Below are 72089 nucleotides of genomic sequence, written 5' to 3' on the forward strand. Positions count from 1 at the left end.
AATGCACTTTCTATAGTGAAGGGCGGGCAAATTAGGCAGAGGAGAGTAAGGGAGGAAATGACAGCAGGATTGGCTTTAAAACAGCCACACTTAAAATGGGAAATGCTAAGAAGGATTTTCTCTTTTGTTATTTTAGAACAATCACTAAAATCAAAACGTGGACAGTACGATACATATGTTATGTAAGTAGAGCAAATATTTATCTACTTATATATGTTTTTTTCTGAAATAGTATTGCTCTTTATGCAATACCAGTTGCTGGCCAGCCATTCTGATCCTCTGCCTCTATTACTTTTAGCCATAGACCCTGAACAAGCATGCAGTAGATCAGGTGTTTCTGACTCAGCTGACTCCGGTTTACTGGATTAGCCATATGCTTGTTCCAGGGTTTTGACTCAGTCACCTGCCAGAAGATCAACAGGACTTCCAGGCTAGTGACGTTATTTAGAAGGAAATAACTATGACAGCCTCCATATTCCTCTCACCTCAGGTTCCCTTTAACTACTTCACTCCACAGGCTATTTTACCCTTACCACCAAGAGCCATTTTCCTCTGTCAGCGATCGCTCCTCCCATTCATTTGGCGATATCTTTATTACTACTTATCACACCTAAATGATCTATATTTTGTTTTTGTTTTTCAACACAAGTTAGGATTTTTTTGGCCACTGCTTGTTTTTAGTAATTACTTTATTTTCTATGCATTTTGTAGGGAAAAAATAAAAAAATACACTAATTCTCCAATTCCACCCTCTATACTTTTAAAATAAACAATGCTACTATAAATAAAATCCACACATTTTATTTGATCATTTGTCCCAATTATTATGTTTAAATGATGTCCCTAGTACAATGTATGGCGACAGTATATTATATGGAAATAAAGGTATATTTTTTCTTTTGTGTGTTCTTTTGTACCCATCAATAATTACAAGTCCATAGTTGCTAAATTAATAGCATTACATCCTCTTTACATGTATATTTTAAAAAGTTAAAGGTTTTAATTATAATTACATTTATGTATTCATTTTCTTTTATTTTAATTATACTATTTGGTCACTAGATGGTGCTAAACACTCTCTTGGAAGTTACCAGGAAGTGTTCAATTATTTTTTTCTACGTGTTTTACTTTTCACTTTGATGAATGAACATGATTCATATTTCGAGGCATGTTCATTCATTATTGGTACTTCAATTGGCTCGGGGAACGCTTCTTCTCCTTCAACAATCCCCCCTGTCTTGCAGCTGCAAGAAGGGGATGAGGAGCAGTTTGTTAATGATTACTACTATTCAAAGTATCTGTAGAAGTGATTATTATGAGCACAGGACCAATAAAGAGCTAATACTGTGGTTGAGGAAGGGCCCCTTGGGGCCCTTCTGGCCCAATGGCCCCGATGCGGTCGCAACTTCTGCACCCCCTACTGCTACACCCCTGCATGTTTGCTTGAGGCAGCAAAAAGTCTAAAACCGGCCCTGTCTCCACCTCGCCATTCCAGTGCTGGAATCCACTGCACCTCTTCATCAAGGTCTAGTACGGCCTTGCTTATCCCCAAATGGGATTGTCCCAGACAGGATTGGTGTGCTCTCAAGGGCGTGTGGGAAGCCTCTGGAGGATCCAGAGGTTTCCTTCTAGCAAGGTAAGTTTGTGACTTTCTCTCCTTTTAAAGTAAGCAGGTTTACCTTAGGAGGAAAGTCCTAATGTAGCCGGGCAAGATTTAACTGGCTGATTGTAAAATGTTTATAAGACAGTAATTGTTTTGTGATTTGTTCTTTAGGTCTCAAGAGGATAGACTTGCACACAAACTACAAGTCAGGACCACTGCTAGCAGTTGATGTTGATGCTGGATTTGTCATGCATTGGCGAACCCATGGACTGCCTTACAGGGTCACCAAGACAATGGTCTCTGATCTGCACTATGAGTCGGTAGACTTGGCTGGTATTGGGGGAGGACCTCAGACAGTGGTGATGGTGACTCTGTGGGCGCACTTCACATCTCTTCCTGTGAGGTTCCACATGGAGAGGGTGGAGAGGGTTCGTCAGGCAATCTCCTCTCTCCTCATCCGCAGCCCCGAGACAAAAGTGATTATTAAATCAGCCAACACAGGCTACAAGTCAATATTTGGGAGTGACTGGTTGTCCCTTCAACTGGACATCTTACTGAGGGCAGCTTTCAAGGGAATGGGGGTCATAATTATAGATGCCTGGGACATGACGTCCTGCCATTACCTACCAGACAACATCCACCCTGGTCCACCAGTTATCAGGAATGAGGTGGACCTTATGCTGTCCTATATATGCCCAAAGTGATGATAAAGACATGTTCCCAATGTCCTAGGATTAAAACTCAGAAGGAGAAGACTAAATGGCACGAAGACCTCTTCTCCCAGTTAGAAGCTTGCATCCAGCAGGCCAGCACTACAAAATATTGTTTTTAATTTATAGCCTGGTATCTGGTCAATACTGGTCAATACTAACTTGTCGACCTTTAATATTAGGTCTAGTACTTAAAGAGGACCTCCAGGCTGATAATACAAAAACCTGAAGCCTTGCTGTAAGAAAAAGTTATACTTACCTGCAGTGAGATGTCCCGTGAAGCGGTCCCGAAGACCCCGTATCTCTCCACTTCCGGTGCCTGGCACCGCCTCCCCTCTCTCCACGAAGAAAAACACCAAGCTATTTACTGCAGTAAATAGCTTGGGCGTTTTTTTGCTGGGGAGAGAGGGAAGCGGGGCCAGGCGCCGAACGTGGAGTGATGCGGGGTCTTCGGGACCGCTTTGCGTTGGAACATCACACCGCAGGTAAATATATTTTGTACATCAGTCTGGAGGTCCGCTTAAATTTAAATGTAATTTTATTTAAAGTGTTAAAAGTCTGCTGGTTGTTTAGGTGCAAGTGGAGTCTGCCCTGTATGCTTATTAAAGAGAACCCGAGGTGGGATTTAATTATGTTAGTGGGGCACAGAGGCTGGTTGTGCACACTAACACCAGCCTCTGTTGCCCCATGGTGTGCCTCCAGGACCCCCCTGCGCGCCGCTATCCTCCCCGCAGTGCTAGCAACACACAGCGTGTCGCCAGCACACTGTTTACCTCTGCCTGTCTGTTAGCGCAGCTCCCCCGCCTCCTCAGTATCGGCGCTACCCGCCCGCGTCCCTTCCCTCCCGCTGATCGGGTTCTCTTTAACCACTTCACCACTGAGGGGTTTTACCCCCTGAGCACCAGAGCAATTTTCACCTTTCAGCGCTCCTTCCATTCATTCATCTATAACTTTATCATTACTTATCGCAATGAAATGAACTATATCTTGTTTTTTCCGCCACCAATTAGGCTTTCTTTAGGTGGGACATTATGCCAAGAATTTTTTTTTTCTAAATGTGTTTTAATGGGAAAATAGGAAAAATGTGGGGAAAAAAATAATTATTTTTCAGTTTTCGGCCATTATAGTTTTTAAATAATGCATGCTACTGTAATTAAAACCCATGAAATGTATTTGCCCTTTTGTCCCGGTTATAAAACCATTTAAATTATGTCCCTATCACAATGTTTGGCGCCAATATTTTATTTGGAAATAAAGGTGCATTTTTTTCAGTTTTGTGTCCATCCCTAATTACAAGCCCATAGTTTATAAAGTAACAGTGTTATACCCTCTTGACATAAATATTTAAAAAGTTCAGTCCCTAAGGTAACTATTTATGTATTTTTTTTTAATTGTACATTTTTGAATTTTTTTTTTAATTACAAAAAAAAAAAAAAAATGGGGAGTGTGGGAGGTAATGAGTTATTTTTTTGTGTAAAAATCATTTATTTGTATGTGAAAAATGTGTAGGGTGTAGTTTACTATTTGGCCACAAGATGGCCACAGTAACTTTTTGTTTTAATGCGACCTCCAAGCGTCCTTCCGGAAGCTTGGAGGAAGTATAAGGAGGCTGGACACGTGAGTTTTTTCTCACAATGATCGCGCTGCCCATAGGAGAGCAGCGGATCATTGTGGGGCTTAGATCAACGAACGGGAATGGATTTTCTCGTTCATTGATCTCCGGGCGAGCGGGCGGCGGTGTGTTTACTAGCGGCGGGCGGCGTGTTTACGAGCGGGAGCGCGGACAGCGTCGGGTACGCGGAAAGTACGGATTTCTCCGTCCCTGGGGGTTAAAGGATGGAAAAAGGGATGGAGAAATTCGTACGGGCGGGGGTAAAGTGGTTAAGTATGGAAGGTGCAAAGAAAGCAAGAGGGAGAATGACCTGAGCCAAGAACCCCTGATTTGTTAGAACCATGGGATAACCTCATATTTTTTTGGTCCGGACAATGTAGGTTACTATTCCCTCAATTCCAAAGAGATAATAATCTCAAATAATTAGTGTCAGTTTTTTGGATTTTAACAAGGATAAAGTTCAATTTAGGTTATGTATTTAGGATATCATAAAGGAAGGAAAGAATTCCTTAAAGCAAACCTGAAGTGAAAAACAAAACGTATGAGATAATGATTTGTATGTGTAGTACAGCTAACTAAGATATACTGTAGAACACTAATAGTGAAGAAGATCCTCAACTTCAGTTGCTATCTATGCTGCATAGCTTCTCTGAGCTATTCGACCCAACCTGGGTGGAATACAGTCCTGTTTTCTGAACCACTTAAGCAGCCAAGAAATAGTGAGAGCTTGAAATAGGTTTTACTGCAGGAAAGTTTAAAGGGTCATCATTTCTGCTTTGTTTTATAGTTCAACCACTTCCCTACTAAGGGATTTTTTCCCTTTCTGTACCAGTCCAGAGCAATTTTCACCTTTCAGCGCTCCTCCCATTCATTTGCCTATAACTTTATTACTACCTATCACAATTAAACAATTTATATCTTGTTTTCTTTCACCACCAAGTAGGCTTTCTTTGGGTGGTACATTTTGCTAAGAATTATTTTATTCTAAATGCATTTTAACGGGAAAAATACGAACAAATTTTTTTAAAAATCCCTTGTTTCTCAGTTTTCGGCCATTATAGTTTTGAAATAATACATGCTACCGTAATTAAAACCCACACATTTTATTTGCTCATTTGTCCCAGTTATTAAAGTGTTTAAAATATTTCCCTAGTACAATGTATGCACTTCTCCAAAAGGACCGGCACCACGCTGTGTATTTATAGCTCTTAAGGTTTATTAATCATGAAAGCAACAACAGACCGCTGTTTCGGCCCTTCCTTAGGCCTTTGTCAAGTTGCAAGGATCATACGATCCTTGCAACTTGACAAAGGCCTGACGCAATCTTGCGTCATCGTGATGACGCAAGATTGCGAAACCGGTCGGGAAGGCGACAGGCGGCACCATTTTATTTGAGGTCTTCTATTGACCATTTTATGCGCGCTACTTTTTCGGGGTTCCCAGTGCACGGGCCCCGTATGTGAGTTTTCCTTTATCCTTGTTTTTAATTGTTTTACTTGTTATGTAATAAAGACGGTTTACACTTAGATGTGCCGTACATCTCTTTCATGTCACTACCCTACTGGACTCCCCTTTGGTGAGTCTCTGCGATCTCAGGATATCTACTATATTCCGGAGGAATCTGTAGTGTGCAACATCGCTGGTGAAACGACACCATTTGAAAGTTCTGCGGACCACCTATCAAACTCGCTTACAACCTTATAATGTGGGTTGTTGGAATCTGGTAAGCCTTGCTTCTTTACCCTTTTGTTCGAAGATCCTGTATACCAAAAAATGATGAAAGCTGTATTACTATAGACCTGCGCTGACTTTATATATTCAATGAAGACCCAGTGCTCACCTTTCAAATGTCAACCGCTCCCCGCAGGAGTCCCATGATGGCCGGAAACAAAGCATGCCCCCAACCTGACAATGGACCTACCCATTAGGTCAAATGGACCTGATGGGGAACTTGGAGACCTGTATGGTGGTGGCGCAGCAGCGCCATCTCTGTGCTGATATAGGCGGAGGGAATGCGGAAGTGAATAATACCCACCCATTCCCCGAAACAAGGTGGATGTCAGATATCCCCAAGGGGAGCCTTTTGGTAACTCTTGATGTGGAGAGCATTTACACCTCCATCCCACATGATGGGGCGGTAGAGGCAGTCCACCACTCTCTCTTTACACAGCTTCAGACTTTGATTCTGACCAAATTTATTTCCTTGTTGAGTTGCTGCATATTGTAATTACATGCAATTACATGCAATTATTATTATTATTATTATTATATGTTTAATGATCAATTTTTCTTACAGGTACAGGGTACTGCAATGGGGTCCAATGTGGCCCCGTCCTACGTGAAATATTTATATGAACAGTTATCAGGAACCATTTATTTATAATAACACTTTGTTCCAACAGTATGCCAGTCTTTGGCTTCGTTATATTGACGATGTATTCTGCGTGTGGACAGGGCCGCTATGTAAATTGCTATGGTTAAGATGCGGGTTGGCTCACAGCCCGGGCTCCTCCGGGCGCGCGGGCGCTGTGCGGCCACTGGCAGTGCTGGTTCTCGGCCCGACCTTTGGTGGTAATGTGCCTCCGGGCTGAGTCTTGGAGCGCACGCTTCCGGATGTTGGGCCGGGGCGTGGCGCGTCACCGCGTCATCACAGCATTGGTGAGCATTGGCTGGGCCAATGGGACAGCCGGATGTGTGCACGTGGGCGGAGGGGAGGGAGGACGGAGGACCTGACGCACACATTTAAATGGTTGATAGTACATTTCATGTAGCTGGACGATAAAGCAATACCTATGATGCCAATTCCTGATGAGGCCGAGGATTTAAATCGGCGAAACATGTTGAATTAAATGGCATCGAGGCTGCTAGCTTATGCCACCTGAGATCTGCCTGACCCAGGAATCGATACCAAATAGATCCATCTCCAGTGATTGCACCACGGACTGGTAACAGCATATGCCATGTGAATTGCTCCATGAAGGAATTTCATTGAACTGCTTTTCCTAATTGATGCTGCTTTTGCGAACAGCCTGAATGCTTGCTTCACGCTAACCACGACGTTCTGCAATTGGGAATGATCAGTGGATGCTGCTTGCTGTACCTTTCATATGCATGCTTAATGAATGAACTAGCTTAACCACACCTTCTGCGATTGGGAACTGTTGTGGACATTGTTGCCTATGGTGATACACTGGAAACAGAGTTGCTGTGTTTTGAAGATCGCTAACAATTAATACCAGCATGATCATCGTCTCTGCTCTATCTATGGCTTCTGGGTCAGGTGTTTGAACAATAGACTTTGGAATTGTGGGGACTGCAGCCACATATTCCTCCTCTGGTGTTTAGCTAGCTATATGGTATCACTATGCCACAGTCTATTTATGCTATTTAGGTTTTAGATGTCGGTGTAATATATGTTTATATTGATGATTATTAAAGTTTTCTACTAATTACTTTACATGCACCCAAGAGTCAATTTCCTTTTTCGTTCATAATATAATGTATGGCGACAGTATATTATATGGAAATAAAGGTATATTTTTTCTTTTGTGTGTTCTTTTGTATCCATACACACACACACACACACACACACACAAACACACACACACACACGCGGTTGCAAAAGTATTCGGCCCCCTTGACGTTTTCCACATTTTGTCCCATTACTGCCACAAACATGAATCAATTTTATTGGAATTCCACATGAAAGACCAATACAAAGTGGTGTACACGTGAGAAGTGGGACGAAAATCATACATGATTCCAAACATTTTTTACAAATAAATAACTGCAAAGTGATGTGTGCATAATTATTCGGCCCCCTTTGATCTGAGTGCAGTCAGTTGCCTACAGACATTGCCAGATGAGTGCTAATGACTAAATAGAGTGCACCTGTGTGTAATCTAATGTCAGTACAAATACAGCTGCTCTGTGAGGGCCTCAGAGGTTGTCTAAGAGAATATTGGGAGCAACAACATTGTGAAGTCCAAAGAACACACAAGACAGGTCCAAGACAGGTCAGGGATCAAGTTATTGAGAAATTTAAAGCAGGCTTAGGCTACAAAAAGTTTTCCAAAGCCTTGAACATCCCAAGGAGCACTGTTCAAGCGATTATTCAGAAATGGAAAGAGTATGGCACAACTGTACACCTACCAAGACAAGGCCATCCACCTAAACTCACAGGCCGAACAAGGAGAGCGCTGATCAGAAATGCAGTCAAGAGGCCCATGGTGACTCTGGACAAGCTGCACAGATCTACAGCTCAGGTGGGAGACTCTGTCCATAGGACAACTATTAGTAATGCACTGTACAAAGTTGGCCTTAATGGAAGAGTGGCAAGAAGAAAGGCATTGTTAACAGAAAGCATAAGAAGTCCCGTTTGCAGTTTGCCACAAGCCATGTGGGGGACACAGCAACCATGTGGAAGAAGGTGCTCTGGTCAGATGAGACCAAAATGGAACTTTTTGGCCAAAATGCAAAGCGCTATGTGTGGCGGAAAACTAACACTGCACATCACTCTGAACACACCATCCCCACTATCAATTATGGTAGTGGCAGCATCATGCTTGGGGGGTGCATCTCTTCAGCAGGGACAGGGAAGCTGGTCAGAGTTGATGGGAAGATGGATGGAGCCAAATACAGGGCAAACTTGGAAGAAAACCTCTTGGAGACTGCAAAAGACTTGAGACTGGGGCGGAGGTTCACCTTCCAGCAGGACAATGACCCTAAACATAAAGCCAGGGCAACAATGGAATGGTTTAAAACAAAACATATCCATGTGTTAGAATGGCCCATTCAAAGTCCAGATCTAAATCCAATCGAGAATCTGTGGCAAGATCTGAAAACTGCTGTTCACAAACGCTGTCCATCTAATCTGACTGGGTTGGAGCTGTTTTGCAAAGAAGAATGGGCAAGGATTTCAGTCTCTAGATGTGCAAAGCTGGTAGAGACATACCCTAAAAGACTGGCAGCTGTAATTGCAGCAAAATGTGGTTCTACAAAGTATTGACTCAGGGGGCTGAATAATTACGCACACCCCACTTTGCAGTTATTGATTTGTAAAAAATGTTTGGAATGATGTATGATTTTCGATCCATTTCTCACATGTACACCACTTTGTATTGGTCTTTCACGTGGAATTCCAATAAAATTGATGCATGTTTGTGGCAGTAATGTGACAAAATGTGGAAAACTTCAAGGGGGCCAAATACGTTTCCAATCCTTCTGTGAACGCAATCTAACTCTTATGGTATGATCTGCGCTTATTTGAACTATCGATTTTACTGCAATCTGTGAATATTCTGAAGTGCTGTAATACTTTGCATTTTACTATAGCTAAGTGACTGGCTTTGTATATTCCATGAATTAGTCTGCTCTCCTCTGGCTCCATGCTAATTTGGCCCCAACACCTATAGACAATCAAGCAGCTTCCTGCTTAATTACCTGAGTTACTGTGATCTGCTGCAGGCTGAGCTCATTCCCTCACCTGCATCAGTCAGGCTACAATCAGGCCTGCTAAGCAGACGCTTATCAGGCTTACTATATAAATGCAACTCTCAGTCGATTAGACCTTGGTCGATTTATGCACCGGTATTTCAAAGTACACCGGTTTCTAAGTACAAAGAGAACGACCGAATTAGACCAGAATGAAGCCAGAAGAGACCAGAAGGAACAGACACAAGACTTTAGCAATCTGATTCACGGTTAGTGCAATAATGTTGTCTCTGCTCTTCATGATTAGCCTGCTTTCCCCCACCATTCTCAAATCTGTACACTCACTGCATCCTCCTGCTGTCAGCAACACGCTCTACATTTCTCCCTCTCTTTTATCATCTCCACAGGTTGCTTCTCACGAAAGTTTCCTATTCATACAACCGTGCTATACATTTCATACTCCAACTACCCATAAATCTAAATCCCACCCTATCCTCCACTCTCTCTGCCTCCTACTACTCCTTGCTGCAGGTGACATTTCACCAAACCCCGGACCCTCTCTGCCGGCTCGCTCCTCACTCTTGCACACTAATCGCACTGCAAACAGCCAACCACATGCACACCGAAACTGCCACAACCTTATTAATATTCCTCTTCTCCCCCCTCCTCCCCCACCTATCTCTGCTGCTCTCTGGAATGCCCGCTCAGTCTGCAACAAACTTCCTTTCATCCATGACCTTTTCAATTCCAACGCCTTCACCTTCTTTGGGGTCACAGAAACATGGCTGACGCCTTCTGACACGGTCTCACCTGCCGCCCTCTCTTATGGGGGATTCCACTTTAGTCACACGCCTAGAAGTGGGAATAAACATGGCGGTGGTGTGGGCATTCTTTTCTCTGATAGATGCTCCTTCAAGCCACTCACCCCCATTCCTTCCCTTTCTCTACCTTCCTTTGAAGTCCATGCATTCCGTCTATACTCTCCCTCTAACCTCCAGATCGCAATAATCTACCGCCCTCCTGGCCCTGTTTCCTTCTTCCTAGATCACTTCTCTGCATGGCTCCTCCAGTTCCTGTCCTCCGATATCCCTACCATCATTATGGGCGACTTTAACATTCATGTTGACACCAACAATTCTGCCGCCACTAAACTTCTGTCACTTACTTCCTCCTACGGCCTGTCTCAGTGGTCCACTGCTCCAACTCACTCTAATGGTCATACACTTGACCTCATATTCACTCGTCTCTGTTATATCACTGATTTCACTAATTCTCCTCTCCCGCTCTCTGATCATAACCTACTAAACTTCTCTCTCTCCTCCTCTCTTCCTACCACCCTGCCTCAAGCACGCTCATATACACGCAGGCACTACCGCAACATAGACATGCAATCTGTCTCTGATGCCTTGGCACCTCTCCTCACACAACCATTCACTGACCCTGACTCAGCAGCTGCACACTATCACTGCTCAATCACGCAAGTCATGGATGAAATCGCACCCCTCACCAATGTCCGCCCGCACCGTGTCAGTCGCCAAACCTGGCTGACCAAAGCTACTAAACAGCTAAAGGGGTGCTCTAGGGTAGCTGAACGCCGTTGGAGAAAAACTAATACTAATGAGGATTTCATTACTTACAAAAAAGAGTTGAACAAGTTTAAAACCGCTCTCTCTTCTGCAAAACAATCATACTTCTCCTCCCTCATATCCTCCCACTTGCACAATCCAAAGCGCCTGTTCAGTACTTTCAACTCCCTTTCTTCGTCCACCCCCTACTCCTCCTTCTTCATGCTTATCAGCTGAAGAATTTGCAACATACTTTACAGATAAAATTGCAAAAATCCGTAGTGTGTTTTCCACGCAGACATCAAACTCCATCTCCACTCCTCTTGTTGACTGCTCTCTTTCCAGTTTCTCTCCACTCTCTGAACCTTCGCTCTCTTCCCTTATCTCCAAATCCCACATCTAATCACCTGTTCTTTGGATCCTATCCCATCACATCTCATTCCACAGCTATCCACATCCCTCATCCCTGCCCTAACATCGCTGTTTAACCTATCCCTCTCCACCGGAATTTTTCCATCCTCACTCAAGAGGGCTGTTGTAACACCACTACTGAAAAAACCATCTCTAGACCCCACCGAACTTGCTAATTACCGCCCAGTCACTTCTTCCATTTGCATCTAAATTACTTGAACGCCACATCCATGCAGAACTAAGTCAGTATTTATCTGCAAATTCCTTGCTCGATCAGTTCCAATCTGGCTTCCGGCCAAACCACTCCACAGAAACATCCCTCACCAAAGTAGCTAATGATCTCCTCACAGCTAAATCCAAAGGCTATTATTCCATACTCATCCTTCTAGATCTGTCATCAGCATTCGACACTGTCGACCACACTCTACTCCTACAGATCCTTTCATCTATAGGAATAAAGGACCTCTCTCTCTCCTTGATATCTTTCTACCTGTCTGGAAGGTCTTTCACTGTTTCTTATTCAGATCAGGCCTCCTCTTCACATCCTCTGTCTGTAGGGGTACCTCAAGGCTCTGTCCTCGGTCCCCTCCTCTTCTCCATCTACATGCACGGTCTTGGTAACTTAATCAGCTCATTTAGTTTCCAATACCACCTATATGCAGACGATACACAACTGTACCTCTCGGCCCCAGACCTTAACTCCCTCCTCACACGGGTTCCCGACTGCCTGTCCGCTATCTCCTCTTTCATGTCCTCTCGCTTCTTAAAACTTAATATGAATAAAACTGAACTAATAGTCTTTCCACCATCCCTGTCCACCCCTTTGCCTGATATTACAATAAATGTTAACAACACGTCTATAACATCAGTTCCCAAAGCACGGTGCTTGGGGGTAATATTTGATTCTTCTCTCTCATTTACTCCTCACATTAACTCCCTAACCAGCTCCTGCCATTTCCAACTGAAAAACATAGCACGTATCCGACCTTTTCTCTCCCATGATACAACCAAAATGTTAGTACATGCTCTTATTATATCTCGATTGGACTATTGCAATATATTGCTTGGTGGACTTCCAACTAACCAACTAACACCGCTCAATTCTGTACTGAACTCTGCTGCTCAACTCATTCATCTCTCCTCTCGCTCTTCCTCTGCTGACTCTCTCTGTCAAGCTCTTCACTGGCTACCAATTAATGAGAGGATTCAGTTCAAACTCTTAACCATAACCTACAAAGCTCTCCACAATCTCTCTCCCCTGTACATCTCCTCACTAGTCTCCAGATACCAACCCAACCGCAATCTCAGATCTGCACACGAGCTTCTTCTATCCTCTTCCTCAATTACCTCCTCACATTCACGTGTACAAGACTTCTCACGTGCCTCACCCCTCCTCTGGAATGCCCTTCCACAACACATCCGCCACTCTCCCACCTTCGAAATCTTTAAACGTTCCCTCAAAACCCACCTTTTCCGACAAGCATATTCTCTAGCTTAGGCCATGCACCCACTAAATAACCTAATTACGCACTGCCTGTACATATACTGTATACTTCCCCACCTCTTGTTTCCACCCCATTCCTTTAGATTGTAAGCTTGCAAGGGCAGGGCTCTCACCCTTTTGTGTCATGGAATGTTATTAATTCAATTGCTTGCACACTGTTAGAAATTTATACATTTTAGTCATCATGTTAAATCAAGTTGTAATCAGCAGTGCTGTATCTTGTAACAGTGTTCATATTTGATGTATATCATTGTCTGTATCATTATGTATCCCTTGTTTGTTTTCTTACTTTGTACAGCGCCACGGAATATGTTGGCGCTTTATATATAAATAATAATAATAATAATAATAACAACCCACTGTATATATATATATATATATATATATATATATATATATATATATATATATATATATATATATATACACACACACACACATATAATACAAATATACATATAATACACATATAACACAAATATAATTTATTGAAGGAAAGAGAATACTTCTTATTAACAACTAGAAATTCCAAAAAGCAAGAAACAGAACTCTCTTCCTCATTTTTCCAAAATGTTCATAGTAAACAAACTATACACTAAATCAACTCAAAAACAATCCCTTCCCTCTAATCTACAGAAACCTCCCCACCCATAATATAACATACAATAGAGCAACAAGATACCTTCCCCCTACATTCTCATCATATTCTAATCCACTGTTTCTTGAAACAAATTCCACTCTCCCCATTTTCTGTTAAAGGCCTCCAACCTGTCTTGCTGTAAAGCAATCTGATTTTCCATATTCTTTACCATATTCTTTACATATATATTTAAAAAGTTCATATATTAAAAATAGTTACTATTTATGTGTTATTTATTATTATTTTCTAAATTGTCAATTTTAAGTGTTTATGTTTTGTAAGTACGGGGGAGAGGGTAGTAATAAGGTTTTAATTATAATTACATTTATTTATTCATTTTTGTTTTATTTTAATTAAACTATTTGGCCACTATATGGTGCTAAACACTCTTCTGGAAGTTACCAGGAAGTGTTCAATTATTTTTTCTACATGTTTTACTTTCACTTTGATGAATGAACATGACTCGTAATTCGAGGCATGTTCATTCATTATTGGTACTTCAATTGGCTCGGGGAACGCTTGTTCTCCTTCAACCATACCCCCTTTCTCGCAGCTGCAGGGTACGAGAAGCGCGCGTACAGGTGTGCACGCCTCCGCTTAAAAATGACATGATGCACCTTTATGTCCTAATCGCAGCAGAGAGGCACAAACTGGAGGCGCTTATACATCCAGTTTGTGTGAAGAAGTTAAAGAATGTGACTATTTGTTTATGTAATAATATAATAAGCAATGCATAATAATAGAATTTAGTGTAATATATTCATAAAATAATGTATAATTCAAAGTGATATAATATGCACAAATGCACTCTAGTAATAGCAACAGATAAAAGCAGGATTTTTTTTCAGGCTGTCATACAAATACATTTGTGCTAATTTAAAGGATACCTGAATAACATGTGACATGATGAGATAGACATGTGTATGTACAGTGCCTAGCACACAAATAACTATGCTGTGTTCCTTTTTTTCTTTCTCTGCCTGAAAGAATTAAATATCAGGTATGTAAGTGGCTGACTCAGTCCTGACTCAGACAGGAAGTGACTACAGTGTGACCCTTACTGATAAGAATTTCCAACTATAAAACACTTTCCTAGCAGAAAAGGCTTCTGAGAGCAGGAAAGAGATAAAAAGGGTCAATAGTTCATAGATTTTAGTTGTGGTATACTTCAGTGAATGTGTTATTGAGAAAAACAATAAACAGTTAAAACTTAAAAAGTAGATTTAAACATAAAATAAAACTGTGAAATATCTTAAAAAGTCATTTTTAGGAGAAGGAAGATAGATACAATCTTTTATTTCATTAGTTTATTTTCGCTTTGGGTGTCCTTTAAAGAGATGTCCCATCAGCATTACATACCAATAAACGAGGAGTGAAATGTTCCATAGAGTCTAGAAGGATCAATATGAATCTTTCATGAGTGGCTTGCTTCTTATGGGCACAAGACTAGCACATAAACCTCTATCATCTAAACTGATCCAAATACAGCCACAGCCATTAGTATGAATAATTCACAGGTTTCTGATCCTGGATTATTTCCATCATTATTGACACACTGTAACAGTATTTAAAGCAAACCTGAAGTAAAAAAAATAAATAAAAATAAAAGCAGAGGAGATGGAAGGCTCTAGATCTTATTGACCCTTCCCTGTCCCCGGTAAAAATAATTCACCTCCTGGAGCCCTTGTGAGCAGGGCAGGTTTCTGGAAGGGCCACTGAGGCCCTGGCTTTGGGTGGCTGCAGCTCGAGGGGGCACCTGGACATGGAAGAGGAGTTGCTACATATGAAAGAGGAGCCTGAAAATGGGGAGTAACACATTAAAAAAGGTAAACTGAGGCCCAAGGATGCTGCTCATGAAACAGAGGGGTTACAATGCATGGAAAATAGACATGGAAGAAGGGGTGGCACATGGAATGGGAGGGGCACTGCTGTACAGGAAAGGGAGGCCCCAATATACCTTGCCTAGGAGCAAAAATGGTATAAGTCCGTACTGCGCATGCTGTGAGTGCGCACTCATGTAAATGCAATACGGAGCCGCTCGCCCTTGGAAGCACTAGGACACACAAATGCTTCTGAAGCCTTCTGAAGGTGATTCAGCCAGTTGGTTGAATACATACAATGGGGGTGAAAGTGCTGGAACAAGGGGACAATGAAAGCTCAATAGGATGGTGCCGGGGGGATTCTTGCATGAAGCACTGTGAATCATGTGCTTCAGGACGGCAACAATTAGAGGGTGGCAAGATGCGTCTTCACTCCCCAAATGTCCCCCCCTTGCACCCCTGTCTCCCCCTTCCTAGATGCACGGCGCCGCTTCACCCGCCTGCTCTCAGCGTTCCAGCAATGGGATCTCCACCCACTCATCCAGCGTCCTGTATCCATGGCTACAGCGGTGCCTCATGTGACCTGTTACATGCTGCCAGGTCACATGAGGCACTGCTGTTGTCAGACAGGAAGCAGGACTTCACTTGTGGCTGGTGATCCCATCGCCGGGGGCGTTGCTAGCCTCAAAGAGCAGTGGCACGTGCCCCGGATCTATTTTGGGCTGCCCCGGATGTCCCCTAGGCAGAGTCAGTTGTGATGTTTATTGACAGCAGTGGCGTTCCTATCATTGGACGCAGGGGGGCGTGGCGCACCGGGTGATGTACAGGCAAGGGGGTGTCGCCAAGCCCCCCTGGCCCCTACAGCGGCAGAGCAGGAAGAAGGGGGAAGAAACGCTAGAAGGAGAGGCTTGAGGGCAGCGGCGGGGAGGGGGGCCAGAACACCTTCCTCCCTCACCTGGGTCCTCTCCTTCTGCTCTCTCCCCCTCTCGAATAGCGGCAGCAAGGAGGCGCGGTGGGCGGGCGGAGGATTACTCACCTCACTTCCGCATTCCAAGCGCTGGAACGCAGCGTCCCCTCGTCACAGGTCTCCGCCTTCAATGCCGCCCACTGTGCTTCCTTCAATCAGGAAGCACAGTGGGCGGCATTGAAGGCGGAGACCTGTGACGAGGGGACGCTGCGTTCCAGCGCTTGGAACGCGGAAGTGAGGTAAGTAATCCTCCACCCGCCCACCGCGCCTCCTTGCTGCCGCTATTCGAGAGGGGGAGAGAGCAGAAGGAGAGGACCCAGGTGAGGGAGGAAGGTGTTCTGGCCCCCCTCCCCGCCGCTGCCCTCAAGCCTCTCCTTCTAGCGTTTCTTCCCCTCCTGGAGTCCACTGGGGCCTGGGGGCAACTATGCTGGCTACACTGGGGGCAATTATGCTGGCTACAAAGGGGGCAACTATGCAGGCTACAAAGGGGGCAACTATGCTGGCTACACTGGGGGCAACTATGCTGGCTACACTGGGGGCAACTATGCTGGCTACAAAGGGGGCAACTATGCTGGCTACACTGGGGGCAACTATGCTGGCTACACTGGGGGCAACTATGCTAGCTACACTGGGGGCAACTATGCTGGCTACAAAGGGGGCATCTATGCTGGCTACAAAGGGGGCAACTATGTTGGCTACAAAGGGGGCAACTATGCTGGCTACAAAGGGGGCAACTATGCTGGCTACAAAGGGGGCAACTCTGCTGGCTACACTGGGGGCAACTATGCTGGCTACAAAGGGGGCATCTATGCTGGCTACACTGGGGGCAACTATGCTGGCTACACTGGGGGCAACTATGCTGGCTACACTGGGGGCAACTATGCTGGCTACAAAGGGGGCAACTATGCTGGCTACAAAGGGGGCAACTATGCTGGCTACACTGGGGGCAACTATGCTGGCTACACTGGGGGCAACTATGCTGGCTACACTGGGGGCAACTATGCTGGCTACACTGGGGGCAACTATGCTAGCTACACTGGGGGAAGCTATACTGGGGCAACTATACTAGCTACACTGGGGGCAAGTATACTAGGGCAACTATATTACCTATACTGGGGGCAACTATAATAGCTACCTATACTGGGGTAACTATACTACAGACAACTATACTGGGGTGGGGGCAACTATAATAGCTACTGTCACGGACGGTTGCGGGGACGCAGGCACGTCCTGGAACCGCCCGTGAAGAAAAGAACGATCGCACTCGATTCCTGCATCGATTGCGCCTCAGATCAATAGAACCAAGATTTGACGTGTAGTATCCCTATGCCTAGGAACAGCTGGGGGATCTGTCTTAGCTGAAGTGACAGCCTGGGGGGAAGGTGTTAATTAGCTTGGACATATTCCCTGTGGAAGGCACAATTCCCCTTTTGGTTCTGGGAACCAGGTGACACTTAGCTGATCTCATGGAGATGTTAATTAACCAAAGGATGCCTAGGTACAGCCAGGCAGGCTACGAATCCACGGGAGGTCTTGACACTTTGCTCCCTAGTAAAGATCAAAGGAAAGTCAGCTGTTAGCAGCTAGAACACCTCCTGAATTAACCTGAGGCTCATGGCATAATCCATAACTTCCCAGATCTGTCATATTTCTGGGGTTCCTGAGATGGCAGCTTCACCAAACGTGGGGGAAGTGTAGCATGAGCCCCGGTGCTGGTTCTGAGGAAGTTTCAGAACATTCTGAGGTAAGGACTGCCAGTTAGGCAGTTTGAAAATGCCCTGATGATACCACAGGGGACCTACCCCTCATGTCTGGTATCAGGGCGCTGGGTAAATCGAGACAGACCTGAAAATGTTAATAAATCTGCCCTGACCTGTACGGTTCTGTGAGATAGAGCCCATATATGGGTAGATATGATTTCTAGCCCCCAGGATAAGGGGAGGGCTCATCTCATCTTCTAAGGGGGTGTATGGCTCCCCGCCCTCACTCCCTCCTACTGAAGCAGGGGCATAAGAATGGCTGAGGACCCAAACTCAGTGTCCTCCAGACTGAAACATCTTGCACTCATCAGATGCCAGCTTGAGGATATGCTGGCATCCACCTAGTCTGAACTCTGAACTCAAATTGAAACCCAGAACTCTGTTTTCCCACAAAAAGGACATCTTTCCAGGAACTAAGTATTTTTCTCCCTTCTTTTATTTTTTATACTGGCTATTACTGTCTTAATAATTGTGATTTTAACAATTGTCTGTATATATTAATTATTTATATTGCGTGAATAAACGACTTTCTTCAAGTCATTCACTATCCGCTACCCTGCTTATCAGCACACGCAGAACTGATCCCGGGTCTCTGAAGATACGCTACTGTTTGTTTGTTGTTGGCTAGACAGAATACCGTGTGTTTAACCGTTTTATTCGCAGGACTAGTCAGTCAGTTAGTGGGCTCCACGGTCCCATGGTAACCGCGGTGGTGGCAGTTTACTCTGAACCAGTAGGTGACGTTGTAATTACCCGTGTCTCACAGGCTCCCTTCTGAGTTGTCTGCGGCTATTTCTTAACGGTTCCTGCGCATTGACTGCGACCAGAGTTCGCACGATCTGTGCGCTGGCACCGTTTAGAAGGCTAAGTGCGGTCAGCCACTAGGGCTCCTGTGACAGTGTTAGGCAGCGGTTGGGACCTGTGTTGTGCTGAAAGTATCTACGATAGCGCTAGCGCTATCGAGAAACAAACTAATTCGTTGGTGTAGCTGGAAGGCAATATATTTTTTATATATACAGAGAGACTGTGTAGCCAGTACCCCTCCCCAAAAGTTTTATTTTATTTGGCATGGAAATGTCCGGGAACTACAAGAAAATGGGCCTGGCGGACCTGCAAAATCTTTGCCAAGAGAGAGGCATTGATGTCGGCCGCAAGAAACAACAGGACCTGGTAGCGGAATTGTTTCAATGGGATACCCAGCAACTGCGGGAGCCGGGAGTGTCCGCTGAAGTGGATACCAGCCCATCTGACAATCGAGGGGAACCAGAGACTGAGACTCCTGACCGTACAGAGGTTGTGCATCCTGAGGGCCCTGCAACAACAGTTACGCAGGAGAATGTCAGTGTGGACCCCAATCCCAGAGTTTCTGACAGTACTCGCCCGGAACTGGCCAGTACTGGACTGTCCATGGGTGCTGACCCGGTAATGCAGCAGGCATTACAAAAGCTGATGGAGACTGACCTGGACAAGTACCTGCAGTACATGCGTGAGGAGCGCCAATCTGCGGAACGGGAGCGCCAACGACAGCATGAGCTAAACATGGCAAAAGTGCAACAGGCCAGCCGGAGTTCACCGCCCAGCCTCCCTGCTGAAGGAGCTGCAGCACCCGTAAGTGCAAAATTTAAATTTGCTAATATTGAAAAAGACACTGACATTGACTTGTTTTTGCGGTCTTTTGAAAAAGCATGCCGTCAGTATCGTCTGTCCCAAGACCAGTGGGCCAGACATCTGACACCTTTGCTGCGCTACAAAGCGCTTGATGCCTTCGCAGAATTGCCTGCGGAGAAGGATAATGATTATGCTGCTATAAAAGACGCTATCATTACTAAGTACCAGCTGACGCCAGAAGCCTATCGGAAAAAGTTCAGGGCCTGGCAGAAAAAGTCTTCTGACTCGTATCGAGATGTGGTCAGCAGCTTGCTTACCACACTCCGCCAGTGGACTCTAGGCCTCACCAAAGGGTCTTATGATGTCCTGGAGGACTTGATAGTCCTGGAACAATTTCTGAACATTTGCCCTGCTGATGTACGACAATTTGTGCTAGAACGCAAGCCGGCTTCAGCAACTGTCGCTGCAGACCTTGCTGAGACTTTTGCAACTACCCGGGTGGCTGATACCCGCAGGACTGTCCCATCCAGCTGGAGAGGAGGTCAGCCCAATACTTTGGCAGACTCTCCTGCCCCTGTGAGCCGTCAGCCACAGAGGCCACCCAGCGCAGCTGCTGCACCCAGGCCTGCAGCGCCTGGAGAGGTCACCTGTCACTACTGCCGCCAGCCCGGACACATGAAGTTCGACTGCCCGGAGCGGAGACAGACACCACCAGCACCTGGATCATCTGCATCACCTGCACCTCACCCACAGCAGAGGCAACCCGCCAGCGAACCACAGCCTGGATCATCAGATTTTGTCCTGTTTGCCCGCGGAAAGGAAATCCGCGACCGAACCGACCAGCAGCAACTTGTTAGAGTGAACGGCAAAGTTGTCACCGGATTCCGAGACACCGGAGCTGACATCACGTTAGTTCACTCACACCTTGTACCAAAGGAGAGCATCAGCTCCAGCCGATCCCTTGCCCTTACTGGAGTAGAGGGCACCCTTTTCCACATAGCCCACGCAAAAGTGAAGCTGGATTGGGGAGTGGGAGGAGTCCAAGAACGGGTTGTTGGGGTTATGAAGGATCTCCCAGTCCCTGTGTTGCTAGGGACTGATTTGGGCAAGCTTGTGTCCTACTATGAACCTGCCACGACCGCCTTGTCGCTCACGGAAGGAGACGGACTCTCCACCCACCACCAGGTACTTTATACACTTGGGGGAGCACCAGGGGGAGGTGGGTTGAATGTGCCCAGTTCAAGGGTACCAGGTTCAATAGTGCCTGCTTCAAAGGCACCTGAGTTTGATGTACAGACTGTCTGTTGTGATGATGCTGTAGCTGTACCTGAGTTTACTGTACAACCTGTCTGTAATGAAAAAATGTCTATACCTGTCAATGTCATTACTGCATGCAATGATGATTTGAGTAATGTCCGTCTGTGCCATTCTGACAGTGTACCTGTGCTAGCAGTACCGCGCAGCTGCACTGCTCAGAACCCGAGCTCAGAACAGGTGGAGGGGGTTCCGGCCTCCTCCCCCTCCTCTGACCGCAGGGATGAGACCTTTCAGCCGCTGGCCTCGTGTGACATGAGCCAGTTGGCTGAAACTGACAGCGCCATATTCTCAGCCGCACTACAAAGTGACCCAAGCCTGGAGGTGCTCAGGCAGCAAGCCGCTGAGCCCCTCGCAGACGGGGCCGCTTTCAAGGTGTACTGGGAAGGTGGGAGACTGTACAGTGAGTCTGTACAGCCCCCTACAGGTAGATCCCACGCGAATACCAAGTGGCTTGTGGTCCCGAGTGCGTTCAGGGGACATGTGCTGAAATCCGCACATGGTAATCCTCTGACAGGGCACTCGGGTGTCCGCAAGACACTCGCCGGTATTCGGAACCAGTTTTATTGGCCCCGGATGAACAGGGATGTAGCAAACTACTGCAGGGCATGTGCCGTGTGTCAGGAGCTGGGAAGGTCCAGGGATTCCCGCGGGGTTCCCTTAGGTCCACAGCCACTCAGCAGGGGAACCCTGCGTGGGCTGGCTGTTGACCTAACCAACCCACTGCCCATTGTCAGCAGTCCCGGCAGACACCACGTCCGACTGCAGTGGCGCAAATGCCCTGTCCAGAACGGTCCATGTTGGGTCAACCCTGAGGGTAGCAGACCGCGACCGGTCCAGGGGAACCGAGCCACAGGCTCCAATAGGTTTTCCCGCCGTACCGGCAACTCGAGGCCCGTCAGCCAGGTTAGCGGCGCCGCCACACATCGTGCGGATGAGTGGCTAAGCCGCGGACAAGGGGGAGGGCTGTCACGGACGGTTGCGGGGACGCAGGCGCGTCCTGGAACCGCCCGTGAAGAAAAGAACGATCGCACTCGATTCCTGCATCGATTGCGCCTCAGATCAATAGAACCAAGATTTGACGTGTAGTATCCCTATGCCTAGGAACAGCTGTTGGATCTGTCTTAGCTGAAGTGACAGCCTGGGGGGAAGGTGTTAATTAGCTTGGACATATTCCCTGTGGAAGGCACAATTCCCCTTTTGGTTCTGGGAACCAGGTGACACTTAGCTGATCTCATGGAGATGTTAATTAACCAAAGGATGCCTAGGTACAGCCAGGCAGGCTACGAATCCACGGGAGGTCTTGACACTTTGCTCCCTAGTAAAGATCAAAGGAAAGTCAGCTGTTAGCAGCTAGAACACCTCCTGAATTAACCTGAGGCTCATGGCATAATCCATAACTTCCCAGATCTGTCATATTTCTGGGGTTCCTGAGATGGCAGCTTCACCAAACGTGGGGGAAGTGTAGCATGAGCCCCGGTGCTGGTTCTGAGGAAGTTTCAGAACATTCTGAGGTAAGGACTGCCAGTTAGGCAGTTTGAAAATGCCCTGATGATACCACAGGGGTCCCACACCTCATGTCTGGTATCAGGGCGCTGGGTAAATCGAGACAGACCTGAAAATGTTAATAAATCTGCCCTGACCTGTACGGTTCTGTGAGATAGAGCCCATATATGGGTAGATATGATTTCTAGCCCCCAGGATAAGGGGAGGGCTCATCTCATCTTCTAAGGGGGTGTATGGCTCCCCGCCCTCACTCCCTCCTACTGAAGCAGGGGCATAAGAATGGCTGAGGACCCAAACTCAGTGTCCTCCAGACTGAAACATCTTGCACTCATCAGATGCCAGCTTGAGGATATGCTGGCATCCACCTGGTCTGAACTCTGAACTCAAATTGAAACCCAGAACTCTGTTTTCCCACAAAAAGGACATCTTTCCAGGAACTAAGTATTTTTCTCCCTTCTTTTATTTTTTATACTGGCTATTACTGTCTTAATAATTGTGATTTTAACAATTGTCTGTATATATTAATTATTTATATTGCGTGAATAAACAACTTTCTTCAAGTCATTCACTATCCGCTACCCTGCTTATCAGCACACGCAGAACTGATCCCGGGTCTCTGAAGATACGCTACTGTTTGTTTGTTGTTGGCTAGACAGAATACCGTGTGTTTAACCGTTTTATTCGCAGGACTAGTCAGTCAGTTAGTGGGCTCCACGGTCCCATGGTAACCACGGTGGTGGCAGTTTACTCTGAACCAGTAGGTGACGTTGTAATTACCCGTGTCTCACAGGCTCCCTTCTGAGTTGTCTGCGGCTAATTCTTAACGGTTCCTGCGCATTGACTGCGACCAGAGTTCGCACGATCTGTGCGCTGGCACCGTTTAGAAGGCTAAGTGCGGTCAGCCACTAGGGCTCCTGTGACAGCTACCTATACTGGTGACAACTATGCTAGCTAACTATACTTGGGGCAATTTTAATACATATACTGGGGCAACTATATTACCTATACTAGGGGCACCTATAAGTGGCATTACCTGCCGTGGCACACGTAGTTTGCTGCACTCGGTCCTTTTTTGGGGGGGGGGGGTCTTATAATACCCAGCACCGGGTGTCAAATGACCTAGGTACGCCACTGATTGACAGTAGCCAGAGCTACAATAAGGAATCGCATGCGTTGTGCGCAATAGTAGAGCAGGTTGTGTGGTTCTTTTAACGTTACAGAAAATTGCAGATGGCTCCTTGAAACGCAGTGTCCCCATAGGAAAGCATTAGTTGAGTTTTCGCATTGCAGCAAAACGGATTTTTCGAAAAGACCATTTTAGGGCTCGTCTCCACTAGTGCGGCGTGCGTCTCGTAGACGCACGCCGGCACTGAGTGGGTGGGCGGGATCGCAGGCGGATCCCATGAGCCGTGCCATGCACGGCTATGGGATACGCAGCCTCCGCCGCTAATTCTGCGGGGGGTTCCGGCTAAATCGCTCCCGCAAGCGATTCGGCTGCGGCGCCGTTATCCCCTATGGCAGAGTTTCCCCGTGCGATTCATGTGCGGGGAAACTCTGCGGAATCGCGGCGGAAACCGCGATAGTGGAAACGAGCCCTTAAAAATAACTAATTTTTTACTTTAGTTTCAGGGTGAAACCATTGGCTACCAATACTGGGGGTGGCTACCTATACAGGGACACCTTTGGCTGCCTAATATTTCGGGTGAATGGGCCTCTGACTGAGGGAGGAGGGGGGAAGGGTCACAAATGATGTGCTGCTTGGGGCCACAAAAACATTAGCAGCACCCCTGTCTAATGCATATGTAAATAGTGCGTAACAGGTGCAAACACACCTAGCATGAGTTTGCACCACTATCTATCATCTTTTTATATGTATTTTTGGGCTATGCACTCTCCTCTGCTGCATTCAGGACTTGAATGGCCCGGTTGCATATGTGCCCAAATTCCTCCTTAATTGATGCACACATGTGAAAATGATCACTATGGTGACAGGACACTATAGGTGGGTGGAGCTATGGCATACAGTGAAGACATAAATCCAAGACTGTGAAGTCTGCCTCTGCATACAGAGCCTCAGAAGAAGCGCAGGCAGGGCCAGCCTTAGGTTTCCCAGCGCCCTGAGCGAAACCTGATTTTGGTGCCCCTCCTTCATCCTCTTCACGTGTGCACGCACGCACACACAGAGGCCCATATACAATTCACCTTTTCTCCTGAGTTACCTCCTAGGACAGTGGTTCCCAACCTTTTTGAAGTTCTGACACATCACACCAAATGCTCAGATCTCCATGACACATCACATATGTATAATAGAAAAATACTAATAATAACCACAAAATGGATGGAAAGAGTGCATTATCCTGAATACATTTAAAAATGAAGGCTAGAACATTTCAGGAATATTAATAAAAACAATCAGTGGGACAGTTAGGTCCCCCCCCCCCAATTGGAATGCTAGCACAGCGCCGACAATTTGCACCATGCATTATAGCCGCAGTGCGCCCACCCCCAATAAAATGCCCTCAGACTACTGTAAGTATATGTAGGTAGCCAGGTATAGGTGCCCCCAGTATAGGATCTCATGTGCAGGTGCCCTCAGTATAGGTAGCCAAGCATAGGTGCCCCCAGTATAGGAAGTCAGGTGTAGGTGCCCTCAGTATAGGTAGTCAGCTATAGGCGCCCCCTTGGAAGCCGGCGCCCTGAGCGACCGCTCCAGTCGCTCAGGTCAAAGGCCGGCTATGAGTGCAGGGTGCAAAACAGTCATCAGGCAGACCAACCTGCATCCACCCTCACCATTTTTTTGAGTATGTGGGCACTTACACCATTTTATGGATGTGTCTGGTGGATACGTGGACTGGATCAATAAAGTTGTTGAACTAGTACCATAAATATCTAAAACCTTTACAGCGATTTTACATTTTTCTTTTTTGCCCACAGCATGCTGTATATATATATATATATCACTCCCTGACAGGGCCGCCGATAGACCATGACAGGAGGGAGAGTTGTATGGGGCCCTGAGGGATTCTGGGGCCCAGTCAAGGGGAAGGTCCTGCCATGAAGCACATGAAGGCACTCCCAGGCCTTTTATACAGGTTCACCTACATCAAACTGGTTGGCAGCATCTGACAGGTGTAGTTTATTTTTATAGACAAAGCTATGCCATTTAGAATAAAAGGTATTGCCATTTGAAAGGCAGAGTGTATAAGTCTGGCTCACAGGAGGAGCTCACAGCTCAGGTGTGTCATAGTCAGGTAATAACCAGCAGCAATCAGCAGGTGACATCAGTTGCAAGGATGATGAGTTGGAAACAGTGCTGCCTCCTGCTATGCTGTGCTTTCTGCATTGGAGGGGTGAGTACAACCGAAGAATGCTATATAGAGTGATGTAGATAAGAGGGGTTGCATGCTGGTAGCAGGGGGCGAATACTATCATTATAATCACTGTTGTAATGTTGCTACACTCTTACAGATTTTAATGCACTCTTCTTCAACTATTGATTTTTAACATAATCAAAAAGAAAGTAAACCAAACACTTGATTATTTTTAACATGGTCTTTTCAATTCAATTAGGTGGGTGTCACATTTGGGAAAATCTGCAGTGTTTCGCTGCAATGCAAAAAGGCAGCTAATGCTTTCCTATGAAGGCACTGCGTTCTAAGGAGCCATCTGCGATTCTGTATAGAGTTAAGGAAAAAAGATACGACCTGCACTACGATTCTGCACAACGCATGCAATTCCTCATTAAAGAGAACCTGAGGTGGGTTTCAAAAATCCTAATTGCACACAGAGGCTGGCTGTTTACATAGCCACTGTCACTCTCTGCCGCTCCCCCGCCTCCTCTATGTCGCTGCCAATCAGCGGGGAGGGAAGGGGCGCAGGTGGGAAGCGGCGATATGGAGGAGGCGGGGGAGCGGCAGAGAGTGACAGTGGCCATGTAAACAGCTGGCTATCGACATGCTGCGTGTCTCTAGCATGGCAGTTTGATTTATTAGGGCAAGCAGAGCGCAGGGGGGAGGTCTGGGGGAGAACAATATAGCAACAGAGGCGGGGCTGCTATATGCAGACCCAGCCTCTATGTGCAATTAGGATTTTTAAAACCCACCTCGGGTTCTCTTTAACCTCCTTGGCGGTAACCCCAAGCTAGGATCGGGGAGGAAAACCGCAGGTCAGAGCGGTAATCCCGACCTCTGCTCGGGGTAGCCGCCGGAGGCTCTATGCAGAGTAATGCGCACAGGGGGAACATTTCTACATACCTCCGAGGGATCCCGACGTCGGACGCACTAATCTCTCACTGATTCGATCAGAGCGAACGAATCACCCATCTATCGACGGGAGAAATCGATGAGTGTATGGCCTGCTACACATCGATCCCGGCTGTGGAGTCGGTATTAAAATCATCTGACTCCTCGGTTTATAAAACCACCGACTCTGACTCCAGGTACCCAAAATGGCTCCGACTCCACAGCCATGCTTAAAGCGCACCTGAACTCAGAAATTCCTCTCTGCTCCAAAAGATACGCAACAGGATAATAACTTTTACCGAAAAACATTTCTTTGTTACAGCTGATACAAATCCTGCAATAAATCTGCAGTGAGTCTACTTCCTGCTTTCATGGAAGCAGAGATATTGTTAACTTGAGGACTATAGGCTTACACCCCCCCTAGTGACCAGGCCATTTTTCACAAAAAGGACCACTGTAGCTTTAAGGCCTCGCTGCAGGGCTGCACAACTCAGCACACAAGTGATCCCCCCACTCTCTCTTGGTGGGCTCGGATTGGTGGTGCAGTGTTTGTTTGTTTTTTTTGCAAATATTTATAACATTATTTTACAATAAATTTTGCTATTTTTAAAAAATATTTTACTACCCAGCCCTCCCTCCCCCCCGCCAGCCAATCACTGTGATCGGCTGTCATAGGCTTAAGACTATGACAGCGGATCACCCCTGAGCCTGCCAGGGGGACAGCTGTCTATCCCCAGTACAGCGCTGCCTTAGATCGCATCGCTGTATGGACTAAATAGAAGTTTCACCGTCTAACAGTCTCCTGTTGCCGCTGGGAGACTGAAGGCGGAGCCTAGCTCCGTCATCCAGGCGGATATGCGCACATATCGGCGCGCGTGATCCCCTGCAAATACCCGCCCCAGGACTTGACGCCAATTGCCGTTAGGTGGTCCTGGGGCTGCCACCTTGATCCCGCCCATTGGCGTTAGGCAGTCCCCAGAAGGTTAATGGAGTTGTTTAACATTTTTTTTTTAAAGTTTCACTTAGTTGGGGCTTTTTACCGGCCCCCTGCAGATGTCCTGATCTTACGGTCCCCCTGCCACGGATCACTTATTGTTTTTTTATCTAACGAGACAATCGCCACTGAGCCTGCATGACTGTGCATGCCCTCGCTCCCGCTGCCGGGAGCATCCTGCGCAGGCACAGTACGAGGAAACGAAAGGTAGGGGACCAGAGTTCAGCTGTGGGTTTAGAGCACTTGTGAGGGGTAGTAGGCCAGAGTGTAAAGGTGAGTTTTGAGGGCTTTCTTGAAGATGTTGAAGGAGGGGGCTGCCCTAATGGGTGGAGGTAGGGAGTTCCATAGTGTTGGAGCAGCTCTTGAGAAGTCCTGGAGGCGTACATGGGACTGGGTGATGCAGGGGGGGGGGGGGGGGCGGTTAGGCGAAGTTCATTGGAAGAGCGGAGTGAGCGGCTAGGTGTGTACCTCTGAGTAAGATTGGAAATGTAGGTTGGACAGGTTTTGTGGACAGATTTGTAGGTCAGACACAGTATCTTAAATCTGATTCTGGACTGGATAGTAATCCAGTGGAGGGATTCAAGGAGGGGATCCGCCATGGTGGAGCGATGGGAGCAGTGGATAATTCTGGCTGCCGCATTCATGATGGACTGCAGTGGGGCTGTTCGGGTCATAGGGAGACCAGACAGCAGGACATTGCAGTAGTCAAGGCGGGAAATTATGAGGGCATGGATGAGGAGTTTGGTGGTGGCAGAGGTCAGGAAAGGGCAAATCTTACAAATGTTACGAAGGTGGAAGTTGCAAGACTTTGTGAGGTTTTGGATGTGGGGAGTGAAGGAGAGTGCGGAGTCCAGGGTGACACCCAGACAGCGGGCTTGAGAGGTAGGGCGAATGGTAGTGTAGTGACCTGCACATCTGGGAGGTTCATGGATGGCCGGGGTGGGAAGATCATAAATTCCGTTTTGTCTAGATTTAGTTTCAGGAACCTAGCGGACATCCAGGAGGAGATGGCTGATAAGCAGGAGGAGACCTTGTCCATGGTAGTGGTGGATATGTCAGGGGTGTGGAGGTAGATCTAGGTGTCATCTGCATACAGATGGTAGTTAAAACCCATGGAGGAGATAACCTTGCCAATGGAGGATGTGTATAGGGTGAACAGTAGAGGGCCAAGGACCGAACCTTGGGGGACTCCCACCGAGAGGTGGTTGGGGGTGGACGAGGACAACATGTTTTTTTCCAGGTTTTAGGGTCTGAAAGGGTACAAAAAAATTGTACCGCTTTTAGACCCTAAAATCCAAAAAGGATCATAACGCCAAGGGGGTTAAAGCTCTGGTTGCCGTCAATAAATGCATGCATAAAAACACAGACAAAACGCGCATTTCGTGCAGAGGTAGGCTTGCAAGGAATTGTCTGCATTTCCCACAGACACAAGTGTGATCCTTTCCGAAGATACACATTTTCTGACTTTTCCTCCTTCTCCTAAAAATGACCTTTATTTTTAGATACCCCACAGTTTTATTTAATATTTAAATGTTAGTTTTTAAGTTCTTAATGTTTCATTGCTTCAGCTCAATGACACCTTCATTGAAGTATGTCAGAGCTCATACCTATGAATTATTGATCCTTTTTATCTCTCTCCTGCTCCAGGAAGCCATTTACTGACAGGAAAGTGTTTTATGGCTGTAATTACTTATCAGTGAGGGTTATGCTATAGTCAGACCCAATCCGACCCGGTCCCGTCCCGGATAGAAACTGTCACTTGCATAGCTGATATTTAACTCTTTCAGGCAGAGAAATAAAAAAAAGGAAAACGGCCTAGTTATTTGTAACTGTACATACACATGTCTATCTCATCATGTCACATGTCACCTCGGTTGTCCTTTAAGTTTTAAACCCTACAGAACTAATTAACCCTTTGTGTCACCTGTACTTGGCCTTAAAGAGACTCTGTAACAAAATTTTCAGCCTTATTCCTTCTATCCTATAGGGTTCCTACACCTGTTCTAATGTGCTCTGGCTTTCTGCAGCCTTTTCTAGTTGCACTGTCTCTGTAATAAATGTAATCTTCTTTCCTTTGTCAAGCAGAGAGGAATGCACTGCTCTGCTGTGATAGGGAGGAGTTATACACACCTCCTCTACGCCCCTTGCAGGCTCTGTGTGTGTGCTGTGTGTATGAGTCAGACAAGGTCTCTGCTCACAGCAGCCAGCGTCTGCAGGCTCAGGAGCTGTGACCTTGTGAACAGCTGTGAGTGCAGAAAGATCAGTTCAGAGCTCAGACAAGCAGCTAAGGCAACAAGTGGTGTAACATTCCAGCAATCAAATCAAGTTTGAGAGGAGCCTCTGCAAACAGGCACCTGCTCTGATGATGTATTTCCTGTTTGGCGGCCATCTTCATTGTTTACAAAAACAATGAATAAAACAGTGATCTTATCACCAAGAAAGCAGCGGGAGCAGCGAAAATGTCACAGAGGGGGCTAGGAGAAGACAACAAACAGGCTGGTACATTTATGTAATATTTTCCCAGTACAGATTCTCTTTAAGATTGGTGGACACCTGTAATGGCTGTCGCCCATAACGATTGGATGTGATCGCTTGGGCAACAGTTTGAGGACCCAATGCTGTATAGATGCATCGCTATGCTGTTGCCTAGAAATGTATCTGTACAGAACTGAGGACCCCAAACTTGATAGATGGTATAATTTCATTCTGGAAGAGACCCCTTAATATAATTTGATGTGTTTTTATAACTGTTGTACTTGAAAATTAGGAAGGGTAAACTATATATATAAAAAGTTTTTTTCTGCATCTATGCATATTTTTCCCTTTTAAAATACCTATAGGATTAAACATATGGATCACTTGGATGGCATAAGTGATAATTAAGTTATGGCTGTATCATTAGTGACATAGCTGAAATTCCAGAATTGTCAGGGATCTTGCATAATAAAAACCCTGGAATACAAAGTAGTTAAACAACCTCAACTGCAATGTGTGGCTAGCATTATGTGCAGGATATTCTTAAACCATCAATTAAAAAAATGCAAAATAATCGAAACCAATTATTTAAAGGAATACTGTAAAGGTTTGCGGAGATGCCGCCGCGCGGTCTGGCGGCGAGGCGGCTGTCTCCGCGTTCAGACCGGCGGTTTCCGCACAGCAGCATGCGTCTGGTTTGTCTGAGCCTTCAAGTGCACACAGATGGAGAGCTACGCACACGCGCGCGTGCTGGGAGGCAGGACCTTTATGCCAGGAGGAGAGGGATCAGCTGATCAGGTTGGTCAGCTGATCCCAGCGCAGACTGTCATTGGCTGAGTAGCGCTGGGTGGCGCTGAGGAGCGCTGCACTATATATAGATCTCGCTGGTCAGTCTCAGGTTGTCTGCCGTTGCGAATACATACGTGTGAGCACTCAGACCAAAGTCAGATCCCACAGTGTGTTAGAACCAGGTGGACCTGGGAATTCACACTTAGCCAGATTACGCTTGTGTCATTACTGTGTTATACTTTAGACCAGTTCCAGGGTGTTGTGACCAAGGACCTCACACCCAAGCTTAGGGATACTGTGTCATTGCTGTGTTATACTTTACACCAGTTCCAGGGTGTTGTGACCAAGGGCCTCACACCCAAGCTTAGGGATACTGTGTCATTGCTGTGTTATACTTTAGACCAGTTCCTGGGTGTTGAGACCACGGACCTCACACTCTAGACTAGGCCTCTGCTTTATCTGTTATGACCTATTGCTCTCTAGACCTCTCTCCTGCTTTCTGATTCGGTACCTTTGCATATTTGCCTATCTGTTGCCAAACCCTGCCTGAACCTGGTTACCGAATCAGCCTTCTGTCTCTGTACCTTATCTGCTCGTGTGTTGCCGACCTGGCCTGGCCGACCCTTCTGGCTGTCACTCATACCTTGAGTGTTCAGTCTGTCTGTACTACCTGTGACACTACCCAGCCAAGTGTCAGGTAGCCGCAGAGACCTCCTGTTCCTCAGAGAGGCCTCTCGGCAGTCCAGTCAGGGGCTCTCTCCCTTAGGAGTCCTTTGGCTGCAGTATAGTCTGCTTCCCAGTATTGCAGGTAATCACTGACTCGCAGGTTATCTCTATCTCCTCTCCTAGAAGATAGTTCACACCCAGCCAAGGGCCATCTGCTCCTCAGGTGGTCCATGCTCATTGTTATCTGCGTCTCCCGCCCCACGGGAGACAGTCTACTGTTGCACCAAAACACTTACATTTTATCAGGTGTCCAGAGGTTAGTCATACTTGTATTATTGGTGATTCTGCAGATCATCAATAATCGGGTATATATCTGTATTGTTGGTGATACTGCAGATCACCAATAATCAGATTCTCTCTGTGTGCTGACACCAATCGTTACAAATACTATCAATACCCAAGTCTTCTAAAATGACACTGTACAAATAATGTCTAAGTAGCTGTGTAAACATTTTCCTACTTTTCATGTTAAAGATCAGAGGCAAAAGCATTTATTGAGGGTAGGATTTAGCTATATTGGGACAAATCAATTGCAGAAGGGGTGTCTGCTTCATTGCACAGCCAGAGTTGAATATCAGACTACAGAAAGCAAATATCAAACATATCAAACAGTATGAAAAGCTGTGACAATTAGTTACATTTCCTCTGCTCTCTTCAGACACGTCAGTCAGAAACACAGGACACAGAAGCTGCAGCTGTTGGGAGCTCTCTCTCTCTCTGTCAGACACAGAGCTACACATAGAGTTCACTGATCAAGTGTGAGGGGAATTTCCCCTCTCCTCATGGCTCAGTCTGCTGTCAGTTTTGGCGTCAGTAAACTTTGAATGTATTTTGCTAACAGTAAACAAAGAGGTTGCTACTAAAATGTATACACCAGTATTTAGCAGCACTTCCCAAACAGTTCCTGTGTCAATTGAAAAAAAATATGTGAATCGATAGTATTCCTTTAAATGCTTTAACCACCCTGGCGTTCAATGTTTTTTTTTAAAAAAAATGTGTTTAGGTTGGTGTAACTAGCACTAGGCTAGCTACACTTTCCCCCCAAGTCCCCCGGCACTGTTCCCCCCCACCGATAGCCGCCAGCAATATTTACCTGGCCCCGATCCTGCGATGGCCGAGACTTCCGCCATAGCTTCAGGCTTTGCTATGGCGACGATCGGGCATGCGCAGTTCCGATCGCCGCCATAGCGAACCCTGGAGACTATGAAGAGGCTGCGCCGGCATGGGCTCCGGGGGGGGGTAAGCATAAAACAGCAGCGATCGGGGGGACCAGAGCGGGCCGGCAGCGATCAGAGGGGTGATGTAGCTAGCCAAGTGCTAGCTACCCTCCCTCCGAAAATTTGGTGAAAAAAGACCCTCCAGGGGCTGAGCAATCTACCGCGGCAGTGATGGACAAGCTGAGCTCGTCATTACTGCCAAGGTGGTTAAAGCAATGGGGCATGCACAAAGCAATGCTAAAACTGCCGTTCAATGTGCAACTGGTGAACGGCTTGCACATAACAATTTTTATGTTACTTCGTTCCCCCTATGATTCCATTCAAGGCACTCAACATTTTACAGCTCTTCCAGTGAATAGAACTATAGCATTTGGTAAAAAACAAAACAAAAAGGACAACCACAATTCTGGAGTGGTCATGCATTTTGGTCGTACCAATGGTCTAGCACCATACAAAATTAACGGGATACAGATGAGGACATCAAACTTGGAGAATGACTTAGGGCCTGTTACCACTAGCCACCGTGAGCGGCTGCGAGACGCACGGCGGCACTTCCGGGTCTGCGGGTACGCAGATCAATCCCAGAAGCCGTGCCATGCACGGCTATGGGATTCGCTGCCTCCCGCAAGGAAACTGATGGCAAGGGCAATGGCTAGGGCAAGCGATTCAGCCGGCGGAACCATTATTTCCTATGGCAGAGCTTCTCTGAGAGATGTACCTACGGGGAAACTCTGCGGATTCGGCCCGGTTTCCGCGCTAGTGGCAACAGGCCCTAAGTATTCGTCGACAACAAGTTAAATAATCATATTCAATGTCAAGCTGCTGCAGCTAAACAAAATAACATTTTGGGGTGCATTAAAGTGAACCTCCAGACTAAAAATCGACTCAGCAGAACTGAAAAGGCTTGGTGTTTCTTTAACAGTTTCACAGCATCAGAACTTTGTTTCTCTTATACAAGCCTCATTTTTAGCTGCACAGAAGAAAACTGCCCGGACAGTTATCCCCTTATGCTGTGCAAAGCATGATGGGATTTCTGATGTTGTTCTCGTTCTGCTGTTTTGGTGCAATTTTTTTTTTTTATATTTTGAATTTGACATTTTAAGCCTAGTGTGAGCAGCTGGGAGGGGTTATCAGGACACAGGACAGTTGGAACTGTGTCTCATGCTCCCTGTCACCTCCTTTCAACCAAAAAGATGGCTGCCCCCATGACAAAGATGGCAGCCCCCATGAATCACAAACATTTGCCTGTTCTTTTAAAACAGGGTGGGAAAAAGATTATATTACCTATCTATTCTAATTAACATAACTAATGTAACTTAATAACAGTATGTTTGTTTAGGCTGAAGTTCCCCTTTAATGTTTTCTTTTAATGTTTAAAAACTTTTATGTTTAACCCATTCGCGTTCCGTCGTTTTCACGTGAGAAATGTTCACCTCCCATTCATTAGCCTATAACTTTATCACTACTTATCACAATGAACTGATCTATATCTTGTTTTTTCCGCCACCAATTAGGCTTTCTTTGGGGGGTACATTTTGCTAAGAGCCACTTTACTGTAAATGCATTTTAACAGGAAGAATAAGAAAAAAATGGAAAAAATCATTATTTCTCAGTGTTCAGCCATTATAGTTTTAAAATAATACATGCCTCCATAATTAAAACTCACGTATTGTATTTGCCCATATGTCCCGGTTATTACACCGTTAAAATTATGTCCCTATCACAATGTATGGCGACAATATTTTTTTTGGAAATAAAGGTGTATTTTTTCCGTTTTGCATCTATCACTATTTACAAGTTTAAAATAAAAAAAATATAGAAATATTTCATCTTTACATTGATATTTAAAAAGTTTAGACCCTTAGGTAAATATTTACATTTTTTTTTTATTGTAATGTTTTTTTTTTATATATTAAACATTTTATTTGGGTATTTTTGGGAGGGTGGGATGTAAAGTATAGTTTTATAATGTAATTGTGTGTTGTTTTTAATTTTAGTTGTAGTTTTACTTTTTGGCCACAAGATGGCGGCCATGAGTTTGTTTACATGACGTCACTCTAAGGGCCCATTTCCACTATCGCGAATTCGCATGCGTTTTTCGCATGCAAATTCGCATAGCAATACAAGTGAATGGGACTGTTTCCACTTGTCAGGATTCTTTTGCGTTTTTCTGTGCAGAAAAAATTCGCATGGCAGAGCCATCAGAATTCGCATATCGCATACCGCTATGCGAATTGCATACAATGTATTTAATAGTAAATTCACCTGAGGTTTGGGTATGCGAATTTTCGTGCGAATTCGCATGAAAATTCGCATAGAAACAATGGAAAAGCACACCAGCACTGCCATGGTTAAATTCGCATACATCGTCATCCATGCAAATTTTCATGCGAATTCGCACGAAAATTCGCATAGACCCACATGCGAAATTCGCATCCGCATGCGAATTTTTGCCCCGGCGATTCGCAACGCACAAGTGGAAATGCAGCCTAAGCGTAACACACGCTTAGAGTGACGCATCGGGGAGGGAATGGCCAGAAAAAGCACAGCTTTCGAGAGAAGCTGTCGTTTTTTCGGCGGGGGAGAGGAATCAGTGATCGGGCACCATAGCCCGATACATTGATTCCGTGGCTACCGAATCCGCGGCCGGGAGTGCGCGTGCACGCATGGTTCCTGGACGTAGTTTCTATGTCCAGGAACCAAAATAGGTTAATATTTAAACTGTTCAAAAAAACTGCAATATATTTCCTGTAATGTGGCGCCCAGAACTGAATTCCATATTCCAGATGTGATCTTACTAGAGAGTTAAACAGGGGCAATATTATCTTAGCATCTCAAGGTTTTATTTCCCTTTTTAACAATTGACAAATCAAGATATTGGCTATCATTCATAAAGCATTTCCGCATGCGGAAATGCTTAAAACAGCTGACTTTACCGAACACCTAGCAAATTCGGCATTCATAAAGGCTCTTTCTGCATGAAAACCTGACATTACAGAGCAGAGTGATAAATCACCGCCTTGTGCTGTGATTTTCGTAACCAATGTAACAAAATGTTAATTCATAAAGAATTACGCAAGGGGTATGAGGACGGGAAATACCGCTGCCTCTGATGTGGCGATAACAATGTTAAGTTAATGTAGAGACAGACCTCCCAGGCAGCTGCAGTAGAGCGGAACATGGAGAAATGTATCAACTTCGCAGCTTCCTGTGCTTCCGCAAGCCTACCGCCTGCCTACCGACAGCCTAGTTCGGGGGAATCTCCGCACTGCTATCGCAACTGGATACATTTTTATGAATGAGCAGCCAGAAGTCTAAAACACAGACAGCAGTGTTTTCCCACACAGATTCTCTTTACCGACAACACGTATATGAATGATAGCCATTGTAGTTTTATGGCCCATACGCACGGGCTACAACTGTTGCTGGATACACATGGCACGCGCATGTTGCGGCGATCAGTCCTCCGTGTGTATGAGGCACGTGCAAGGAACTGTTACTAATCAGAGCTGTCGCCAGGCGATTGATGTGGCCGATCGCCGGCAACAGCTGTTGCAGGCAGAGCCGGGACAAGGTCCTCCAGCACCCAAGGCTGAGACACCAAAGTGCGCCCCTCCATCCCTCCCACCCCAGCCGTTACACACTGATTGCTATTAGACTAAGAGGTGCCACAGGGCCCACAACAACCTCCCCAACACCTTAATATCTAGTTATCTGGCTTGCAGTCACTGCTGTGTATCCCCTTTTCTTATTTCTTTCTGCTTCAAACACAATTAGGAATGACAGCTGAATGAATTCTGCGCCCCCTTCTACACTGCGCCCTGAGGCTGGAGCCTCTCCAGCCTATGCCTCGGCCCGGCCCTGGTTGCAGGAACCGTCGCTAGTCTCAAGTCGGTGCGGTCATGTGTATGCTAGTCTCTAGCAACTCTTGTGAGTCCGACAGTTCATTGAACCTGCGACAGAAGTTGCTGAGCAACAGTTTCCGCTATGTTGCAGACAGGTTGTTGCCGCGTGTATACAATCGACTTTGTATACAACTGTCATTGCTGGAGACTTTTAACTGTTGTTTGTCTCCATGCAACTGCAGACATCCATGCCTCGTGTGTATGTAGCATTAGAGCAGGTGCAGACAAGCAACAGAATTGATTAGAGAGATGGATGATCTCACTAACCAGGAAAGGTTAGATAAACTGGTCTTATTAAGTCTGGAGGAGATCTAATTAACATATATGAATACATCAGAGGGCAGATCAGCTTTTTGGCCCGGTGCACACCATAAACCGCTAGCAGATCCGCAAAATGCTAGCAGATTTTGAAACGCTTTTTCTTCTTTTTCTGTAGCACTTCAGCTACCGTTTTGCGGTTTTGTGTAGCGGTTTTGGTATAGTAGATTTCATGTATTGTTACAGTAAAGCTGTTACTGAACAGCTACTGTAACAAAAACCGCCTGGCAAACCGCTCTGAAGTGCCGTTTTTCAGAGCGGTTTGCATTTTTCCTATACTTAACATTGAGGCAGAAACGCATCCGTAATCCAAAATCTGCAGCAGCCCGGGAGTATGCGTTTCTGCAAAACGCCTCCCGCTCTGGTGTGCACCAGCCCATTGAAATACATTACTCAAGCGGATCCGCACCCGCAAGCGGATAGCAAAACGCAGCCGAAACGCTCTGGTGTGCACTAGGCCTTTGTCCCTAGGCTTGTACAAAGGACGAGGAGACATGTTCTGTCCATGGAGGAAATGTTAGCATTAGAGCAGGTGCAGACAAGCAACAGAATTGATTAGAGAGATGAAAGGTCTCACTAAACAAGAAAGGTTAGATAAACTGGTCTTATTAACCACTTGCCGACCGCCCCCAGCCGATGGGCGGCGGCAAAGACTGGGCCCAAACGACCGCAATACGCCCATCGGCGGGGGCGGCTGCGGGAGTGGCTATGCGGCGATCGCGTCATTCGTGACGCGATCAGCCGCCGGGGACTGGCTCCGCCCACCGCTCGTAGTAACCCGCCGGCCGTTCGGAAGCGCCGGCGGGTTACTAGCACCCGGATCGCCGCATGTACATAGTATAATAGGCTTTCTAATGTATACAAAGCCTATTATACTGGCTGCCTCCTGCCCTGGTGGTCCCAGTGTCCGAGGGACCACCAGGGCAGGCTGCAGCCACCCTAGTCTGCACCAAAGCACACTGATTTCCCCCCCCCTGCCCCCTGATCGCCCACAGCACCCCTCAGACCCCCCCCTGCCCACCCCCCAGACCACTGTTTGCACCCAGTCACCCCCCTAATCACCCATCAATCACTCCCTGTCACTATCTGTCAACGCTATTTTTTTTTTATCTCCCTCCCCCTGCCCACCGCCCCCTCCTGATCACCCCCCACCCCTCAGATTCTCCCCAGACCCCCCCCCCCAGACCCCCCCGTGTACTGTATGCATCTATCCCCCCTGATCACCTGTCAATCACCTGTCAATCACCCGTCAATCACCCGTCAATCACCCGTCAATCACCCCCTGTCACTGCTACCCATCAATCAGCCCCTAACCTGCCCCTTGCGGGCAATCTGATCACCCACCCACACCAATAGATCGCCCGCAGATCCGACATCAGATCACCTCCCAAGTGCAGTGTTTACATCTCTTCTCTCCTCTAAACACCCACTAATTACCCATCAATCACCCATCAATCACCCCCTATCACCACCTGTCACTGTTACCCATCAGATTAGACCCTAATCTACCCCTTGCGGGCACCCAATCACCCGCCCACACGCTCAGATTGCCCTCAGACCCCCCTTTATCAATTCGCCAGTGCAATATTTACATCTGTTATTCCCTGTAATAACCCACTGATCACCTGTCAATCACCTGTCAATCACCCATCAATCACCCCCTATCACCACCTGTCACTGTTACCCATCAGATTAGACCCTAATCTGCCCCTTGCGGGCACCCAATCACCTGCCCACACACTCAGATTGCCCTCAGACCCCCCCTTATCAATTCGCCAGTGCAATATTTACATCTGTTATTCCCTGTAATAACCCACTGATCATCTGTCAATCACCTATCAATCACCCCTTGTCACTGCCACCCATCAATCACCCCCTGCCACTGCCACCCATCAATCAGCCCCTAACTTGCCCCTTGCGGGCAATCTGATCACCCACCCACACCAATAGATCGCCCGCAGATCCGACATCAGATCACCTCCCAAGTGCAGTGTTTACATCTCTTCTCTCCTCTAAACACCCACTAATTACCCATCAATCACCCCCTATCACCACCTGTCACGGTTACCCATCAGATTAGACCCTAATCTGCCCCTTGCGGGCACCCAATCACCCGCCCACACCTCAGAACGTCCTCAGACCCCAGCCCTGATCACCTCGCTAGTGCATTGCTTGCATCTATTTCCCCCCTCTAATCACACCTTGAGACACCCATCAATCACCTCCTGTCACCCCCTAGCACACCTACCCATCAGATCAGGCCCTAATTTGCCCCGTGTGGGCTCCTGATCACTCGGCCAAACCCTCAGATCCCCCTCAGACCCCCTTCCGATCACCTCCCTAGTGCATTGATTGCATCTATTTTCCCCTCTAACCGCCCCCTGAGACACCCATCAATCACCTCCTGTCACCCCCCTAGCACTCCTATCCATCAGATCAGGCCCAAAACATCCTGTCATCTAAGAGGCCACCCTGCTTATGACCGGTTCCACAAAATTTGCCCCCTCATAGACCACCTGTCATCAAAATTTGCAGATGCTTATACCCCTGATCAGTCATTTTGAGAAATTTGGTTTCCAGACTACTCACAGTTTTGGGCCCGTAAAATGCCAGGGCAGTATAGGAACCCCACAAGTGGCCCCATTTTAGAAAGAAGACACCCCAAGGTATTCTGTTAGGTGTATGATGAGTTAGGTGTATGATGAGTTCATAGAAGATTTTATTTTTTGTCAAAAGTTAGCGGAAATTGGATTTTTTGTTTTTTTCACAAAGTGTCATTTTTCACTAACTTGTGACAAAAAATAAAATCTTCTATGAACTCACCATACCCCTAACGGAATACATTGGGGTGTCTTCTTTCTAAAATGGGGTCACTTGTGGGGTTCCTATACTGCCCTGGCATTTTAGGGGCCCTAAACCGTGAGGAGTAGTCTAGAAAACAAATGCCTCAAAATGACCTGTGAATAGGACGTTGGGCCCCTTAGCGCACCTAGGCTACACATGTGGTATCGCCATACTCAGAATAAGTAGTATAATGTGTTTTGTGGTGTATTTTTACACATACCCATGCTGGGTGGGAGAAATCTCTCTGTAAATGGACAATTGTGTGTAAAAAAATCAAAAATGTGTCATTTACAGAGATATTTCTCCCACCCAGCATGGTTATATGTAAAAATACACCACAAAACACATTATACTACTTCTTCTGAGTACGGCGATACCACATGTGTGACACTTTTTTGCAGCCTAACTGTGCTAAGGGGCCCAAAGTCCAATGAGTCCCTTTAGGATTTCACAGGTCATTTTGAGACATTTGGGTTCAAGACTACTCCTCACGGTTTAGGGCCCCTAAAATGCCAGGGCAGTATAGGAACCCCACAAGTGACCCCATTTTAGAAAGAAGACACCCCAAGGTATTCTGTTAGGTGTATGATGAGTTCATAGAAGATTTTATTTTTTGTCACAAGTTAGCGGAAATTGATATGTATTGTTTTTTTTTCCACAAAGTGTCATTTTCCGCTAACTTGTGACAAAAAAAAAATCTTCTATGAACTCACCATACTCCTAACAGAATACCTTGGGGTGTCTTCTTTCTAAAATGGGGTCACTTGTGGGGTTCCTATACTGCCCTGGCATTTTAGGGGCCCTAAACCGTGAGCAGTAGTCTAGAATCCAAATGCCTCAAAATGACCTGTGAATAGGACGTTAGGCCCCTTAGCGCACCTAGGTTGCAAAAAAGTGTCACACATGTGGTATCGCCGTACTCAGAAGAAGTAGTATATTGTGTTTTGGGGTGTATTTTTACACATACCCATGCTGGGTGGGAGAAATATCTCTGTAAAAGGACAATTGTGTGTAAAATAAATCAAACAATTGTCATTTACAGAGATATTTCTCCCACCCAGCATGGGTATGTGTAAAAATACACCCCAAAACACATTATACTACTTCTCCTGAGTACGGCGGTACCACATGTGTGGCACTTTTTTGCACCCTAAGTGCGCTAAGAGGCCCAAAGTCCAATGAATACCTTTAGGATTTCACAGGTCATTTTGCGACATTTGGTTTCAAGACTACTCCTCACGGTTTAGGGCCCCTAAAATGCCAGGGCAGTATAGGAACCCCACAAATGACCCCATTTTAGAAAGAAGACACCCCAAGGTATTCCGTTAGGAGTATGGTGAGTTCATAGAAGATTTTATTTTTTGTCACAAGTTAGCGGAAAATGACACTTTGTGAAAAAAAACAATTAAAATCAATTTCCGCTAACTTGTGACAAAAAAAAAAAATCTTCTATGAACTCACCATCCTCCTAACGGAATACCTTGGGGTGTCTTCTTTCTAAAATGGGGTCATTTGTGGGGTTCCTATACTGTCCTGGCATTTTAGGGGCCCTAAAGCGTGAGGAGTAGTCTTGAAACGAAATTTCTCAAAATGACCTGTGAAATCCTAAAGGTACTCATTGAACTTTGGGCCCCTTAGCGCAGTTAGGGTGCAAAAAAGTGCCACACATGTGGTATCGCCGTACTCAGGAGAAGTAGTATAATGTGTTTTGGGGTGTATTTTTCCACATACCCATGCTGAGTGGGAGAAATATCTCTATAAATAGACAATTGTGTGTAAAAAAAATAAAACAATTGTCATTTACGGAGATATTTCTCCCACCCAGCATGGGTATGTGTAAAAATACACCCCAAAACACATTATACTACTTCTCCTGAGTACGGCAATACCACATGTGTGGCACTTTTTTGCAGCCTAACTGCGCTAAGGGGCCAAAAGTCCAATGAGCATCTTTAGGCTTTACAGGGGTGCTTACAATTAGGCACCCTCCAAAATGCCAGGACAGTGAACACACCCCACAAATGACCCCATTTTGGAAAGTAGACACTTCAAGGTATTCAGAGAGGAGCATAGTGAGTCCGTGGCAGATTTCATTTTTTTTTTGTCGCAAGTTAGAAGAAATGGAAACTTTTTTTTTTCTTTTTTTTGTCAGAAAGTGTCATTTTCCGCTAACTTGTGACAAAAAATAAAATCTTCTATGAACTCACCATGCCTCTCACTGAATACTTTGGGATGTCTTCTTTCCAAAATGGGGTCATTTGGGGGGTATTTGTACTATCCTGGAATTTTAGCCCCTCATGAAACCTGACAGGTGCGCAGGAAAGTCAGAGATGCTTGAAAATGGGAAAATTCCCTTTTGGCACCATAGTTTGTAAACGCTATAACTTTTACCCAATCCAATAAATATACACTGAATGTTTTTTTTTTAATCAAAGACATGTAGCAGAATAACTTTCGCGCTCAAATGTATAGGAAATTTTACTTTATTTAAAAAATGTCAGCACAGCAAGTTAAAAAAGTCATTTTTTTGCCAAAATTCATGTCTTTTTTGATGAATATAATAAAAACTTAAACTCGCAGCAGCAATCAAAAAGCAGCAAAAGAAAGCTGTATTAGTGACAAAAAAAGGAGGTAAAATTCATTTAGGTGGTAGGTTGTATGACCGAGCAATAAACCGTGAAAGCTGCAGTGGTCTGAATGGAGAAAAAGGCTCTGGTCCTTAAGGGGCGAAAAGACTGTGGTCCTCAAGTGGTTAAAGGTGACCATACATGGTACAATTTTTCATTTTTTTTCGATTAGATAATTTAGTACGATTATTCCGTTAGATCAAATATACAGATTTTTCCAGCATGTCCGATCTGATTTTTTCGAAAAAACGGGATAATCGTTCGAATTTCTTGACCGAAAAAAAAAAAAAATATTTTCAGTCGATTCGATCATTTAGATCGAATAAACGGGATAATCGAACGTTTTTATTGTACCATGTATGGTGTGTGTGTGCGTGTGTGTGTGTCGCGATCACGCGAAAACGGCTTGACTGATTTGAACGAAACTTGGTACACAGATTCCTTACTACCTGGGATGATACGTTCTGGGGGCCTCGCAGCCCCCCTGCACATGTGGGCGGAGCTACAAACAGCTAATCAGATTCCACCCATTCAAGTCAATGGAAAAATGTAAAAGGCTGCCATTCCAACAGTAATCAAGCCAGAGTCCCCACACTTTGCACAGTTGGTCACTTGGTGACCGAGGTTACAAATCCAGGAAAAGTGGGTGGAGCATAAAATAGCCAATCAAATTTCAGCCGTTTATTTTAAATGGGAAAATGTAAACTGCCGCCATTCTTACACTGTTAATCGTAGGGTTCTCAAACTTGCCACAGTTGGTCACTGGGTGAATGTGATTAAGATTCAAGAAAATGGGTGGAATCTACAACAGCCAATCAAAATTCACCTACTGATTTTCAAGGGGAATATTTAAACTGCTGCTATTCTTACACTTTTAATGGCAGAGGCTTCAGACTTGCTACAGTCAGTCATTGGGTGACTGGGGTCCAAATTCACTAAAGGGGCGGGGCTACATACAGCCAATCAGATTTCCTTGGTGGATAAACTGCTTCCATTCACACATTTTTGATGCCAGGACCCTGACAGCTCACAAACTTGGTCATTGAGTGACTGTGTGTGTCAAGGTTACAAAAAGTGGGCGGAGCCAAAACAACTTTTACTGGGAAAATATAAACTGCAGCCATTCCTACACCGTTAATGGCAGAGTTCTCAAACTTTGCACAGTTGGTCATTGGGTGACAGATTAAGATTTTGGAAGGTGGGTGGAGCCTACAACAGCCAATAAAAATTCACCTTTTGATTTTCAAAGGGAATATTTCATCTGCTACCATTCTCTTATACTGTTAAAAGCAGATGCCTCAAACCTGGTACAGTTGGTCACTGGGTGACTAGGGTCCAAATTCAGGAAGGGGGCGGAGCCACAAACAGCCAGATTTGTTTATTTTTCAATGAGAATATACAAAGTATTGATACCAAGGACCCCAAAGCTGATAAACTTTATAATTGAGTGACTGAATGTCAAGGTTAGAAAAGTGGGCGGTGCCAACACCTTCATTTTTTACATTGCAGGGTTCCCAAACTATACACAATTGGCCACTGGGTGACTGGGATGAATATTCAGAAATGTGGGTGGAGCCTACAACAGCCAATCAAAATGTACTTATTGATTTTCACATTGCAACCATTCTTACACTGTTAGTGGCAGAGGCCTCAAACCTGATACAGTCAGTTATTGGGTGACTGGGGTCCAAATTCACTAAAGGAGTGGAGCCACAAACAGCCAATCAGATTTGTTAGATTGATTTCAGCCATTCTGTTATTGGCAGGGTTCTCAAACGTGACATAGTTGGCCACTGGGTGACTGGGACTAATATTCAGAAAAATGGGTGGAGCCTACAGCAGCCAATCAAAATTCACCTTTTGATTTTCAAGGGGAATATTTACATTGCTGCCATTCATGCACTCTTAATGGCAGAGGCCTAACATCTGCTACAGTCAGTCACTGGGAGACTGGGGTTTAAATTCTGAAGGGAGCTGGCCAAAAACAGCCAATCAGATTTGTTTAATTTCAATGGTAAAATGCAACTTATTGATGCCAAAGACCCCAAAGCTCATAAACTTGGTCATTAAGTGACTGTATGTCAAGATTAGAAATAGTGGGCGGAGCCAAAAACAACTAACTTTTTACATGGTGAAATGCAGCCTCGGACAGGCCCACCGAACCACCGATGGTCCCATCGGTGGGCCCCAGCCGTCCCGCCTCCTGGGGGCCCCAGTGCTAAAAAGGAGGGGGGCTAAGCGCAGGAAGGGGGGACATTGTGCACAGATCGGCGGGGAGGGGCGGAAGCCTCCCCCCCCCTCCCTCACCTAGGGGCCCCCCTTCCGCGCTCCCCCCCCCTCTCCAGAATTGCAGCCAGCGGGGAAGAATCACTTAACGGCATGAGTTACGGAGATGAGATCCGTAGCTCTGCGTGCCGCTGGCTGGTCTGCTCTGGTTCCTGAACTGACTGTCCAATCACGCTCTCGCAGGAAGTACTGCGAGAGCGTGATTGGACAGTCAGTTCAGGAAGCAGAGAGCAGACCAGCCAGCGGCACGCAGAGCTACGGATCTCCGTCATGCTGGTAAGTGATTATTTGCCGCTGGCTGCAATTCTGGAGCGGGGGCCCCTAGGTGAGGGAGGGGGGTTTCTGGTCACTGCTGCCCACATTATGATTTTCTGGTGTCTGCTGCCCACATTGCGATTTTCAGGTGTCTGCTCCCCACATTACGATTTTCTGGTCACTGCTGCCCACATTGCGATTTTCTGGTGTCTGCTGCCCACATTATGATTTTCAGGTGTCTGCTGCCCACATTACGATTTTCAGGTGTCTGCTGCCCACATTATGATTTTCTGGTGACTGCTGCCCACATTGCGATTTTCTGGTGTCTGCTGCCCACATTATGATTTTCTGGTGACTGCTGCCCACATTGCGATTTTCTGGTGTCTGCTGCCCACATTATGATTTTCTGGTCACTGCTGCCCACATTATGATTTTCTGGTGTCTGCTGCCCACATTGCGATTTTCAGGTGTCTGCTGCCCACATTACGATTTTCAGGTGTCTGCTGCCCACATTACGATTTTCAGGTGTCTGCTGCCCACATTATGATTTTCTGGTGACTGCTGCCCACATTACGATTTTCTGGTGTCTGCTGCCCACATTACGATTTTCTGGTGCGTGCTGCCCCACATTACGATTTTCAGGTGTCTGCTGCCCACATTATGATTTTCTGGTGACTGCTGCCCACATTACGATTTTCTGGTCACTGCTGCCTACATTGCGATTTTCTGGTGTCTGCTGCCCACATTACGATTTTCAGGTGTCTGCTGCCCACATTACGCTTTTCTGGTGACTGCTGCCCACATTGCGATTTTCAGGTGTCTGCTGCCCACATTACGATTTTCTGGTGTCTGCTGCCCACAGTACGATTTTCTGGTCACTGCTGCCCACATTGCGATTTTCAGGTGTCTGCTGCCCACATTACGATTTTCTGGTCACTGCTGCCTGTCAGGAACCGGCCCGCGGCACGCCTGCGTATACGGTTCCCGACTGCGGGTTTGACCAGATTAAGCGGGGAACAGCCTTATTTAAGCTACAAACAAGGCTGGAACCCCTCAAACACTTCTCACTGCCACCACTAGCTGTTCGCTAGACACTTCCACTCTGCTGTCGAGTCCTCAGCGCGCACTCCGCGTTTTCGTATCTGGGTCAGCTTTGCGCTTAGGCCAAATACGGGAACGCCACGCACCCACACACACACACAGTTGCAATCTTACACTGTCGTGAAGCAAAGACCCACTAGCAGTCGTTCCGAACGATACTGTTAGCTACTCGCACTGGCGTTGTTCGTACGTTGGGTCAGCTGCGCGCTTAGGCCAACGTATGACAAACGCCCCCACACACAATGCAATTACAATTTCCTACGGTAGTGTTGCTCAAGCGTACAATTAGGCATGAACTTATACACGGTTACACTTCAGTCTCTTCTAGGCTATGAGGGTTAGTTTAGTACGGCAGAAGTCAAACTTATTAAATAATAATTTAATATTCTAGAAAAACATAGAACAGTGCAAAACTGAAGATATACAAAGAGATTACAAAAAAAACAAGTAAAAATAGTTACAAGATAAAATGTACAAAGATAACACACAAAGCGATTTTGCTTACCAAAATAAAGGGATCCCGATAGAAGAATCGTGGACTTTGGTGTGGACGGACACAGTCTGGCTAGACCAGGAGTTCACTAGCTTGGGCCAGGAGACCGGCTGCCACTACCGTCAGAAGAGAACTGCTTTGAGGTAGCTGTCCCCTGGTTTTTATAATGAAATATTCGCCTCGAGGCTGTAAGCCTGTGTGGACGGGGGGGAAGCTGGATTTAATTACATCCTCAGTCATAATTGGATTTCCAGAGATCCAACATCCACTATAGTCCACACACCCAACAAAAGACTTCCTTAGCCCAATTTCCCCAGGTTACAATGTCTTTACATCAAGAGATTGTTAAATGAGGCTTTTCAACTCCACCAATAATTCAATTTCCACAGGTAGAAAATGGTATCAAAAGGACTTCACCTCTTCAATAATTTCCAGTAGGCTGTCAAATACATTTCAAACATTCAGGTGTCAGCTTCCCCCTGCCCCCAAGACTCTAGCAGGCTTGCCTTGTCCCAATGGCTGACACCAGACTCAAAAGCCATGCCGACCAGCCTATTCTTCCTCAATTGGCAGGTAATTAGCAGTAGACACAGTTTCCCCTGCTGGACAATGGGGCAGAGGTAATGGACATCTACATACAGAATTACATTAGACAGACTTCAGTTTACTCTGGCCAGGTGACCAATTACTCCCAAGCCCAATACACATCTGAGGCATTATTCAGACAACATGGTCTGACCACCTGTATAGGCTTCACAGCAACTGTCTAATTAAGGGTTTCCTCATTAGAAGCAGACAATGATAGGTAATTTACACTTTATACGGAATTCCAGGAAGACTGGCTAACAGACAATCCCATATGTTACAGTCAAAAAATGAAGGAAATATGTTCCTGTTATCCTTAATATCATCAGCACCTCAATATATCTCCACACCTCCGCCGTTAACTTGGTGCAAGGCAGATGATCTTCCCAGATCATCCTGCCTGCACCTACACTGTTGGTTCTGCTTGACGGGACAGCCCATCAGCATTCCCATGATTGCTCCCCTTCCCGATAGCGCTGGCAGGTGATTCTAACGAATCATCCTGCCAAAGCCTACATTGACGGCCTGGCCGGGTGGGGAAACCCTTTAGCATCCTCAGGAGGGTTCCCCACCTGTCAGTTAGCTCCAAGCTACACGACTGGAAAGCTAGGTCAGGTTGCTGCAATGTGTCGTTGCCCTTGGCAACCTGACGTAACCAACCAGGGGAATGTGGGTCAGTGGCGACCGTGAATTCGCAACCATAGAGACTGTGCTGCAACTGGGGAAGGGTTCCAACCGTCGCTACACGCACTCTCTCTATAGTGGCAGGAGCCATCTCTCGGTCCCTTTGGGGAACGAGTATCTGCCGGTCTGCCTCCTCCACTTCGGACAGCTCCGAGGGAATAACTTCCCAGAACCCTCTCAACCTGCCCCTCCCAGCTGGTGACCTGCTGGCTAGCCCCCTGAGCTCTTCCAGGCTGCTGTCAAATCGAACAGCCCCAGAGAGCTCAGTGCTGCCTGTCACACATTCTAGGAAGGCTGCAGACGGAGAGGCTCCTGGGCCATCCGGGCCAGGTTCCGAATTGGATGTGGCTGACCCAGCAACATTTGCCACTTCGGTGGACAGTCCCTCTGCTGTAGACCCGCTAGCACTGCGGGTTACCACTGCAGCGGAGGGAGTGCCCACCTTACACACATCATAAATCACGTCACATTTTGTCTTAAAACCATCTGAAGGGGAAAGATCTGGCCTGGTGCCGTCTGCCCCTTCAGTGGACAGTCCATCTGCTGCAGCCCAGCGAGCGCCGCTGGTTACTCCGGCAGCTGACGGAGTGTCCACATGACACACAGCATTATGTAGCACAACACATATGCCATCAGCATTATCATCCCTACATATATTGTCATTTGGGACATCACATAAAACCTCCACATTATCTGTATCATTACACACATTGCTACTCAGCACTTCACAATTATCATCAACAGTTCCTGCATCGATCGCCTCGATAGTCCGTGCGTCATAAATGACATCATCAGTTTCTGCATTCTCTGTGTCAACAGGTCCCACTCCAGGCCTAGGCACTGGAGACTCACTAGGGCTGGCTCCTAGCACACAGTCCATAGCCCCTGGGGCCTCTCCAGCACTCCCCACTTGCACAGCATTATCAAACAGTACCTTGCAAGAGTCCAAAACTTCTGCTGGGGATGCAGGCTCCACAGGGTTTGGAGTAGGCTCATACCGGGCCACTAACCGTCCCAGGTCAGTACCCAGCAAAACGTTGGTGGGAATTTTGTCAGTTACCCCAACTTCTTTCAGTCCGCTGCCGGCCCCCCAATTCAGGTGGACCAAGGCGGTGGGTATGGCTGGGGTGACACCCCCAATTCCTCTGACAGCAATCATTTTCCCAGGTATGTACTGCTCCGGGTTCACAAGCTGGGGATGTATGAGAGTCACTTCTGCTCCAGTGTCTCTCAGCCCAGTGGCAACTGTACCCCCAACCGTGACAAGCTGCAGATTCTCTGCATAGCCAGTAGCATTCCTGGTAGCACACAAAGCCGTTGGGACTTCACTGGCGTTTGAGGCCTCACTGGATTTTGGGGCCTCCCTCTTCCTCTCTGGGCAAGTCGTGCTGATATGACCCACCCTGTCACATACAAAGCATTTCCGAGTGTCAGGTTGCTTGAATCCAGGAGACAGCGGTGCTTGCCTCCTCTGGGGGCTGGGTGAAACAGGTTTAGCAATCTGTTCTCCTCTCCAGCTGGGCGTAGTAGTCCTCCGGGACTCAGGTGCTCTATGGGCGGTGTAGGCATCGGCCATTTCCGCAGCCTCATCCACTGTCTTTGGTTCTCGATCCAGCACAAACAGCCGGACCTCAACAGGACAGGTGTGTAGGAACTGGTCTTTTATCATCAGCTCCTGCAGGGCATCCAAGGTTTCAACAGCCAGTCCTTTTACCCACTGCTGGAAGGCAGTGCGCAGGTTGCACGCATGATCCAGGTAACTGTCATTAGGACCTCGCTGCACTGTCCTGAAACGTTTGCGATACACCTCTGGCGTGAGGTGGTATCGTGCAATGATGGCTTTCTTAATTGCCTCAAAGTCTGTTTCTTCCTCCTGGGGGAGACTCACAAACGCCTCCAGGGCCTTGCCTCTCAGCCCTGGTGTGAGGTATCTTGCCCACTGCTCACGGGGCACCCCATACTGCCGACAAGTCCTTTCAAACCCCTGTAGGAAAGTGTCTATGTCAGAGTCCTTGTCCATAGCGGGGAACTTATCCAGGGGGATTCTGTGGACTCGCTCACCTTCGCGTTCTGCGGGTCCAGCAGACCGGTTCTGCTGCTGAAGTTTAGCCAGCTCCAGCTGGTGTTGCCGTTCAGCACTTTCCCTCTCGGCCTGGTGTCGCTGTGCCGCTTGTTCCCTCTCGGCCTGGAGTCGCTGTGCCGCTTGTTCCTTCTCTGCTTGTCGGTGCAGTAGGATCAGCTTTAGGCGCAGTTCAGGATCAGCCGAGTTCAGTAGCTGTAGATCAGCTTCCAGAGATGTCATCTCCGTGTTCGGTGGATCATCCAGGACATCGTCTCCACTCGCATCCTGTAGCGGGAGCGATTCCTCCTCTGGCATGTCGTGAGCTGCATCCGCTGACGTTGAAGCACGGGCTTGCTCTGCCTCATCATGCTCCTCGAGGGCACGAACCAACTGCTCCTTAGTCTGGCCGCTCACCGTCTCGATGCCTTTGTGCTCACACAGGTGGAGTAGCATCTCTTTATTTTGCCTTGCATAGCTGGATGCTTTCTGAGCCATCGTGTTGCAAAAAATAAAAAGAAAAAAAAAGGGGGGGGGGAGGGAAAGCAAACACCAAGTGTGTATCTTTGAACAAAAAAAAAACGTATATAGTTTCTGCACTGAGTAGACTTCTGTAGGCTAGTTGCTTCTAGCAAGCTTCCAGCCTTTAGTACTCAGAATAGCGAGCTAAACTGCGTACTAATGTACCAAACGATCCCACCGCTGCCAGCCAATTATGTCAGGAACCGGCCCGCGGCACGCCTGCGTATACGGTTCCCGACTGCGGGTTTGACCAGATTAAGCGGGGAACAGCCTTATTTAAGCTACAAACAAGGCTGGAACCCCTCAAACACTTCTCACTGCCACCACTAGCTGTTCGCTAGACACTTCCACTCTGCTGTCGAGTCCTCAGCGCGCACTCCGCGTTTTCGTATCTGGGTCAGCTTTGCGCTTAGGCCAAATACGGGAACGCCACGCACCCACACACACACACAGTTGCAATCTTACACTGTCGTGAAGCAAAGACCCACTAACAGTCGTTCCGAACGATACTGTTAGCTACTCGCACTGGCGTTGTTCGTACGTTGGGTCAGCTGCGCGCTTAGGCCAACGTATGACAAACGCCCCCACACACAATGCAATTACAATTTCCTACGGTAGTGTTGCTCAAGCGTACAATTAGGCATGAACTTATACACGGTTACACTTCAGTCTCTTCTAGGCTATAAGGGTTAGTTTAGTACGGCAGAAGTCAAACTTATTAAATAATAATTTAATATTCTAGAAAAACATAGAACAGTGCAAAACTGAAGATATACAAAGAGATTACAAAAAAAACAAGTAAAAATAGTTACAAGATAAAATGTACAAAGATAACACACAAAGCGATTTTGCTTACCAAAATAAAGGGATCCCGATAGAAGAATCGTGGACTTTGGTGTGGACGGACACAGTCTGGCTAGACCAGGAGTTCACTAGCTTGGGCCAGGAGACCGGCTGCCACTACCGTCAGAAGAGAACTGCTTTGAGGTAGCTGTCCCCTGGTTTTTATAATGAAATATTCGCCTCGAGGCTGTAAGCCTGTGTGGACGGGGGGGAAGCTGGATTTAATTACATCCTCAGTCATAATTGGATTTCCAGAGATCCAACATCCACTATAGTCCACACACCCAACAAAAGACTTCCTTAGCCCAATTTCCCCAGGTTACAATGTCTTTACATCAAGAGATTGTTAAATGAGGCTTTTCAACTCCACCAATAATTCAATTTCCACAGGTAGAAAATGGTATCAAAAGGACTTCACCTCTTCAATAATTTCCAGTAGGCTGTCAAATACATTTCAAACATTCAGGTGTCAGCTTCCCCCTGCCCCCAAGACTCTAGCAGGCTTGCCTTGTCCCAATGGCTGACACCAGACTCAAAAGCCATGCCGACCAGCCTATTCTTCCTCAATTGGCAGGTAATTAGCAGTAGACACAGTTTCCCCTGCTGGACAATGGGGCAGAGGTAATGGACATCTACATACAGAATTACATTAGACAGACTTCAGTTTACTCTGGCCAGGTGACCAATTACTCCCAAGCCCAATACACATCTGAGGCATTATTCAGACAACATGGTCTGACCACCTGTATAGGCTTCACAGCAACTGTCTAATTAAGGGTTTCCTCATTAGAAGCAGACAATGATAGGTAATTTACACTTTATACGGAATTCCAGGAAGACTGGCTAACAGACAATCCCATATGTTACAGTCAAAAAATGAAGGAAATATGTTCCTGTTATCCTTAATATCATCAGCACCTCAATATATCTCCACACTGCCCACTTTTGGGGGGGGGGTATCTGGCACCAACCTGATTGCATTTTGGGGGGTATCTGCCGCCAATCTGATTGCATTTTGTGGGGGTATCAGCCGCCAACCTGATTGCATTTTGTCGGAAAATCTGCTGCGATTTGACTACTTGATGAATTATCATGAGGCATGTAACTACTTGAATATTTTATCTAAAATGTATCTGGTCGGACCTAATCTCTGTGAATAACACCGCTACTTATGTTGTGTTTTTTTTTTTTTTTTTAAGTCTGCCCATGACTCATCGTGACCACGCCGATGTTCCAGTGCGTGGTGACACCCATTTACTTTCGCGCGCCGCATGTGGACATATCCCTATTGGAGACTGTCCTCAGAAGTGCTCACAATCTTTTCCCTACCATAAACTCATGCAAAATTTCTAGAGTACATGTGTATGTGAGCCCAAAATGGGGGGGGGGGGGGGGTGGCGAGGAGGAGGGGATCGGGGGGGGGGGGCCCTTAGTGTCCTTGGTGGGCCCTTAGTGTCCCAGTCCGACCCTGGTGAAATGTAAACTGCAGCTTTTCTTACACTGTTAATGGCAGGGTTCTCAAACTTCACACTAGGATTAATATTCGGAAAAGTAGGTGGAGCCTACAAGAGCCAATCAAAATTCACCTATTGATTTTCAAGGGGAACATTGAAACTGCAGCCATTCTCACACTGTTAATAGCAGAGGCCTCAAACCTACTACAGTCGGTCGTTAAGTGTTTGGGGTTCAAATTCAGTAAAGGTGGCGGAGCCAAAAACAGCCAGATTTCTTTGCTGGATAAACTGCTTCCATTAGCACAATTTTGATGCCACAAACCCAAAAGCTCACAAACTTGGTCATTGAGTAGTGACTGTGTGTCAAGGTTACAAAAAGTGGGTGGAGTTAAAAACAGATTTTTCTGGGAAGTTGTAAACTGCAGCCCTTCTTCACTGTTAATGGCAGGGTTCTCAAACTTAGCATAGCTGGTTACTGGGTGACTGGGATTAATATTCAGAGAAGTGGGTGGAGCCTAAAAATGCCAATCAAAAATCACATGTCACTTTTCAAGGAGAATATTAAAATTGCTGCCAATCTTGCACTGTTAATGGCACAAGCCTCAAACCTGGTACAGTTGGTCATTGGGTCACTGAGGTTCAAATTCAGAAAAGGGAACAGAGCCACAAACAGTGATTTAGATTTGTTTCCTTTCATGGGAAAATACAAATTATTGATGCCAAGGACCCCAAAACTCACAAACTTGGGTATTGAGTAGTGACTTTGAGTCCAGGTTTCAAAAAGTGGGCAGAGCCAAAAACAAATTTGACTGGGAAAGTGTAAACTGCAGCCCTTTTTACACTGTTTATTTTAGGGTTCCCAAACTTTGCCCTGATGGTCACTGAGTGACTGAGATTAATATTCAGGGAGGTGGGTGGAGCCTATAATAGCCAATCAAATTCACCTGTTGATTTTCAAGTGGAATATTTAAATTGCTGCCATTTTTACACTGTTAATAGCAGCTGCCTCAAACCTGCTACAGTTGGTCATTGGGTGACTGGGGTTCAAATGCTGGAGAGGGGCGGAGCCACAAACAACCTATCTGATTTGTTTACTTTCTATGGGAATATACAAATTATTGATGCCAAGGACCCCAAAGCTCACAAACTTGGTCATTGAGGGTTTGTGTGTTAGAGTTAGAAAGTGGGCGGAGCCAACACCAGTCAAATACATACCCGGGCAATGATGGGTCATCAGTGGGTGGAGACAAATACAAATTTCACTGGTAAAATGTAAACTGCAGCCATTCATACACTGTTAATGGTAGGGTTTTTAAACTTTGCACAGTTGGTCACTGGGTGACTGGGATTAATATTCAGAAAAGTAGGTGGAGCCTACAAAAGTGAATCAAACTTCACCTGTTGCTTTTCAAGGGGAATATTTAATTGCTACCATTCTTGAACTGTTAATGGCACAGGCCTCAAACCTGGTACAGTTGGTTATTGGGTGACTGGGGTTCAAATTCAGAAAAGGGGGTGGAGCCACTCACAGCCAATCAGATTTGTTTCATTTGAATGCAGATTATTGATACCAAAGACCACAAAGCTCACAAACTTGGTCATTGAGTAATTGTGTGTTTGGGTTAGAAAAAGAAGGCGGAGCCGACACCAGCCAAATATATACCTGGGCAACGCCAGGCAATCAGCTAGTTAACATATATAAATACATCAGAGAGCATATCAGCTTTTTGTCCCTAGGCTTGTGCAAAGAACTAGGAGACATGTTCTGCCCATGGATGAATTTTTTTTTAGCCATGTATTTAGGAAAGGATTCTTTACAGTAAGGGTGATTAAAATGTGCAATGTATTACCACAGAAAGTAGTTATGGCAAATTCTATATCTGCATTTAAGGGGGGCTTAGATGCTTTCCTTACATTGAAAGGCATCCATGGCTATAATTACTAGGTAATGCCCAGTGGTGTTGATCCAGAGATTTTATCTGATTGCCATCTGGATTTGAGAAGCAATTTTTTCCCTTCTGGGGCTAATTGGACCATGCCTTGTGGGGGTTTGTTTGCCTCCCTCTGGAGCAACAGGGATATGTGAACTCGAAGGAGATTTTTGAGCGATGGAGATCTGTGTTTTTTTTTAACATTTGAACAGCGATTGCTCCAAAATCGCAGAAAAGCACTGCATGCACCGCGTTTCTGATCTTCTGAAATTGTGAATTAGAGTGGGGCCGAACCTCCGATTTTAGGTTCGCGAACTTCCGCGGAAGGTTCGGTTCGCGTTAAAGTTCGCGAACCGCAATAGACTTCAATGGGGATGCGAACTTTGAAAAAAAAAAATAATTATGCTGGCCACAAAAGTGATGGAAAAGATGTTTCAAGGGGTCTAACACCTGGAGGGGGGCATGGCGGAGTGGGATACATGCCCAAAGTCCCCGGGAAAAATCTGGATTTGACACAAAGCAGCGTTTTAAGGACAGAAATCATATTGAATGCTAAATGACAGGCCTAAAGTGCTTTAAAACATCTTGCATGTGTATACATCAATCAGGTAGTGTAATTAAGGTACTGCTTCACACTGACACACCAAACTGTTCACTGAACAGAACAGGTATGCAGTGGCGGGTCCACTGAACAGAACAGGTATGCAGTGGTGGGTTCACAGAACAGGCATGCAGTGGTGGGTTCACAGAACAGGTATGCAGTGGCAGGATCACTGAACAGGTATGCAGTGGTGGGTGGGCTCACAGAACAGGTATGCAGTGGCAGGATCACTGAACAGGTATGCAGCCAGGAAAAGCTAAGCCTAACTAATCTTTCCCTATGAGAGACAGACAGCAGCTCGCCCTACTCTCTCTAATGCAGGCACACGAGTGGCCGTAATGGCCGCCGCTGCCTGCCTTATATAAGGGGGATGGGGCTCCAGGGGCTAGTGTAGCCTAATTGGCTACACTGGGCCTGCTGACTGTGATGTAGAGGGTCAAAGTTGACCCTCATAGTGCATTGTGGGGCGAACCGAACTTTCGGAAACGTTCGCCTGCGGGAGGCGAACGCGAACCACCGAAGTTCGCCGGGAACCGTTCGCCGGCGAACCGTTCGGCCCATCTCTATTGTGAATCGCTGGCGATTGCTGCAGGGAGAATATGCCATATACTATACATTACTTTGCCATATACTATACATTACTTTTCAAAGCACTAGCGATCGCTAGCAATTCACAGGGCTGTGGAAATTGCTTAGAAAGCTCCTCAGTGTGAATATGGCCCCTTGTTGGGGTTCATTCACTAAACTTTCACTTAAAATTGCTGTGCGCTGTCTTGTCTTACCAGTACTTACGCCAGCAGAATTAAGCATGTGGTGCAATTAGCGCAGCCCGCTGTACATGGGTAACATTCGATTTGCTATGATGATGATTGGGCAAAAAGCGCGCTATTCTGTTGCTGTATCTACCTGTACAATTGCAGTGGAGCAGTGGCCGCACTAGACTACCAATGTGAGTGGGAGGGCGGACCGCAAGACCACCATGGAAAGCTACTTGGGGATGGTGGGAACCTCTAAAGGTACATGGGGATGAGGTGGTCCAGTAGACTACCAGGGACTACTGTGAGTGGAAAGGAGTATCACTAAACCACCAGGGAAAGCTACATGGGGATGGGGGAAACCAGTATACCACCAGGGGAGGCTACCTGGGGATGGGGGAAACCACTAGACCACCAGGGGAGGCTACATGGGGATGGGGGAAACCACTAGACCACCAGGGGAGGCTACATGAGGATGGGGGGACCTCTAGACCGCCATGGGAAGCTACCTGGAGATGAGGGAAACCACTAGACCACCAGGGGAGGCTACATGAGGATGGGGGACCTCTAGACCACCAGGGGAGGCTACATGAGGATGGGGGACCTCTAGACCACCAGGGGAGGCTACATGAGGATGGGGGACCTCTAGACCACCAGGGGAAGCTACATAAGGATGAGGGAAACCACTAGACCACCAGGGGAGGCTACATGGGGATGGGGGAAACCACTAGACCACCAGGGGAGGCTACATGGGGATGGGAGAAACCACTAGACCACCAGGGGAGGCTACATGAGGATGGGGGACCTCTAGACCACCAAGGCAAGCTACATAAGGATGAGGGAAACCACTAGACTACCAGGGGAGGCTACATGGGGATGAGGGAAACCACCAGACCACCAGGGGAGGCTACATGGGGATGGGAGGAACCACTAGACCACCAGGGGAGGCTACATGGGGATGGGAGAAACCACTAGACCACCAGGGGAGGCTACATGAGGATGGGGACCTCTAGACCACCAGGGGAAGCTACCTGGGGATGGGGGGAACCACTAGACCACCAGGGGAGGCTACATGAGGATGGGGACCTCTAGACTGCCAGGGGAAGCTTCATGGAAATGGGGGAAACCACTAGACCACCAGGGGAGGGTACATGAGGATGAGGGAAACCACTAGCCCTTTCCACTCTGAGCCTTTTTCTAAAGGGAGTAGTTTCTGCTCTGAGGTTTTTTTTTACAGAAATGCACTCTCCTTCTTACTCTCTCTCCCATTGTAAGATGGAAGTAACATAGTAACATGGTATATCTTGGTATCTTCTATTGGCTGGTAGCAAAGAAGTTGGCCAAAGTATGGTACATTTTAAAGCAATTTCCTGGGTGTAATCCTGGCCTGCAATAATAATAATAGGTGGTTTTTACGCTTGCCACCTGGTGTCTTCCTGTCACTGCACATTGTGCAATCTTTCGATTGGGCAATAGAGCAATGAAATGCTGGCTACCATTTAGACGCTCCTCCACATCCAATGAAGAAGGGCGGCCATATCTCCGCTGAGGCCTAGAGGCTCGTTGTTCGCGAACCAACTCAAGAATTAGGTTCTTGCGGTCGCCGATATGATCCTTTGGTTCATGTGGATGCAACTGGTTGAAAATTATGAAGCTATTCACTACTGCCAGCTCCAACAACCAAAAAAAGGTCTTCCTCCACCACTTCAGTGACTTCCTGTTGAAAGAGTAACCACTGGTATAATGGTCAAATCGGTCAACCGCTCCCAAGTGTTTAGTATATTCTATGACTGCTGTGGGCTTCTCAACATTTTCAGTCACTTTACCTTTCATTCTTCTCTGCTATGTTGTTGTAGTAGCAGGGTAGAAAGTGCTAAGCATGTGTATAATACGCTTATCCTTCCATGCCAATACCATCTCTTCACTGTCAAGTTTCCAAGCACCAACTTCACAACTCTTCAGTTTCAATTTTTTTATTTCACTTGGTAGACCTTTACGATTGGGCATGACCGTTCCAGTTATGTGATTTTTTTCTTTTAGTAACTCTTGTGCCAATATGTGACTGGTATAAAATCGATCTGTAAATAAATGGTATCCATGTCCAGGAGCGGCTTGTTTCAGATTTGTATAAAGATGAAGGACATTGCGAGCTGAAAACAGCAAGTCTGGCCTTGGCAAGCTTTCCGTAGTTGCAGATCCATAATACAGTTCAAATGTAAAGAGGTATCCAGTCTCACAATCAGCCATAGAAAACACTAATAGCCCCCACTTGTTTGGTTTCTGAGGATTGTACATTGTACTTTGATCTTCCTTTGAAACTAATTGTGCTTTCATCAATTACTACATTCCTATGGGTTACAAACTTCTGTATCTTTCTTTCATATGCTCAGTCAATTCCTGAACTTCCAACCCCTAGTTTGACGGCCTTCATGACCACTGCTGGGTGGAGAAACATGTAGCATCCAATGGATCTGACTAAATCGCTCACAAGAAAAGATATCTCCAAAAAAGGGGGTGTAATAGATCCACCGAGTTGAGAAAAAACATCCTGGATAGTTCCCCTTTCTTGCAGTGCCATCCTAAGAATTAGGATCTGGGTGAAGGAGGTTTATTTTCTAACTTCCTTTTTGCATAATCATTTATTTCATTTGTAATTTCTTGTAATTGGGTCGGTGTAAAAAAAAAAGCTGACGTGCCTGCAAACCGCCGCTGTATTTATATCCCGCTCTGCTGGACATACAACAGGAACAGGAAAATTGCAATGTCCCGCTATGCGGGACATACGAGTGGAAGGGGCTAGACCACCAGGGGAGTCTACATGGGTCGGGGACCACTCAACCACCAGGCGAGCATACAGTAAAAAATGGCGCAGAGTAAAAAATGGCACACCGTTCTGCCGATCATAAAACGATATTTACCGTTTTAATGTAAATACATTAAAACGGTAAATAGCGTTTTATAAAACAGCGGAACGGTGTGCCATTGAAATATGCAGGGAGCTAGTCAGGCAGAGGGGGTCGGGCTGGAGAGGCAGCGGGCAGTAGGCTGGTAGCTGGAGTCGGGCTGGAGAGGCAGCGGGCAGTAGGCTGGCAGTGGGGGTCGGGCTGGAGAGGCAGCGGGGTGGAGGGATTACGTAGCATTGGTATACATTACCTTGTCCCGGCCGGCGATCGCTCCTTCACTTCATAGCTTGCAGGAGTCCTGCATCCAGCCAATAACCATGCGGCTTCAGTTTCCGCATGGTGATTGACTGGATGCAGGACTCCTGCAAGCTATGAAGTGAAGGAGCGATCGCCGGAACACCCCGACCAGGACAAGGTAATGTATACCAATGCTACGTAATCCTCCCTCCACCCCGCTGCCTCTCCAGCCCGACCCCTGCTGCCAGCCTACTGCCCGCTGCCTCTCCAGCCCGACCCCTGTTAAAAAACATATAACATATAAAACGATAAATATAGTTTTAAATTAATTACTGCAGCGCCATTCTGACACCAGGGTTGCTCGTAAACTACGCCAGCGCGAATCAACGCATCGTAGTACGCAACTACGCATCGTAGTTCGTAGGCGAAGTTTAAGAACTACACATACGCATTTCCGCGTAGTCGTAGTCCCGCTATGCGTAGCTTCGCACGCTACGCGTAGTTGACGTATGTATTGCGAAGTCAACTACGCGTGCGGTAACTACATTGATATGGGTCATTGCGCATGCGCAGAAATTTTATTGCCCTTTATACGCATACAATTCCGCATTGGATGTTGTAATGTATGCTTATATTAGTTTGTCTATGCGCATAGTTAGCAGATTATTGCGGAAATTTTTCCGCATAAGGGCATAAGCGGTCGCATCAACTACGCTACGCAATATGTGAAGCTTGTCTATTTTAATGCGTAGTCTACGGTATGCTAACGTAGCGAAGTGGCTGATTTCGGAGCCGTAGATTGCGAAGCGTATTTGCGTAAAAATACGCGTAGTTCCAGCGTAGCGAAGTTGGCTGACTACGATCATCCCTGTCTGACACTATTGGCGCTGTGCGCCATTTTTGCCTGTCCTCCCAGGCGAAGCTACATGATGAAGGGACAGGGAGGGCCACTAGAACACCAGGGGAAGCTACATGGGGATGGAGGGACCACTAGACTACCAGGGACTACAGTGAATGGGAGGAGGGACTGCTAGACCACTAGGTAGAGCTGCATGGTGATGGAGGGACCACTAGACTACCAGGGACTACAGTGAATGGGAGGAGGGACTGCATGACCACTAGGTAGAGCTGCATGGTGATGGGGGACAACTAGACTACCAGGGACTACAGTGAATGGGAGGAGGGACTGCTAGACCACTAGGTAGAGCTGCATGGTGATGGGGGACAACTAGTCTACCAGGAAAAGAAATCATAAGAGGCATGGCCACTAGACTACCAGGGAAACCTACATGGGATGGGTGTGGGGGGGGCTGAGGGCACTAAACTACCAGGAAAAAACTTCATAGGGGGTGGCCACTAGTCCACCAGGGAATACTGTAAAGGCGTCTATCAAAAAAGGGCGCCTGGAAAAAAGGGCGCAGGGTATAGCCGAAATTGTAAGTTTTAATGCAAAACCATATTTTTCGTTTAAGAGGTTGTAAACGAAAATTTAGTGCTAAATAGGTTAAATAAACGGAAATGAAATGGCAAAATACCGTCTATAACAGCAAACGAATTCTGTAATGAAACGTCAAATAGCGTCTATAACAAAAACAATATTTACACTTGTATGAAGCATAGTAATGCAATGGTAGATTTTACAGATATTTTACTGCAATTATACCTAACTTTAGGGTCACACATATCTCTCCTTATCCCTATCCCTAACACCTATCCCCCCCCCCCTTTGTGTAAATACACATAATGTAATAAATTGTATATATTACATATATTGTACTGTAACTATAGCTAACCTTACTCTCATACAGAGCCCTCCCTGTACCTATCCCTAACCCCTAGACCCCCCTGGTGGTGCCTAACCCTAACCACCCCCCTGGTGGTGCTTAACCCTAAGACCTCCCTGGTGGTGCCTAAACCTAACCACCCCCCTGGTGGTGCCTAAACCTAACCACCCCCCTGGTGGTGCCTAACCCTAACCACCCCCCCTGGTGGTGCCTAAACCTAACCACCTCCCTGGTGGTGCCTAAACCTAACCACCCCCCCTGGTGGTGCCTAAACCTAGCCACCCCCCTGGTGGTGCCTAAACCTAACCACCCCCCTGGTGGTGCCTAAACCTAACCACCTCCCTGGTGGTGCCTAAACCTAACCACCCCCCAGGTGGTGCCTAAACCTAACCACCCCCTGGTGGTGCCTAAACCTAACCACCCCCTGGTGGTGCCTAAACCTAACCACCCCCCTGGTGGTGCCTAACCCTAACCACCCCCCCTGGTGGTGCCTAAACCTAACCACCCCCCGGTGGTGCCTAAACCTAACCACCCCCCCTGGTGGTGCCTAAACCTAGCCACCCCCCTGGTGGTGCCTAAACCTAACCACCCCCCTGGTGGTGCCTAAACCTAACCACCTCCCTGGTGGTGCCTAAACCTAACCACCCCCCAGGTGGTGCCTAAACCTAACCACCCCCTGGTGGTGCCTAAACCTAACCACCCCCTGGTGGTGCCTAAACCTAAGCACCCCCTACTGGTGCCTAACTCTAAATCTCCCCTGGTGATGCCTAACCCTAACCATCCCCCTGGTGGTGTATATTGCACTGTAACTATACCTAACCCTCCCTGTACCTATCCCTAACCCCTAGACCCCCCTGGTGGTGCCTAACCCTAACCACCCCCCTGGTGGTGCCTAACCCTAACCACCCCCTGGTTGCATATATTATACTGTTACTATACCTAACACTCCCTGTACCTATCCCTAACCCCTAGACCCCCCTGGTAATGCCTAAACCTAACCATCCCCACCGTACAAACACCCTAAACACATATAAACAATAATATATTTAATCCTTAAAATACTTCACTACAAATAACATGAATAAAATAATTTATATATTTATAATAGAATAAATAGCCTTAAAATCACGTATACATTCATAATATTATAAATAGAAAAAGATATATATATATATATATATATATATATATATATATATATATATATATATATATATATACATATATACAATACAATAGATAGCCTTACAATCACGTACACATTAGAAATCTTAAAATAACAGTAATAATAAAAGCGATATTTTAGTAACTATAATCAACACATTATAAGTGTAAAAACAAAGTTAATACCAAAAGCGATGTATTTCTAATACAATGAGGTTGAAAACGGTATTTAAGCATTATACATATGAAAACGAATTTTAAATGATAAAAGAAGTGTAAACGAAAAATTAGTTGTTATAGTTTTGTAAGCAAAATTTTAAAAGGAAAAAAATAAGTAAAAACTGCTATAAGCGAAACTTAAAAACGAAAAAATAAGTATAACACAAAGTCAAAACGAACTTGTAAACGATATTGGTTATAAACCTTATTCTGTAAACAAAAACTTTTGTTAACACGATCCCTGTAACCGCTATTTCTCGGGCGCCCTTTTTTCCTGTCGGGCGCCGAATAGCCGATATTTTGCATTGGAGTCTATGGCGGCGCCCTTTTTGTCCACTATCCCTGTGCGCCCTTTTTTACTAGCCCCACTGTAAAGGGCAGAGGGGAAGCTAGAACACCAGGGAAACTGTAAAAAGCACAGCATGGGGATCACTATGAGGCTGGAGTGCCAACCAACCAGAGAACATTATGTTTGGGAATTAAGGGGGTACTCTGCTTAATTATCTTTGGGGAAACCCCTGCTAATTGATGTGAAATACTGCCTAGACATGTTTGGGGTATATATAGCGTAATTGTAACTGCACCGATGGTAAGTCGATGTGCCGCAATCACCTTTGGAGTCACAAGTGTTCTGTCAATTACTCCATCAGATTCGCACCATCTAAAATCTTTTTATTAGGCAATCTTCTTTAAAAGTTACAGCATGTTAAAAGTCCACATGTGGGTGTGCCCCATAGGAGACGCACAGGCGTTTCGGGCCGTCCTCGGTCCTTTCTCAAATCCTGACAGTCCCTGGGTCTGTCAGGATTTGAGAAAGGACCGAGGACGGCCCGAAACGTGCTGTAACTTTTAAAGAAGATTGCCTAATAAAAAGATTTTAGATGGTGCGAATCTGATGGAGTAATAGACATGTTTGGGGAACATGCTGCCTAGTAATAAGCAAAAATGCCAATATTCTTTTTGCATTCATTTTTGCAAAAATAATGTTGAATTTGATTATCGAGTGAAAATGCCTTTGGAAATATGGTTTTATTATTGGTTTTCACAGTAAAAAAAGTAAAAAATATTGAATCGATATTGCACCATCATAATTCACGAAAAGCCCAAAAATACGGCAAAACAATATTTTTCCCACAAAAACATGAAAATACAAGCTAAAAAAATATTGATTTTAACCACTTCACCACTGAGGGGTTTTACCCCTTGAACACCGGAGCAATTTTCACCTTTCAGCGCTCCTTCCATTCATTCGTCTATAACTTTATTATTACTTATCGCAATGAAATGAACAATATCTTGGTTTTTTTCGCCACCAATTAGGCTTTCTTTAGGTGGGACATTATGCCAAGAATTATTTTATTCTAAATGTGTTTTAAGGGGAAAATAGGAAAAAATGTGGGGAAAAAAATATTATTTTTCAGTTTTCGGCCATTATAGTTTTTAGATAATGCATGCTACTGTAATTAAAACCCATGAAATGTATTTTCCCATTTGTCCCGGTTATAAAACTGCTTAAATTATGTCCCTATAACAATGTTTGGCGCCAATATTTTATTTGAAAATAAAGGTGCATTTTTTTCAGTTTTGCGTCCATCCCTAATTACAAGCCCGTAGTTTATAAAGTAACAGTGTTATACCCTCTTGACATAAATATTTAAAAAGTTCAGTCCCTAAGGTAACTATTTATGTTTTTTTTATTGTATTTTTTTTTTTTAAATTACAAAAAAAAAAAAAAAATTGGGAGTGTGGGAAGTAATGAGTTCATTTATTGGGTAAAACAATGTATTTGTGTGTGTAAAATGCTTTGGGGTGTAGTTTACTATTTGGACACAAGATGGCCACAGTGAGTCTGTTTACATGCGACCTGTAAGCGTCCAGAAGGACGCTTACAGGAAGCAGTAGGAGGCTGGGAGAATCACAATGATCGCGCTGTTTCTAATAGAAGCAGCGGATCATTGCAGGGGCTTAGATCAACGAACGGGAATGGATTTTCCCGTTCATTGGTCTCCGGGCGAGCGGGCGGCAGCGTGCACGAGCGGCGGGAGCGCGCGCAAGGGCGGCGGGAGCGTGGACAGCGGCGGTATCGCGGAAGGTACAGATTTCTCCGTCCCTGGTTTTTTAGGGGGGAAAAAAGGGACGGAGAAATTCGTACCGCCGGGGGTAAAGTGGTTAAATGTGAAAATGGCTTTGGCGAAAATTTGCAAGCAACACTGCTAGTTATGCTTCTTTTAGGGAGAAAACACTGCCTATTTTTTTTTTAGGGGAAACGCTGCCTTGCTATGTTGATTGGGGCCAGTACTCTACCTAATCATGTTTCTTTTTAGAAAAATTCTGCTAATGATATGTGATGAGCACATTTCACATTGTAATTCACAATTATGATGCAAAATCGCAATGCGAAATTTTGGGGAAAATCGTAATTAATTTTTGTATGTAAACATATTCAGGAACCGTTATTATACAATTTTGCTTAATTTTTGCATAATTTCATGCCGACAGGCCGACTTTGCTGGAGCCCAGGGAGGAGAGCAGGGGCTGAAGCAGAGACTCTGACGGCATTATTTTTTTCCTTATCTTTAGGGTCTGAAATATTTAAAAAATACCCTAAAATCAGGAAATAACCATTCCGCCAGGGAGGTTAAAAGTCATTTTAAACAGAAGATGAAAAATAATCCCCTAAGAGAAAACAGAGGAGAAAAACTAAGTGAATTAGATCAAGCACATTGTAGTTTTTTTTAAAAAGAGAACTGATTTTAAAGTTTAGCAGGAAAAAAAGTGCATTTTCAACCCCTTAAATTATTATTATTATTGGTTTATATAGTGCCTGCATCTTCCATGGTGCTGTGCAGCAGAATACAAAGTATAACAATACAGTCACAAATGGAGGGGAAGCCCACTCAACCGAATGGTATAAAAGTCCAATCGTTATTGACAAATAATTCTGGACAGTCATCAGGGGTGTTGCAAGCCCCAAAGATCAGTGGCACGTGCCCTGGATCTATTCTGGGGTGCCTGGATGTCCCCCAAGCAGAGTCAGCTGTGGTGCCTTAATTGGAGGCCCGTGGGAGCATGGGAAGAGGTCCATTAGATTAGAAGGTCAGGGAATGCTATGGGGGACTACCAGACAACCTGGCAGCAGGCCAGCCCACCCAGCAGAAAGCCAGATCAGCCAGCACATAAGCCAGGTAATTCTGCCTCATTACGTTTAAGTAATACTGCCTATTTATGTGATATGCTGCATTTTTGTGTTTTTTTTTTTGTATTAATGGAGAGGGGGCTTCATCCAACATTTTGCTGGGCAGACGTACTTAGACCGCTGTTAAAGTACCCCTGAACTGAGAAAGGATTCAATTAAAAACGTTATCGCTGTGTGATTGGTGCTGCAACATATGTCCAGCGCCAATCTCTTTGGTCCGTGCCCCTAGGGGTCCCTGTTCTAGTCAGACAAAATCTTCAATTACTAGAACATCAAATCTGGACGGGGAGTTATCCTCCCTGATCACACTACCCTGAGCAGTCCTGTACATTACAGGTCTATAACACAAAGTACAGGCACACTTTAAAGAGGAACTCCGGTGAAAATAATGTAATAAAAAAGTGCTTCATTTTTACAATAATTATGTATAAATGATTTAGTCAGTGTTTGCCCATTGTAAAATCTTTCCTCTCCCTGATTTACATTCTGACATTATTACATGGTGACATTTTTACTGCTGGCAGGTGATTTAGCTGTTGCATGCTTTTCTGGCAGTTGGAAACAGCTGTAACCAGCTATTTCCCACAATGCAGCAAGGTTCACAGACAGGAAACTGCCAGGAGTATGTACTCAGAGTTTCTTGTGGGAGGGGTTTCACCACAGCGCCCCCTGATGGCCTGTTTGTGAAAAGGAATAGATTTCTCATGTAAAATGAGGTATCAGCTACTGATTGGGATAAAGTTCAATTCTTGGTTGGAATTTCTCTTTAAGTTCCTATAAATTTGGCTCCACCCATGACCACACCCACTTTCTGACTGGAGTGCCCAAAAGTGCCCCGGATCTCTTAGGATCCTAGCAATGCCCCCGACAGTCGTGTAGGAAGTGTTTCTGATGCTGTAACCAGAAAAATTGTGGCAAAAGTGGGTATGCTGAATAATATACTGCATTTTGCTATATGTCTGCTATATGTCCATACAGGGCCTCTTTAAAATTATAGAGAGCCCATGTACAACATATACTTACTATACAAAAAAAGCATGAAATGGATTTTCCATACAGGTCAGAGATAACACCATCCATTATTAATGAATTCTTCATCACTCTGGCACCTAAACAACACAAAAGCTTCTTTAATCTCCTAAGCTTCACAGCCCCAATGCAGAGACAACAAGTCATTATAGATAACTAGTAAATAAGGGCGACCCATTAAAAAACGGACGCTAGGCCATGGCTGCTACCCTCCTCCCTGCGCAACTCGTGCACAGACACGTCCCGCTCACACGTCCCACAATGCAATGATGTTCACAAACTGTCAGGTCTCGAAGCACAGACACAGGGACATGAGACACAGGGGTTTTATTATAGAGTTACATAGTTACATAGTTATTTGGGTTGAAAAAAGACATACGTCCATCGAGTTTAACCAGAGAACAAAGTACAACACCAGCCTGCTCCCTCACATATCCCTGTTGATCCAGAGGAAGGCACAACACCAGCCTGCTCCCTCACATATCCCTGTTGATCCAGAGGAAGGCGAAATAACCCCTACAAGGCATGGTCCAATCAGCCCCTAAAGGGAAAAAATTCCTTCCCGACTCCAGATGGCAATCAGATAAAATCCCTGGATCAACATCATTAGGCATTACCTAGTAGTTGCAGCCATGGATGTCTTTCAACGCAAGGAAAGCATCTAAGCCACCTTAAATGCAGGTATAGAGTTTGCCATAACTACTTCCTGTGGCAATGCATTCCACATCTTAATCACTCTTACTGTAAAGAACCCTTTCCTAAATAAATGGCTAAAACATTTTTCCTCCATGCGCAGATCATGTCCTCTAGTCCTTTGAGAATGCCTAGGGACAAAAAAACTCATCCGCCAAGCTTTTATATTGCCCTCTGATGTGTTTATACACGTTAACCCTCCTGGCGGTTAATTGTCCTGTGGCTGCGCGGCCGCGGGAGTTTTTTTGACCCTATCCGGGCCTGAGAAATCCTCTACGGCAGCTTACTCGGGGTTACCGCCAAGAAGGTAGATCAGGATCAGGATATTGTTGTACAGGGACATCACTGATATAATGTAACACTATGTAAGGAGGTGACCTGTTATATAATTCATAGTCTCCACTCCACTACTCCCCTGCAATACAGGACACATTATAGGAAAAATATAGAATGGACACATAAGCTTTTCATGGTGAATGGGAACTTTACAAAAATACACTGTACCAGAAAAGGAACAAGATGAAATCAGGCCCTAGGCAAGATCGCAGTTTTTGCCCACTGCTGATCATCTGGCTTTTTTAGTTAGATTTGGTGGGGGCTAGCATCCACACCAGGCACTTAGACTCTCCCCAGGCCCTAGGCAACTGCCTAGGTTTGCCTTGTGGATGATCCGGCTCTGCACTGTACTCATAGTAGAGGTGACCATACATGTGATCAAGTTAATCGGTTTTCCCATGTTCTTGATAAAAACAATCGATTGTATAAGAGATCAAAAGGAAACCTTTTAGGGACTGAGCCCCCTAACGCAGTTGTGCGCGGTTGTGTCCGCTTTTCAGCAACACATCAATGTTACAGATGCTGAAAAGTGGACAGAAGTGGACACAACTGCGCACAACTGCATTAGTGGGCTCAGGCCCTTATTGATCGAGGAAACAATGATAGTGTTTTCAATTTAACTACTTGCCGACCGCTCCTCGCCAACTGTGAACGCGGCGGCAGACCCAGGACTGCCAAACGCCAATTGGCGTGAGTGGCTAGGAATGGGGCTAGCAGGAGACCGCGCACGCTCTCCTTGCTCCCTCCCTCCCTCTGCAGATAGACAAGTGGAGCATTACCGTTACAGTAGAAGAAACTCACCGGCTTCCGACGTACCAGCGTTAACGTATCTCCTCAGCAGCGTCCAGCTTCCTCTCGTTGACAACGGTGGCTCTTGTCATGTTACGCGCGCACGTACCACCGCATCAAATGACAAGAGCCGCCGTTGTCGACCAGAGCAACCCGGGCGCTGCTGAGGAGAGAAGTTATCGCTGCCACGTTGGAAGCTGGTTTCTTTTGCAGTAATGCTCCTCTCACCACTCTGCAGAGGGAGGGAGGGAAGGCTATTCGGGGCTGGGGGCTGCCGTTGTGGACCAGGTCCCCTTGGGTAACAGGGAGGGAAGGACTTTACTGGGCTGGGGGCTTCCACTAGGGACCAAAATTATAAGCCCTCCCTGAAATTAAGACCTACCACATTATTTGGGAATAAAATTAATAACAGTGTCTTATTTTCGGGGAAACACGTTATGTGGTGTTGCTGAACTGCTGGTCTTTCCCTTGGTCCTGTTCCTTGTTTTTATATCTGCCTGCTCTATTGACTTCCTGGTTTGACTTGATCTGTATTTTTGACTATTCTTCTGCCTGCTGACTTTGTGCTTTGCCTTGTTGTATATTTGTAAATACTTATTTGTTTGCTAATTAGTTAGATAGTTAGTTAGGTTTTTGTGCATTTTGGGTTTTGATCTCTGTGGTGTTGGTCATTTGCTTATGGCTATTTCACTGGTATATAGTGCACTATTCTAATAAACCATTATATTTCACCATATTCCTGTGTCCAGTCATCAGTATTGTTGCAAATAATGGTCACTTGCAGTGTGGCTTGCAAGTTTTTGCCAAAGTAATTTTTCTACTCAAAATGCTATTTTCATGGGAGAAGGAGCTGGGAGTGGAAATTGAAATAGATAACCTTACAGATATTTGGGATAATATTCCACATGTTTCATTGAATGCTGTTCTTATAGAAGTCAACTACAAGCTCTTATTCCGGTGGTACTTGGTTCCCCAACGTCTGTCAAAGATCAACACAAACACTTCTGGTAGCTGCTTCAAAGGCTGTGCGACAAGTGGTTCATATAACCACATATGGTGGAAATGCAAGAAAGTACATAGACTTTGGATGAGAGTTTGTACTTGGGCTTCTTCATTACTAAATGCCCCATTCCCAAAAATCCCTTACATACCTTGCTAGGTCTCCCATACCCACACCTGTCTTCCACACAAACTGCTTTGGTTAATTACAGTTACTAAGCTAACAACAGTGACATCTTGGCGCTCCACCACACTTTCTTTCGAGCAGGTCAAACATAGACTTTGCCATATTTTATTTTTTGAAAAATTGAGAGCCAGGCTTACGGATACTATGAAAAAAAATGGATAAAATCTGGTCTCCACTGTCCAACTATATACCGGGTACAGATGTAAGCACACAACTTAGGCATCTTTAACCTGGGCTTAAAGAGAGTATGAAGCGAGTTAAAAACTTGCTTTTTAGCTTATAATCATCATGGGCATGCTTGCCCCAGCTAAAATGCCACTATCCCGTGGCTGAACGGGGGGTGTTTACCCCCCAAATCCCCTCCGTGCTCGCCGGGGATCTCTTCCTGTTGAGGCAGGGCTGCAGCCCTGCCTCCATGCGCGTCTGTCAGACGCGTATCTCCGCCTCCGCCCGCCCCTCTCAGTCTTCCTTCACTGAGAGGGGCGGGGGAGAGGCGGAGATCCGCCGCTGATAGACACGCATGGAGGCAGGGCTGCGGTCATTAGCTCTGCCTCCATGAGCAGCAAAATCTATGACAAAGTTGGTCGTGGATTTTGCATGGGGGGATTTGGGGGGTAAAGACCCCTCGTTCAGCTGCGGGATAGCAGTGTTTTAGCTGGGACAAGCATGCCCATGTTGATTATAAGCTAAAAAACGAGTTTTCAGAGTCTCTTTAAAACAAGTCTCTCTACTTTACGAATGACACTAACAGGCTCCTTATTCCCATGGTCCTCTTCTTTCCTTCTTTCTTCCCCTCTTTTCTCCTCTTCCTTTTTCTTTCGCACTTAATTTTCTATTGTACATATAGATTGACAGATAGGTATAGATCCCTATTATGATCAATAGAATTGGCTTAACTTTAAAGAAAAGATCTTAGCTTCCTTTAACCCTGTCAGTCAAGCCCTTTCCAGTCCAGAATCAAGTTCCAACCTCACTGGAGATTGGATCTCACAAGCTCCCTGAAGCATTTTGTAGAGAATAACTCTACCCAACCATATTTGGTCTAGGATAGTTGTTGTTCTCGTGAGTTCTGCTTTACAACTTCATACGTATTGACCTTTCCTATTTGAAATTAGTGATTTATTGTTTCATTGCAATACAAAAGCTGTTTATAGACCTTAAAGTGCTGCTATCCTATCTTTTTCTATTGAATGTTTATTGTTGTGCTCTTAAACATCTATGTGTAACTAAGATATAGTTTAAGGCCATTATGATTTCTTATGTTATTATAAAAACTATTGAACACAAAATGCTATTTTCAATTTCATGAAAATTTCTGCAAAAAATAGCTTGTATTTTCATGTGTATCATAAAAAAATGCAAAAATTACTACAGCGAAAATGGAATTTAACATTATTTTTGCAAAAAATTAATGTGAAAAGACTATTGGAATTTTTGCTAATGACTGGTCACTTGCTGATGTATGCACACACCCGTAACAATATACTCTGGCCACTTCTAACCACTGCAGCAATCCTGCAGGCTGAGAACCGATGATGATAAATCCGCAGGAAATATCTTACTATTTTTTATTAGCTGAAGAGGAGGAAGAATTGTGTCGCAAACCTTTCTCCAGCTACTCACAAGCAGGCATAAAAACAACTGATTGCCTTAAAGGAACACCATAAAACCCAGTATTTTAAAATGACTATGTGCAAATAATGTCTTAGTAGCTGTCTAAACATTTTCCTACTTTCCATGTTAAATATCAGAGGAAAAAGCTGTAATTCGCTGTGTGTAGATTTTAGCTATGTTTGGAATGTCTCATTTGCATAGGTGAATATCTGCAGTCTGACATGCTGAGAACAGTGTAATATTGAAGCGGAGTTATATGAAATCCCTCTGCTGTCAGGTTTCATATACTATTACAAATGTTTATATTGCACATAAGATACATTTCTCCTCTGCTTTCTGCAGACAGCTCTCAGAGACAGGCAGCGGCTGAGAGCTTTTTCTCTCTCACACACACACAGGATTAACAGATGAAGTGTGAGGGAGTCCCCCCTCCTCTCATGGTTCACTCTGCCCTCAGATCTGGTGACACTGAAGTGTGAAACGAATTTGAAAACAGTGAAAGAAGAGATAAGCATTGAAATGTATATACCAGTTAACTGCACTTTCCAAAGTATTCCTATCTCAATTGAAAAAAAACATGTTAATCAATACTGTTCCTTTAATGTATGGTTTTGTTAAAGGATACCCAAAGTGACTTGTGACATTATGAGATAAACATGGGTATGTACAGTGCCTAGCACAGAAATAACTATGCTGTGTTCCTTTTTTTCTTTCTCTGCCTGAAAAAGTTAAATATCAGCTATGTAAGTGGCTGACTCAGTCCTGACTCAGACAGGAAATG

This window comes from Hyperolius riggenbachi, chromosome 3 (assembly GCF_040937935.1).
Source record: "Hyperolius riggenbachi isolate aHypRig1 chromosome 3, aHypRig1.pri, whole genome shotgun sequence".
Taxonomy (NCBI): Eukaryota; Metazoa; Chordata; class Amphibia; order Anura; family Hyperoliidae; genus Hyperolius; species Hyperolius riggenbachi.